Genomic DNA, 66,458 nt, shown 5'->3' on the forward strand with positions numbered 1-66,458 from the left:
TTTCATTCCGTTACTAATACCTTCAAAATGACATTTAATCACATCTGTTTACTCTTTACATTACTTGTCTTTTTCTATTCCAATAGGTATGTGTGTAGTGCATGTGTTCTCATAAAGCTGGAGCATACCAAAGGACAAGACGAATAGATACTCAATCGAAACGTACGTCGGGTGCACAGATGTAAACTGCTGCACTGATCTATTTAGAAGCTATTTCCAAATAAGGAAGAGTGAGAAGACAACAATAACTGGCGTGGACGTATATCGAGAGCATTAAAATGTGGAAAGGGTAGAAAAAAACGGATTTATTGTACAAGCAACCTATGCACCATCAGTTGCATTTTTCGGAGGAAGGACAAAAATGAGTGGGTTTTGGCATGTAAGCGACGTTTCGCGCACGGAAAAGTCAGAAAACGAGATTGACCAGCTAGGCGGAATCGAAGAGCGACAGCAGATGATCCCGGAAAATACATCCGATTGCAACATGAATCAACAGCTTAGTCAGAATGATGCAGGAAAGGAACGAAAAGCGGAATGGCTTTCAGGTTTGATGACGCAATTTAAAGTAAAATCTACGTCTCACATTAAACATTCTTTCAGGGTCATGGCCACTGCAACCATTCGACGATTCATTAATGAATAATAAGCGTAAAGCGGAATGGATCCGATTTCGTGATCAATACGAACGCATCGTTTCTTGCAAGGCGCCTGAGGATTCCATCACGAAGCTAACCGGGTTAAAAAATTTTGCAGGAAACTACTTATTGACTATAATTGAAATGCAAGAGAAACTTGTTCCGGGTGGTTCGGAAGACATCTACAAAGCAACTCTCACAGCTCTTAATAACTATTTTAATCAAACTTGCGACACGACGAAAGAGCGAATGAAATTCCGGGAACTGCAAATGAAAATGACAGAACCGTTTGCTGATTGGGTGTTACGCTTGGAAACTCAAGCAAAATTCTGCGATTTCGGTGAGCAGCAACGGGAAGAAGAGTTCATTCAAGCGTTGTTGAGAAGATCGATTCCAATGATCTCAGAAAAGTTATAAGAGATATCCAGTATCTTCAACAATAACTTGGAGAAAATCATTAACCATGGAAATCATCTTGATTTTATCAGATCGGAAGCTCAGGAAGCAACGTCAACAAAAAATGACAGGTATGCTAGTGAAACAGCAGTCGAGGTGAAACCGTTGAATGCTTTGCATTTACATAAGCCAAGATCCGCCCAAAATCGTTACGAACCCTATCGTAATTTTCGTTCTGAGCGCGAACGATCTGGTTTACGACATCGCACATGGAATTTACAAACGCAAATCGAGCGCGGCAGGGATGCTGTATTTAATTGTTCGAAATGTGGTCGAACTCATGGACCAAAACATTGCGGAGCTTTTCGTGTAAAATGTTTCGGATGTGGGAAATTAGGTCATTTTGCCGATTTTTGCCGATCATCAAATAACAATGGTACACACCACAGAATCCAGACTTATGCCGATCACCGTGAAAAAGTAAAAAATGAAGCTGGCAGAATCAACCAGGTAGATAGTGAGCAATCACAAGATAGTTAGATAGGTCCAAGTAGAGAAAATTAATCCTGCTAAAGAAATAAATCATTTTAATATAAGTTATAAACGTTTGGCATTTATTCATTTATTTATTACAGTTGATTACTGGAAGTAAAAACCTCACACGAATGACCGATGACCCTAGGTATATTGATTGCACAATCGGAACTGAAAGCCTACAATTCATGATTGATTCTGGGGCTACTGTGAATACAATCACACCGCATGTATGGGAAAGGATTGAACGAAACTGTCGTACTGTAGTTCAAGATCTGGTTATCCATCCTGAAGAAGTTATAAAAAGTTACGCAAGTCAGCAACCACTGGATATCGAGTGCTCCTTTAAAGCTTATATTAGCGTTACGAACGGCCATCACCCGTTACAACTTGCCAAGTTTTTCGTAGTTAATGGAGCCCTGATATCATTACTCAGCTATGAGACAGCATGCAGTTTGGGTCTAATACGTATTGGATCTCAAGTCTTCGTTAATGAACACGATGACTCAACAATCTGTAGGGTCACAGAATGCGACACTTCTAAACCATGTATGTCAAATCCGACGGCCAAACAACAAGATTTCCCTAAAATTCCGATCGACGGCGTTAAATTTAAAGTGGACGAATCAGTGTCACCGAAACAAATTATCCGGTACAATATACCAAAGGCATTCGAAAAAGATACTAATGAAAGGTTAAGGGTTATGGAAGCTAAAGGAATTATTGAAAGAGCAGATAATGAGAATGATTTAATTACCTATGTTTCACCTTTGGTGCTAGTTCCGAAAGGTACTAACGATTTTCGGATTGTCGTAGATTATCGAGCAGTCAACAAGGCAATTATTCGCGAACCGTATCCCATGCCATCTCTGGAGAAAATCTGGACAGATATTCCTAACGGTGATGGGGTTTTATTCTTTACAAAACTGGATCTAAAAGATGCATACTTTCACATAGAACTGCATGAAGAAGTCCGTCATCTTACCACTTTCATGACCGCTAATGGCTTGATGCGTTTTAAACGACTACCATTCGGATTGTCATGTGCCCCGGAACTGTTCCAGAAGGTGATGGAGAGACTCATGATTAAATGCAAAAACGTCATCGTGTATCTAGATGATATTTTAATTTACGGTCGAACATTAGAGGAACTAAGGAAGCATGTGGAAGATGTTAAGAGAAGGCTGACTGAGAACAACCTTACAATTAACGAGGAGAAGTCAACGTATGACCAGACAACGGTAGACATTCTCGGCTTCACCATTGATGGTACAGAAATCCTCCCAACGAGAAAGAAACTCTCAGATATACAGTTGTTCGAGAGGCCCAAAAATGTTCATGAACTTCGTAGTTTCATTGGGATGTTAACCTTCATTAGTCCGTTCATTAAACATTTCTCGCACAGAACCAAGCCGTTACGAGATCTGTTAACGGTAAATCGAAGTTTCACATGGGATAAACCTCACCAAGAGGCGTTTGACGAGCTAAAGCAAGCTGTAGAATATGATTTGATAAAAAGAGGATACTTTGACGAAAATGACAAAACTATCCTTTATACAGACGCCTCTCCGTGGGGCCTTGGAGCAGTTTTAGCGCAACAAAAGACGTGCTCGGGAGAATATCGTATTATCGCTTGTGCATCTAAAAGTTTAACGTCAGTAGAATGTCGATATCCACAACTACATCGCGAAGCCTTGTCCATCGTTTGGGCTATGGAAAGATTTTCCTATTATCTTCTTGGACGGAGTTTTATTTTAAGATCTGATAGCGAAGCTTTCATGTTCATGACTAAGAATAAATACCACAAAGATGTGGGTAAACGAGTAATATCGAGAGCTGAAGGCTGGCTGCTTAGAATGGATCATTTTTGTTATACGTTTGAACACGTTGCAGGAAAGGATAACATTGCTGATGCTGCTTCTAGAATGTGAGTCAAGCGAAACGATAAAGAGTTTGGGGCGAAAAAGGAACCATATGAGCTATGCAATGTAACAGCCAACCCTGCTACCCTGAATAAGGAACTTTTAGCGATGACTAACAAAGAAGTTAGAGAGGAATTGCTCAAAGACGAAGAACTTCAGGAAGTCATTAAATGGCTCAACAAAAGTGTTAAATGGCCAGCTCACATTTCGCAGTATCAAGCATTTCAAGGAGATTTATATATGAGGAGTGATTTACTCATGAAGCAGGAGAAAATGGTGATACCAAAAACACTACGAAGTAGAGCTGTAATGTTAGCGCACCGAAGTCACCCTGGTATGTCCACAATGAAAAATTTCCTGAGACAAGGATTATGGTGGCCAAAGATGGACCGAGAAGTTGAAGAGTTTGTCAAAAGCTGCCCAGAATGCCAACTAGTTACTACACACAGTCATCCTCCACCCATCACGATGACTGAACTTCCTAAAAATCCGTGGGATTATGTATCAATGGATTTTTCAACCGCTTCCGATCTGCATAGTTGGAAAGCCTTAGTCCTGACTGATAACTACTCTCGTTTTCTTGTTGCGATTCCTATGGACAAAACCGGTACCGAAGCCGTAAAAAAAGTACTTCACAGGGTTTTCAACACCTACTACATTCCAAAAACGTTGAAAGCAGACAACGGACCGCCTTTTAATAGTGTAGGACTCGAAACATGGCTAAAAGACAAATGGGGCGTAAAACTTATCCACAGTACTCCAATGAATCCCACGGAAAATGGTCTCGTTGAAAGAAGTATGCAAGGTATAAATAAAATCTCGGCTATTGCAAAACTTGGAAAGCAAAATTGGAAAGATGTTTTGGCTGACTATGTAGCTGCGTATAACTCGTGGCCACACCATGTGACAAAAGTACCGCCAGCGGAACTCATGTTTGGACGAGCTGTCAGGAGCCTGCTACCGGATGTGCGTACAGATCGACGAAATATCATAGATGATGAGTTACGTGATCGTGACAAAGAAGCGAAGTTCACTCGTAATTCCAGGGAAGATACACGACGCTGTGCTCGCGAGCCACAAATCAGAGTGGGCGATACCGTGTTAGTTGCTCAACAGAAACGAGACAAGACTGACTCATCGTACAAAAATGCGTTCCACAAAATGGTACAAATAACTGGAGCTGGTAGAGCGACCATCGTGGATATGACAACAAACAAAACATATGACAGAAATGTTAAAGATTTGAAGAAATATGTTAAAAAGGACGAGTCGAATTCCAATGGTGAAAACAAAAAGCTGAATTACACCTATACAATCTCTAAATTTTTTTTCTCATTTATTTATAGTAAAACCGCAGGACGACGTACCGGAATCATCGACACAACCTCAACGCAGTTCTAATCCAAGATCGTCTATGAAACGTTTATCTGAAGACCAGTGCATTGAAGGTCAAGAATTGAACGATGATGAGCCGGTTCCAAGGCGATGCAATGGCAGAACAATAAAACGACCACAAAAGTACATCGACAGCTTGGAGCTTGAAGGCGCATTGGGACACTAGCTCATAGCAACATGATGTTTTGTCTCTCATTGTTTGCCAGGGGAGGATGTGGTATCTAGAGATTAACGGGTCCGTGTGTCTGTGAGCAAAACGACAGACAGTGTGTTATGTCAGTGAGTGAATAAATGGTTGGAGGTTACTCCACATTGAAATAGGATATTATAAGGTATTTTACATTGTAATTTCTAAGATATCACATTAAGCTTCTTGAATACCTCGATCTGTTTGCCAGTAACTGTGTTACTTGCTTCCTCTGATGTGCGTTTCCGTGTGCGACCTGCAAATTTTGCATTACTTATGTTGTTTGCCTGGTTGCTTAAGTCGTTTGTTTTATGAGTAACTTTTGCATAGGAGTTAATCAACGTTGGGTATTCTTCGATGCTTTCCAACAAACTGAACTGGTTCTGGGTGTAGGTGGGATATTGTTCCTGTGCTTCTAGTGTTGTTAAATTGGTTTTTGCGAGAATGCGTTTTAGGTTATTTTGACGTGTACGTTCTGGGCAATTAGCATCGCCTTATCGTCGTGATTGTTTCCGCACGTTTCGTATTTCTTTCTGGATCGGCAGTTGTTTGTGCGATGATTGTACCGAAGGCAATTTTGATAGAATACTGCCTTGCAGTAGAATGGTTTGACTAGGTTCGTACAACAGAATTTCGAATTTCAGTTGGTAGTTGATTACTTCGGAACGTCACTCCGATTCTCGTGGTCGGGACTTTTCGGTCATTCTCAAGCTTGTGTAGCCTAGCAACGCTCATGACTGGTACTTTGCAGGTTATGTTTTCGACAATTTCTTCCGGCGTCATTTCCAGTGGCACGCCAATAATTACACCTGAAACTGGTTGATATGTGTGTCTTCGTTTGTTTCGTTGATCTGCATGATCACCCTGTATGGTCCCGCATTGCTTTCTTTGTATTCGTACGTACGTCATTGTCTTCAGCCTACCGGATCCGGATTCCCTGGTCCCGTCATTTCAACTTGCCCTCCTTATTGATTGGCACAGTCAACTTAAGAAAAACCGAAAGATTTTGCCCGTCAGTCTACCCATAGCGAATGGGACTGTTATGCGGATAACGGCAGTATAATGCTGAAAGAAAAATTCGCTTAAAAAAACACGTGTGCATTCGTTTGTAGTTCTCAACGGAAAAATTCAACAATTCTAGAGAAAATTTAGAATAGGACGTAAGTAACAATGAGAGATTCTCTTTGGGGTCTTTCTCTTCTGTTCATTACTCGGCCATTTCAACATTTACTACTCTACTCTTTGCATAATATTCTAGTAAAAACCGTCGGCTTTCGATATGTACTGGAAAATTAGTGCAAAGTGTTGTAATGACGTCGTAATAAACGAAAGAGAAAGTAAACAAAGAGAGGCTCTCAATGTTACTTACGTCCTATTGAAAATTTTCTCTAGAATTCTCGAGTACTTTTCCAAATGGACGTAAGTAACATTGAGAGCCTCTCTTTGTTTACTTTCTCTTTCGTTTATTACGACGTCATTACAACACTTTGTACTAATTTTCCAGTACATATCGAAAGCCGACGGTTTTTACTACAATATTATGCAAAGAGTAGAGTAGTAAATGTTGAAATGGCTGAGTAATGAATAGAAGAGAAAGACCTCAAAGAGAATCTCATTGTTACTTACGTCCATTTGAAAAAGTACTCGAGAATTAGCTCTTAACACATAGGAAGTACCGCAGTGCACTAAAGACGTCGATCCGAGCGACAGTGCCTGCTACCGCCCATGTGGCAACTTACGTTTAGGGTTACCAGTGTCCCAACGTCTAATAAAAAAATTAATCATGAGCTATGTTCTAATGGCATTCAATATCTGAATATTTGAAACACCGAGTTGTACTGTTAATACTTATTTGCTTGCTTTATTTGTTTGTTTCATATTGTAACAATGTTTATCATCTAAAAGAATAATACACATATGTTGTAAGTAGTTCGAGCTCGCACACTTTCGCTAATATTGATGAAGTATGCAGCCTATCAGACCAAAATAGTTCCATCTCAGGCGACATCCCTCGCAAATGGGCTTCTATATCTTAAAGGGGCGATAGGTATTGATACATTTACATTTGCGATCATTCCTAGCACGTATCCAGCAATGTCTGCTTTTTGTGCCTCCGAGCGTCTATTGTGAATTGGTATTGTGATTCTTCATTGTACTTGAACTATTAGTATACTTTCTTATCATTTTCATGTTGCAAACATTCTCATTCGTTCAAATTTTATTGAATTGGGAAAGCGTATAAACTAAATTTTAAAAATAATCATTTTTGGTCAGAAGAATAATTTAGTTAAATAATTATCGAGAATTGTGTTTCAAAACGTGTGATTCTCTCATGTTTGCGTTCGCAGCTACACTTCCAGTAGATTTAATGGCGTTCGCGTTTCGCGAAACACTGGAATCATTATTTTTAAAGGAAAGCGTAATTCCTACAAACTAAATCCCTTAGATGGCTAACTCGGAAATGAGATAAACCTTACACTTATGGGAGGTTCCTGTTAGGGAAAGAAATTATCGAATTGTAATAAATAGCAATTTCTTATTACTATAAGAACTAATATCTAACGACAGATAAAAATTAATCGAATTTTAAAAGCTCGCAAAAATGTGGTTGCTTAGTGATAGATATATCAAGCATACAAATAATTATCAGTTCAGCTTTTATCACTCAATGAGTCTATTCCATTTTGTAAAGCAATATTATATTCTCCTGTTTTTTGTAGTACACATAAAAGGAAGTCATCTACAAACTAAACATGTAATGCGATCAATATCAGTAGCATTGGTTGGGTTATTTTAATGCAACTATTGCTCTAGATGCTACTTGGTATCACTACCACTAGATTCTTCAACTCATGTCAGAGCGCTTTGATTATTAATGCATGTTCAGAACTGTTCCTATAGAAGTCTAGTACTTCGACTGATTTATTTGAAAACATAAACAAAAGTTTGATAGAAACGAATTTCTATACATGTCCAGTGCTTTCAATCCGTTCCCTTTAGGAATCGAGAAAACCTTGCAATAGGCAAAAACTTTATATACAATCAGAAATTTTCTGAGAATATCCTCATCCTAGTAAACATCTCAATTAACGATGTCACTCTTCAGGTCCCTGGTTTTGAAAAAACCTCGTTCCGTTTTGCACTCCCGAATGGTGACCGTTTCCAGATTGACTGTAACATCGGTGATCACGACTTGATCGGTTGCCTGTGCCCGCGGAAGCCAAAGTTGCGGAGGAGCAGCCCGTGGAGACAAAGTGAGATGCTGATGCTTGTTTATGGTGTTGTTATTGCTAACCGGTAGAAAATCATTCGAGACATGTTTCTTCGGAGTTTTATCCTCCGGATGTAAATTAGGCGCAGCTCCAGCCGCTGATGATTTCTCCACCGGAGGAATATTTGATTCTGGTCGTGATGCAGGCGTATCTGGCGAAAGCGGAGCAGCAGGTTTTATGTCCGATTTTGATCCAGATGTGACCGGAGTAACCATCGAGGGCGCTTCTAGCCTCTGATTCTTAGCTGCACTACCTTCGTCTGGGGATGTTTTAATAGTAACTCCAACTTTGCCCTCCTTGGACAATACCTCTGCCTTTCGCTTGGTACCAGCCAAGTCTTTGTGGCTCAAGGGTTGATCATCGCTACTGTTAGACGCGGTGTCGTTATCGTTATTCTCGCAAGAAATTGATATTTTTAAACTCGGTACTTGCGAGGAGGAACCGACTGTATCACTATCGATTGGTTTGTCCTTGGGAGCTCTTGTACTAGGACTCGTATTTGACAATGCAGCGCTCGGTTTGGAACTATCTCCTACGTCCTTATCTTTATCCTTCTTGCTATGCCTTTCTTCTTTCTCTTTTTTGATGGTATCTTTTATAGGCTTCTCCGGTTCCGGTTCAGGTTCTGGAGTAGTAACCACGGGCAGGACGGATGGTGTTGTCGCTGTAACAGGCACGGCAACGTCGTCTTCATCCGAATCCTCGATGATTGGTTTCTTTTTGCGCTTCGGCGTTGAACTTCCTCGCAAGGATCGCTCGAATATGTCGATCAATCGGATGTCTAAAATGTTCTCTTCCGGTTCCCAGGTGTTGTGCCGTGTGCTCCATCCTTTCCATTTCACCAAATATTCAACTTTGCCCTATAAAAGCCAAAACCATAGAATGAGAATTAATAATTTTCAATTTTAATCAAATTGAATTAAAAAATAGTCAAAGCACATGAAAACAAATAATAAATTATTGGAGAAACTGATTGCGTTTTTACTAATGCATGGGAAAAACAAGCACGCAAAAGCATACGAAAGAGAAATTTAAACCCGTCAAGGTCAACTGCATTTGGAAAAATAATTCCAACTTTTAGACGGATAAAACCATAATTCTAGCGTGCACTTTGCCGTATAACAAAAAAATACAAACGGCTTTACTGCAGTCGTTCCTAAATACTGAACAAACGGAACACACGTCGTAAATTGTGCCCTTTCCTTTCCACCTGCTAATCCCGGCGATAAAATATTTTCATTATTATTATTGCGTTTCGTGCAGCTCCAAGTATCGCCGCCGTAAACAGAAGGGTATGACGTAATAGGAAAATACAACCCACACAAATATAAACACCCGTGTATCAGATAAGGACAAGACAGGAGAGGGTCTGAGGAAAGCCGGAAGAAGGAAGTGCGTTTCTGGAAAATTACCATTCACAAACCAATTAGAGAATGAGAATACTAACCGCTCGGACACGTTTCTTCATAATCCGTTCAGCGGCATAAACACGATCGTCGGTTATCTCCATTTTGTGTTGTTTTGGTTTCCACCTTGATCCTTTCGTCTCTCACTTGTCACACCGTTTGCCAGAGAAGTCCAGGTCCACACAGTACTTTCAAAGCTTCGTAGACGTTTGACAAGATGCGTTTAAAAAACTCACGTCCGCCTGTTTTATTTCACTTCTTCCTTTTCAAAACTACAAACTGTTTGCTACAGGTTTTCCTTTTTGCGCGTACACGCATATACACACGAACACAAGCAAAATACAACGCAACTGCTGCTCGCACTTGAATCTCCCCTTGGTCAAATAAACAGAGAACGGCCCGACGGCTGTTGTGAAAATGTGATAAATATTTGCTTTTTACTCCTCACTTTGCAGAGAACATGCACGAATTTCTATCTCAAACACAAACGTTATACCTTTTCTCACTATATAACACGAAATAAGTTAAGAAAAATGCAAATTTCATCAATTTTTGCACGATTTTTTAAAGAACAAACCAAAATAACACTGTCGGTGGACATTTGGCGACTGAAAATGTGCTGCTTCACACAAAAATTCACAGTAGACACTCACACTATCGCAGCATGAAATGCAGATGCAGCTTGAATATATGCACTGAAAAAAATGGTTTGGTTTCGATTTTGACGTTTACATTTCTTCAGAACAGTGGTTTTCAACCGGGGGTGAATTCACCCCCAAGGGTAAATTCTCGACAGGCCTTTGGATCTGTCTTTCTGACTGGCTAAGACCATCTCTGATTTGCACGTGTTTATAAAGTAAACACAACGATTCCCTTTTTCCGTGCCGACGAAGACGGACGTAAACGGTCGTGATTACGGGAAAAACGTGTTTTCGCGGTGTGTAAATCGTGTGGCGACGGGAAAAATTACGCTGAAGCGGAGAAAATTAGAAGAAAAGTATACCCTAATAAACATCTTATGATTCAAGAGCTTAACGACCCGTTCAGGATATCATCCAAACGATATGTGGAATCGTAGGACTATATGGGTTAATGTTCGTGTATAATATTTTTTATTAGGGCAGTAAAACAGAAAAAAGTAAAGAAGCGAAGGTTTGGGAGGAAAAATTATAAAATTGGCGCGAGCAAAAACGTGACCGAAGATTACGGTGCCATAACCTCAATTATCAAGCGACAGAGTGTGAAAAAGTGGAAAAACGCCCAAAGAATAAGTAAAAGCGCGGAAAAAACCAAAACAAAAGTACGGAAAAATATAAAAAGTGCAGTCAAACAGGAAAAAAAAGTTTGCGAAGAAAAAACAACAAAATCGACGTGAGCTAAAACGTGCCCGAAGATTGCGGTACCACAACCTTTGAGCTACAAAAGAAGAGAAAGTGGGGAAAATCTAAGGAAGAAGAAAAAGGACAGGCAGGAAAAAATTCAGAAACAGAGTGAAAGAAAAGTGTAAACTAAAAATGCCGCAAGCAAGTCAAAAAGTTACAAGATCGCAAAGTGGGAAAATAAGCGAAGGAAAAAACCAGTGACAGCAAGTGGAGCCCATAAAATTCAGACCAAAAATACAGGATCCTCCAAACAGCCGGAGTCAGTACCATCTGACATAGTGTATCTGGAGCCAATAAATTTCGACAGCCCGATACCAAATCATCCAGCGGAATTGGGAAAGTTTCTGCATGGGGAAGATTTCCGTAAGTGCAGGGAAATCCAGAAAATTTGAAGATTGTGGTACAGAGTGAGCTTAGAAAGGGCGCAAGACTTTCAACAGTTCAAAAAAATTAACTTGGCTCCAAAGAACCTGAAGCTCTACGTTCCCAAGATGCACAACGAAACGAAAGTGTTCGTACCGAACGTCCCACTAGACTTCACGGAGGACGACGTGAAGGAGGGCATAACGACTAACGTTCCTGTGAAAAGTGTCTAGCGAATTAAAAGGAAGAACAAAGCAGGAAAGCTGATCAACACGACAAACGTAAAAGTAACGGTGGAAGGCAAAGAGGTACCTCGGACGGTGCAAATCTTTGCAGTAAATTTCAGGGCAGAGCTGTATGTTTTTCCGGTGAAACAATGCCTCGCGTGTTGGAGATTCGGTCACACAAAACTCAATTGCAGGGGAAAGCCACAATGTGGAAAGGGTCATACCCCAGAAGAAGCGTGCACTAAACCTGCCCGTTGCATCAACTGTCAACGAAATCATGCTGCCGACAATAAAAACTGCCCGGAACGCGAAAGACGAACTAAAATACTACGGACCATGCAGAAGGAACGAGTCCCGTACGCTGAAGCAGAAAAGGCATTCCCAAGAACACAAAACCGCTTTGCAGAATTGGAGCATGAGGAAGATTTCCCCGAACTGACCCAGACCGAGAAAACTAACTTGCCATACACAGGAACAGTACCAAAAGGTCTAAAGGCAAGCAGGTCACCCCATCGAGGTCGAGGCCAAAGCAGTGAGCAATGCAAAGAAAAAGGAGCAGAGTCTAGTCGAAATAACAGCAGACAGTAGATCGGAGAGGAGCCCCGCTGCGTATGAAGGAAATCGACACAGAGCAACAGATTTTGAAAGGTTCATGGCACGCCTGAGAAGGCAAATAATGAGTTTCTGCTCCGGAAATGACTGGCTAGTCGCAATAGAGAATCTACGAAATAGACTCGTCAACCGGCTGCAAGAGGAACGAAGAGAGATCGAAACTGACCAACTATTGATTGAGATCAGCATGGAGTTAGGAAAACTAATAGATGAAGGAACGGCATCTGGCCAGGGGCCACAGAACAAACCGGAAAACGCTTCTAATGGGGACTAAAAAACTGAAATTGATCCAACACAATATACAAGGTATTAGACAACCAGAAAAACGTGAAGAACTCTATGCGTGCATGGTCTCAAACAATATAAAAGTAGCTCTATTGCAAGAAATATGGCTCAGAGAAAATGAAAACTTTTGCTTCAAAGGCCACCAACTGTTTTCGAAAAGGCGAACCGAAGGCTATGGGGGAGTAGGTATCCTACTTTCGAACACAATGGAAGGCAAACTATTGGATCTCCCGGAGTTTGCGACACTGGAAGTAGTGGGTATAAAAATAACCAAGGGATTCGACCCAATAAACCTTTTCTCTGTTTACCTACCCCCCTCGAGGTCTGCAAGCGGCGATACTCGAGCGGATTTGACTAAGCTCTTCCTACTGCTCAATGGACTGAACGGTGAAACAATCGTTGCAGCAGATTTCAATGCGCATCATGAAAGTTGGAGTCCAGACTTCGAAGCATGCAGTCGAGGCAGAATTTTGAACGAGCTAATCGAGGATTCACAGTTACTATTGCTGAACGATGGCTCCAAGACAATGATTACGATCCCTGGAGGCAGAAACTCAGCAATCGACATTTCACTGGCGACGCCTGGTTTGGCCCGGAAGATATCATGGGTGGTACAAGAAGAAGAGATTGGAAGCGCTCACATGAGCATCGTACTGGAATTAAGCAGCGAATCGCCGATTGTGGAACGGACTGTAACCAGGACTAACCGGAAAAAACTCGTAAATGAGCTCAATACAATCAGGCCACAATACATCTATTCGCCAGAAGAGATGGTGACTGTCTTTGGGGAAGCTATTGAGAATGCTTCCTACACCTTTAAAAACAAAAAGGCGAACTGGTTAAAAACATGGTGGACGGATGAAATAGCCAATCGATATGACAGTAAGCGGGAAGCACTCCGGGATTATAATAAACAGCAAACACTATCTAATTACATGATGCTTAAGAAGGAACGAGCGAAATTCAAAAAGGAGATAAGAAGAGCCAAAAGAAGATACGTGAGGGAGATAACGGAAAAAATTGACGAATCAACACCCTCGAGACAACTTTGGAACATTGTCAAAGGCGTCGACACCGCCCTAACAGGGAACTACAAAAAAGGGATTGAGCTCAACCGTGAAGAAGGAGCCAGCTTCATGGACTTAATTAAGGACAAGGATAAATTTTGCGAGATCCCCCGGCCGAGTACAACAACTGAACCAATTCTGCAAGGCTACGAAATGGCAATTACGGACGAGGAAATCCTTAATGTTTTGCAGGAGAGGAAGAACCACTCGGCACCAGGTCGGAATAAAATGTCGTACGCGGTACTGAAGCCGTTGAACCCGGATATGAAAGCAAAAATCTGTGAAATACTTAGCAGAGTGTTTGTCACGGAAAAAATCCCAGAGCAATGGAGATATACGGAAATCAAGCCGATCCCGAAGAAGAAATGGATAGCTGATCAGACCAATAGCACTAATAAATGTCGAGATGAAACTTATAAACTCGGCAATAAAAACCAGGCTGTCGGAAATCGCTACAATAAAAAAACTGATCCCTGAGCTATCTTTTGGATTCCGGAAACACGTTTCAGCATCTTCGTGCATCAACTATGTGGTCAATTCAATCCATCAAGTTAGAGAAGAACAGAGAGAAGTTTTTGTGGTATTTCTAGATGTGAAAAAGGCGTACGATTCCGTGAACACGTCAACTCTTTTGGAAATATTAGCCAGTTTGGGAGTCCCCGGGAAAATTGTCTCTTAGCTTTTCCAATATTTGAGGCATAGAACAATGATACTTCAGACGGCAGACAGAAAGGTAGAACTCAAGGTTTCGGAAGGGCTACCGCAAGGATGCCCACTCTCCCCAATACTGTTCAACTTGTATACTGCAAGCCTTCACTCTTTGTCGGATAGCAGGTATGAGTTAGATCAGTTCGCAGACGACTTTGCGGTCATCATTAGAGCAGAATCGGTGGAAGAAGCGGCAGATATGTGCACCGAATTCTTGCCGAAGCTATATGACAAACTGGAACAACTAAATCTGAAAGTTTGCGCGGAAAAATCGGCCATCATTCCCTTCATACACACAGAAAAAAATATTGGTAAAAATAAAAGCTTTTCACTCTTAGCAAAAAACAACCAACGCATACTCTTAGTTTGACAATAAAATTATTATTGGAATTACTATTCTTCATTAAATTAAAAGGAAAACTTTTATTTTATTATTCTTCATTAATTTAAAAGTTTTACTTTCAACCCAATAGTAGGCGTTGGTTGTTTTTTGCTAAGAGCGGAACACTTTTACTTTTACCAATATTTTTTTTTCTGTGTAAGAAAACGAATTGACCACCTCAGGGTGAAAGTACGAGGCGAACAAATAGAGCTTGTAAACACCCACCCATACCTCGGATATGTTTTGGACCGAGGACTGGTGCACAGAAAACATATCGAATCCGTCATGGAGAAAGCTAGAGCAAAACTGGGATTGCTGAAGATGCTGTCTCGAAAGGCAAGTGGAGCGAACCCTGAAACGCTGGTTAGAGTCGGAAACGCATTAATCCGCAGCAAAATGGAATACGGCGCAACAGTGTACGGGAATACTGCAAAACACATCTAAAGAAACTTCAAGTATTGCAAAACTGCTACATAAGAAAAGCAATGAATCACCTTAACCCATTCATGCCCATGTTGTTTGTGGACAACAACGTTTTTAAATAGCTATAACTTTTGATTGTGGCAAGATTTGCTCAGAAAAACAAGTAAGACTAATAAATTTGTTTATTGCCTTTTATTTGAGCATTAACAGTTACAAGGATCAGCTCTACAACTGAAGTTATTGCAATTAGTCTGATTGGATTCCGATGAAGCAGGGCTGCCAGGGACAGTTTCCGTTGACGACGGAAAACGATTTTTTCATTTATCTTCGTTATGGTGCAATATTTTTGAAAACTGATTAAACTTATCAATTTAGATTGTCTTTGGCTACGTTTTCCAGGCAATTGGACTATTGTAAATATTCTAGGAGAATTGTATTGAGCATTGGAAGGTAAAAACTCAGCAGCTTCTAGCACTGCAAGAGAAGCACCTATCTTTATGAAAAAAGGCTTTTCGTGTTTCTTAATCTCACTGTTTTCAGAGAAAAATGGTTTTGGAACCCTACATGCACTAGGAAAAAGTTGGGCATGAAAGGGTTAATAGCACACCGATTCACGTTCTGCTAGCAGAAGCTGGACAACCACCAATGGAACAACGGATCGAAAACCTGAGCAAGAGAGAAATTGTGAGGACTATTTGGTACAAAACACCACTAATGAAGTTCGTTGGAGCGACGATGGACAGAGAGATCGGTAATGAATCGTCCCTCAAAGAAGTCACGAACAGAAATGCACATGTGTTCTTCCAAATTCAACCGTCGAACAACGAACTACCTCTGATGCGTATAATGAGATTTGGAAGATTGGAGTTCGACAGGATCGTGAAGACAACATCGAAGCGAGGCCTAAAATGGAGCGCACCCCAGCTGAAGTATGGCAGGCACTTTTCAAGGAGGCATCAAATACCATGTACAGGCAGCACAAGAAAATCTTTTCAGATGCCTCTAAAACATCTACGGGAACTGCATTCGCAATCTTTGATGAAACAGATTCTACTAGTGTGTCTGAAAGCATCAATGCCAACTTTTCAATTACAAATGCAGAACTACTCGGGATACTGAAGGCAATCGAAACAATAAAACGAAAAGGATCTAGCAAAGCAGTCATCTTCACGGATTCCAAGAGTGCATGCGAGATGCTACTCCACGAGCGTGCGATCGAAGATAACTACATTCTAGGAGAGATATATAAGGAACTAGATGAAGTCAGAGGAAATAGGATCAAAATACAGTGGATGCCGAGCCATAATGGAATCCATGGAAATGAAGTGGCAGACCAGCTTACGGTGCAGAAATCAAAAGAAAAACCAACATACCATCAAGGAATTACGATGGGAGATGCGCTAAACCTGAGTAACCTGGAAACATGGGAAGACTGGAATCGAAAGTATAAGGAGACATCGAGAGAAAAAGACAACCAGGAAAAAAGATTTGGAGTAAGAACCTAAACTTAACGCCTGAAGAAGTGAAAACCCTAAACAGAGTAAGAAGTGGTCACTGTCTAACGAAGGAAACCAAAGCGAAGTGGGGCTGGGAAGAGGAAAGCCTGTGCGAGTGGTGCGAAGTTACGGAGGACTTGAAGCATATTCTGTATGACTGCCCACGATACAATCGTAGTAGGAGCCAATTCCCAGTACTAGAATACAGGGTGTTTGGTTCAAGAAGAATCTTAGGTATTTTATGACAAATAAGTTTTTTACACAAAAAGTTCAATAACTCTGTAACGGTTGAGATTTGATGATATGTGTAGAACAATTTTTTTCTCCAAATATGGCAGTCTATCACCCCCCGAGAGATTCTTAACCATGAACCAAACACCCTGTATATGAAACCATTGGAAACAATATTCAAGGAAGGATGTGAGGATGAAATGAAACAAATTGTGATTTTCATAAAAGAAAGCAATCCACACATTTAAAGAAGGAAACAAAACATTAAAAAACGCAAAATCAATAAGAGCCAAATGCCGGCGAGATGGGCCAACCCTGGCCTTAGCCTGTCATGGAAATGACAATACAAAGGAAAAAAAAAATTATTATGCCATCCAAAAGGAAGTAACCTCCCTAATAAAAAAAATTATACACAAACTTAAACCCATATAGTGCAACGATTCCACATATTGTTTGGATGATACCCTGAACAGGTCGCCCGAAAATAAAACTCGCAAGGACCAGAACATCCTTCGTAAAACCCGTTTCAAATATACTAGAATATAAAAATCGGAAATAAACTTCAAGCGTAAAAATCGGAGAGACCTTTCAGCATAAGAATCGCTTAAAAAGTTCTCACCCGTTAAACTTGGCAAGGATGAACCTCAAGTTTAAAATTTTTAATATTAGTCGTTTGGATCGAGAAAACTCTTACGGGTGAGTACTTTTGGGGATCAAAAGTGGTATTCTTTCAATCTAATCGACCTCCGCTCGACACCAAGCATTGAAGTTGTCGCTTGCCAAACCAGAATTAAAGGCAAACACCTTTGCATTGCTTCCATCCCACCCCCTTAGAGCCACCTACGGTTTTGCGATATTGCGGAACTCCTCTCCGCAACGAGACTAGTTTAGGTGATTTTAACTTCCACGGTGCGGCATGAGGTTGCCTTCGTAACGATAATCGATCTACATCACTTCATGAGCTTTGCGACAATTTCAATATGACCCTTTTGAACACGGGTGAAATGACACGGATTCCTTCCCCTCCAGCGCATCCGAGCGCCTTAGCTTTGTCGTTCTGCTCGACATCGCTGTGGTTAGATTGCATGTAAAAGGTAGTCTCTGATCCCCACGGCAGCAACCATTTACCAATCGTAGTTAATATTGCTAACGGTTTAGGGCCACCGAATACAATCAATCTATCGTATGTCCTCACAAGAAACATTGATTAGAAGAGCTACACGTCCGCGATATCCGACAAAATCGAGTCCACACAAAAACTTCCTCCAGAGCAAGAGAACAGGTCCCTGACAGGCTTGATTCTCGATAGAAACGCGAATGAATAGTTTGATGAAAGCGAAGACACGTAGCTACTAACGCCGGCTCGTTAACGGGCTAACGAGAGAAACATCGATGAGCGCTCTTTGGGGCACGGCCCGGCGCTTACGAAACCGAAACAGTACTAACGAGAGCGAAACCGAAACAGTACTGATGAGACAATTAATCTCACCTCACTTTACGTGACTTTTCTCACCCGATTCTGAGAGTCGACTCGGGTGAGGTGAGATTCCCCATTGTGGTTAAATGGACGTCTAACGTCACCCGAAGTGACTCTTCACAAAGAGAATAGGGAAAGAGACGAAGAGCGAAAATCAGTCAAAACGGCAACACTCCCTTTATGATGATTTCAACACTAGAATTTTGGCAAACGCTTCCACAGGCAGCACTTTAAATGACTCCTATTATATTTTGAAAAGAAACCGTATGTCGATCGTTGGATTTGTTTATCAAATGATGTGCATTTTGAAACAAAGAGATGAAATAATTCTAAAGCTTGTTTTTACTAATACATATACTCTAAAATGCACCTTAAAATCATGATTGAACTAAATTCTGACGAAAATTCATATTTCTTTTTTGATAGATGTACAATACTTATCTCCTCCAACTCAGGCATGAGTAATGTTTATTTACATTGCACGATTGGTCTGCTCAATAAGGTATTTTCGGCTTCACACTATTCGCCTCTTTCCCTATTCTCTTTGACTCTTCACAATTGAGTTAGAAAAGTCACGTAGGGTGAGGTGAGATTAGTCGTCTCACGTCATACGCCGCGCAGAATAGGCCCGATTGTCAACCGATCTTCGTAATATTTGAGGGATTTATGCAGAATAGATAAAAGCATCGATTGTCCTCTCTGAATTGTTTCTATCATTTATAAATTTCAATCAATCTCAAACTTTAAAAATCGTTTTTCTCGAAGCACAACAGCGACGAAATGGCTTACTGTCAAATACACCATTATTGACTTTCGAAAAGGTAAATGGACGAGATTGTCTTGCGTTGCTCTCAACAGAAACTCAAAGAGTATATAGCATCAGTTTTCTTGGATATTAAGGGGGCTTTTCATTTAATTTCTATCAAACTTCTTTCTGAGAAGCTGTACCTGCATTGGTCTTTCACTGACTCTAAAGAACTTTTTGCTTGGACAATTTGTCTGCTTGGGCCCTCCAGCTGGGTATCGACTTCTCTACGGGGAAAACTGAGCAAGTCGTATTTTCAAGGAAGCGTGAACCAGCGTAACTACAGTTTCAATTTTGAGACCTCATATCGATTGCTCATTCGATGCGATGTCTTGAACCTGTTAGTAATTGCAAATTTGAAGAGGTTTATCGAGCTCAATTCTCAAACCCGATTTATGTCCTTGTACTTTAATTGCATGGCCTAAATATCAATGCTTCATATTATCCCAACCGTGTCAATCCCCCCATGCTTCCGATTCAACTGTATTCTTCGACACACTTATGAAGGACGAGAGTCGTAGAATGCCGGATCACATACGTCCGCAAGTGATCCGAAGCATCTTTCATACACTGACGGGTCAAGCCTCGACGGCTCCACTGGCTTTGGTATATTCAATCAAAACCTCACCGCCTCATTCAAACTCAATGATCCTGCTTCAGTTTACATCGCAGAGCTAGCTCCAATTCAATATACCCTTGGGATTATTGATACTTTGCCTACCGTTCATTACTTTTTATTGTCTCGGATAGCCCAAGCTTAATAGAAGCTCTCTGTTCAATGAAACCTAGAGAGCACATTCGGTATTTTCTGAGGAAAATCTGGGAGATCCTGCGTGCTTTGTCTGTAAGATCGTACCTTAGTTTGGGTTCCTTCGCATTGATCCATCTCAGGTAATGAAGTAGCGGATTCCTTAGCTAAGGCAGGCGGGCGTCGTGTTGGGCTTGGGAATAGCGGTATCTGCGCTTAAGGCGACGATTACCACGAAATCGAACATGTTGTCTGGGCATGCGCGGATACTGATTACTGTTCTGCCAGAGGTCAACCATTGGACTCCATTCGGACCCGAGGAAAATCACCCAATGTCCCGGTACGAGATGTACTAGCAAGCCTCGATCTCTTCTATATGTCCCTCGTATACAGCTTGCTAAACACAGTCAATATACCGATTCAACTACCACTATTATTTTTCTTATCATTCTCAGAAGTACCCTCTTCCGTCGGTACTGTACCCTAACGATGGTTTGATGCAACTTCAAGCTGACACGAAACATATCTGTCGATTGAGCCAACAAACACGAGCCCTACTTAAATGCCACACGCGCAACGCGGTGTGTTGCCGATCCGCATCTAAACGATCGTCTGGAGGCTCGAGGAAGATCGCCCGGCGTCTCAATACATGATGCTTGCTGATGAATGCCCAACAGTACTACTACTCATAAAAATAATCCCAAATCAATCCCCTTCCCCCTAATCTTACTAAATCAGAATCACTCTCTCTACTACCACTCTACGAATAATTGTTCCATGTGTATAGGGAATCCCAAAGCACATGGCACAGTTATGCGTATAGCGGCAGTCTAGTTATTCCTAGTTTTAACATGATTGTAAAATGGTCCGCTTAGTTAATAATTAATTGCTCCAATAATTTCATTGTCATTGTCATTTCTCAACCCACACCCTGGCAGACGTTCATCCGCCCATCTAGACTCTGCCAAGATGAGGACCTACAAAGCCTAACTGTTCGTATGTGCTAGTCCGTATAGCACACCAGTTTTTTCCACAAGCAGGCGCCGGCTGTTAACCAGTCCCACAAGTTTCAGATACATTACATAGAAAATAGTCGGAGGCAGAAAATGACGAGATAGTAGAGATTTTGGTTTGCTGAAACGAAACAAGAAAAGCAAAACATTTGTGATTAGTATCGTAGTTATAATAAATAAGTAGACGATTTCTCATCTGTTGTTTGTTTCCTTGTTCGTAGTCCTCCTTCCTGGTTCCTGATCTGTTTGGACTCTTGGCTTTCCGTTTCCTTGGCCGTCACGATCTCTTGCACCGAGTTGCATATATTGTAGCAAGAGAAATAAATGAAGACAAAAAAAAATGAAAATAGATGCGAAATGCTCTTCTTACAGACCACGAACATAACCCTTACTTTCCCCTTTGCTTATCATTTTGGTACCACCCGGGATGCACTTGGCCTAGTACCCACTGCTCTTCCACCATCCTCGTGGTTTTCTCCATTTATCACTGGCGTCACATGTGATATTTGGATACGGAAAATGATTTTGTGTATCTACTATACGATATGATGGCCGGAAGGATAGATAAGCAACCCAAGCTCCCCATTAATTGCTCCAATAATTTCCCAGCTAAAATCTTAAAATATATTACGATATAAAAAGACACTAAACGACCCCCAATATCTTACGAACATTATGTTATTCCTTATTATTCTCTCTTGTATATGCATAAGTGAACTGTAAAGTTTTAGTTTCATTATAAAAAAATGATAATTAAATGTGTAAACCCCTAGTTTTAAGATTTTCAAAATATAAATTGGCACCTTTACGCTTACGCAAACGTACCTTATCAAATAAAAGAATTGAAAAAAACTACTAGTTTCTGTTTTATTCATCCATGATATTGATTCAATAAACTACAAATTGCACGATTTTAACACTTTATAATGTTTCACAAAAGCAAGCATTCACGAAAGATACACACGTATTTGTACTAAATAGCTATCCGGTTGAATAGGGACACGTACCGATCTTCACCCGCGCCACACCCTGGTGCCGCCATTGTCGATAAGTGAAATGATCGGTTAATCTAAATTTCAATGGTTTTTCTCAAGAATAAGCGAAGCATAACTCGTCCATTGCTGTTCTTTGCTTCAGGTTTACTGTATGCGGAACAAGTCAAGTACGTTGTAGTTATATTAGATTTCAAACTGAATTGGTCTGTTCGCGTTGTGTTAAGAATTAAGAAAACGGACATGATCTTCGGATAGTGCAGGCGAGCTGTCGGGAAGACACCCAAATACATCTATTGGATTTTACCATTGTACTACAATACAGACCGACTTGCTTGTCGGGTTGCAGAGGAGGAAGGTAATGACGATTGAGCCAAAACTCAACCCTTTGGAAAGTATGGCGTTAATCATAACTGCGACCGCGGCTCTTCCAAATATTAAACCTCGAATTATTTTTTTCGTAATTTTCAATCGTTCTTCAAATACTTATAATCATGTTGTACTATGGACAAACGGAAACACGTTTTTCATCATTCTCCATCTAGTTTTTGAAAAACGGTATGCGGTCTCAGCACCAGAGTTAAAAATAATCGAAGCTCTCTTTTGACGACTGAAAATGAATCTGATGCGACTCGCGGTGAATAGAAAAAATATTCATTCAAATATCCATGTTATTCATTCAGTTGAATATCGTACAATATATTCATTTCACTAATTATCTAGGAAAATGTTTTCAAATGCCGGTAAAGCATATGAAACAACAATCATCATCGCGTACATTGTGCCAGGGCCTACTTTGATGCGTTTGATTCGTTGTTCACGGTCGCTTCGTGTAATAATCGGAGACGAATGAAAATCTGCATGGATGAATGGGCGGTTTGTTCGTTTGACGTTTTCAGCTGCGTTACTGAATATTGAAAATGAATGCGGCTGAATATGGTCAATTTTCATTCAATGAATTTGAATATTTTTAACTCTGCTCAGCACACTCAAGTAGGTTTTTTTTATCGAACATTGTACATACATCCTATAGACTTTTCTACGGCTCATGTACGTACACGTCACATGACACAAATACTACTTCACTAACTGGTGGAAAATAATAAACAAAGACGGCAAAAGCAAATGGGATTGTTTTCAACCAGTAAGCTGCATTGGTGTTCGTGAGACTGGCCGACAAGAACTCAATTTAGACAAATGATGCGGGATCCAGAAAATTGCAATATGAAATAACAAGACAAAGTGCGATCAGCGCTAGCAGTGACATGCACCCTCTGGTAGCTATAAACCCATTCGGAAAATTCATCAGAAATGAAAAAAATTAATTTATACTAATGTTTGAATTTACAGTCCTTCTCTTCAAGAGGGCATCCATCCGGATGGTTACAATAAAACCAGCATAACCTTTCCTTCAGCTCAACAACTCTAGGATTTTTTTGCTTTTTCACCCTTTTCTGCATCTCCTCTGCAGTTTTGCTGCTTTCCCCTCGCCTAGTTGGAATTCTCAGCTGAACGTTGCCATTCAGCACCTGGAAAATTTGATGATTATTTTTGAGCAACGTTTGAAGTCCACCGCACTCCGACTTTAAACAGTTCAACTTGTCCTGTGTAATCAAGTTCACCAGCTCGCCGATCGCAAGTATTCCACCCGCATTCCATTGTTTATCAGGAAACTCAGTAGCTATTCGCTTTTTTGCTATAAGAGCCTCGAAGACGATTCGAACTATTTCCTCTATGATGTTACGATCGATCTTCGTGCAGTTCCTTACCTTCTCGACACTTTCTCGTGGTTTAAAATCGGCCGACCAGTTTCCGTCGGTTTCTCGAACAGTATTATTTCTCGAATCGATGAATATCTGAATATTTTTGCAATATGTTGCAAACTGATTTTCTGCATAGGTTCGTTCTGATCCTATTATGCAAGTTCGCTTTGTGCTTGGAATCTTCAATCGATCGATAGCAGTACGAAAGCCACAAATATCGGAAATCTGTCTCACGTAACTCAAAAAATCACTATACTGACTTACACTTGAGTTTTTCCGCTGAAATTTGCTCCCATCGAACTCGAAGGCACAGCAGGGCAGTAGAAAATACCGACAGCGGTAGGAACTTTTCGCCGCCAGCACTGGAATCCACGGTGACAGCTCATCGGAGTGATTCCCTATAATCCAATCAGTTTTTGGAAATAGGGCATCGTCCGAAGGGACCAGCGGTTCCGCTTTAAGCGACACATTTTTCGGGTAAAGGTCCCAAATTTTACGCTTCCTTAAATCGAGTCCGAATCCATTATGGCCTTCCGAAGTAAGAATGTAGACTAACAAACCATTCCCGCAGCCAACGTCGACAAATGATTGCAGTTGATCGGTGTCGGTGGCTTCCCGCTCTTGCTTCCATAGAAGCAATAGATAAGTGGCAATCGCTATATCTTCGTAGACGAACTTTTTTGGATCAGTCGTTTCTGGCCATATCCGAACCATTTCGGTTCCGTATTTTGTCTTCAGAGTACTGTACAATTGGTTGTACGCTTCCAAGTTATCTATCAACGAAAGAGAACCGATTTCTTCCTTCGTAGAAGCAGTGTTTCCTTTCTTTATGAGCGCATTAATCCATTTTACAAGACGGTGGAACAAAATTTCTTTCAACCAGATCATAGACTTCTCGTCTGAATGAGTAGAGCTACATTTAATGGATAACTTCTGCATACACAACTCAACCGAAAAGATGATTTTTGGCGTTAAATTGTTCTGCTCATCCTGGAGGCAAACGAAGCATACCGATTGAGAATCAAAATCTACAAATAGTTGACATGAATTCAGTTCATTTTGTTTATTGATGCATCTTACCAATCATTGCTAGCATATCCAGAGGCTGGAATACGTTCAAGTTCCGGGGCAGCAACCTGTTAAGGATCAGATAACCCGTTCCGTTTTCCTCGCTGTATCGTTCCAATTCGATAGTTTTCGAAACATTTGGATTAATTTGCAACTTGTATTTGTGGCCTAAAATCGTCGTTATTTCATCACATTTACGCTGCATCATGTACTGCAACTTGAACTCCTTAAGATATTCTGCGGGGTCTAGTTTCTTCTCATCTGTTTTTCGATAGGCAATCGATAACAGATTATTGATGCCAAACAACTTGCGGTTCACGACGTGTGGCTTGAAAATGTAAATATTGATCGCTCGATAGAAATGCTCCCGGCTAATTTCCGGGATATTGCAAGATATAAGTACGTGGTCCAGCATTGCTATACGATGTGCAAACGCAATACCCATGGACACTTGAAATAATAAATTCGACTGGATGCTGTAGGAGGCCCGAATCAAAACACCTCGAGAACGAATGTAAACAAAGTTCTTTCTAAATCTGAATGTCAAACTGGTGCCTAGGCAGAGCTGCCAGATGATTTTGTTGAAAATCTGTATCCTCGTTGTAAAAAATCTGTATTTGTATGTACTCATTGAAGAAAAAGAATTTTGATAAATGATGCGCATTCAATAGTTTGTCTACTATGAATTCAAACATTAAAAAGGGGTTTAAATTAGTACTTTGAAGTGATCTGTACATTTTTCGGCTCAGCGTTTTTGATTTTTTTTAATATAAAAAGTGTTATATGGTAAATTTGACAGTAAATTGTTGAAGAAATGGCTATTCTCAATCAAAACGGCTCCATGAAGGGTCCGCCAATAACGCTGCTAATTGAAATTTCACAAAACCTGTGTAATCATTAGTCAAATTGATAACAAAAGAATTGTTGGTGCCCTTTTTCTGGACCTGAAAAAAGCATTCGATACTCTGGATCACTCAATCCTGCTTACGAAGTTAGAATGCTATGGTATCAGGGGATTAGCAAATCATATTATTCGTAGCTATCTGTCGTATAAGAACCAATTCGTATCTATTGGAGACTCGTGTAGCTCTCATAGACCAATAGAAATAGGAGTGCCCCAAGGCAGTAATATTGGGCCACTGTTATTTTTATTGTATATCAATGACCTAGGTAGACTCGGGTTAAAAGGGACTCCTCGTCTTTTCGCGGATGACACAGCGTTGTTCTACCCGAACAACAACTGCCTGGATATTGTACGCGACATTGAATCGGATTTAAAAACACTAACGGCGTATTTCAACGAAAACCTTCTTTCCTTGAACCTATCAAAAACTAAATATATGCTGTTTTGTTCATCTAGAAGAGCTATAGGCGTGCATCCAGACCCAAGAATGGGACAGTCTGTAATTCAGGAAACTAACTGCTTCAAATATTTAGGACTTCACTTAGACCCCACACTCTCCTGGATTGAGCATATAACATCTATAGAGAGAAAAGTTGTATCGTTATGTGGGGCTATGCGTAAAGTATGCTCTTTTGTTCCCCAGCATGTACTTCTAAAATTTTATTATGCGCACATCCACTCATTGCTGAATTACCTTGAATCTGTGTGGGGCCGTGCCAGTATCTCGAATCTGAAAAAGCTACAAACGCTTCAAAACAGATGTCTTAAAATTATTTATAAAAAACCATTTATGTACCCTACTATTTTGTTATACAATAATAATGCCCATAACATTTTACCTTTGCTTGGGTTGACTAACTACCAAACAATAATATACATCCACAATGCTTTGCATAATACTATTGCTCATAATAATCTAGAATTTACAACAGGCATTCGAGCTCACAGCACTAGACAAGCCAATCATTTATTATACTCCAGAGTATCCACGAACCTTGGTCGAAGACGGATTTCTTTCATCGGACCTAAGTTATTCAACCAGCTTCCTACTGATTTAAAGCAAATAACATGTCGCACTCGTTTCCAAGCAAAATTGAAACTAATTTTAAAAAATAAAATAGGAGAATTTTTCATATAAACTTCGTTCACCACCAATCGAGCTTATTCCTTTAGCTATAATTGGTTAACATTTTTTTTAATAAAAACAATTGATAAATGCATTTTTTCTAGCAATAAGTAATAGGGTGATGAGCCTATTTGGTCGGTGTTAAGTCAGACCGGACTAAGTCGCAAAACATCAAAAATGAGATAATGATTGCACTGGATAAAGAATTTCGTCAGCTACATTCGACTTTTGCCAGATTTGAAATATGTAACAATAAGCAAGAATAATGGCAAAAATTAATTTCCAATCATAATGTAAAGGATGCTGCGATTCAAACTTTAAACTCGTTTTTCTCGAAATTATTATTTTGTCACTTAGTCCGGTCTGACTTAACACCGACCATTTGCGCTATGTTTCTATTATCACCCTACCCATTTGAAGCCGTTGGTTAGAGCAGTGTCTGCCATCTTTGTCCAACGCATTGAGTCAAATGGTAGCGCAACAACAGGGGCACTCGATTCGAGTTTTCATTGTGCTCAAACACGAGAATTTTACTGTTTTCAACGCATTTGTGTTATTATATTGGTTCTTAGCAACGAAGCAAAGCGGTTGATGTCAATTTTTACGCATTCCATTGATTGTAAGGCAAGAAATTACCGAATTAGCGAGACACCTTGCTTAGTATGGTGAAAATAGGCTCATCACCCTAAATAAATTTAAACTATTATGAGCTTCCTGCAAAGCTACGATGGGACCCTTAAAAGGATTCTTTTCCGCTGGGTACTCGCCGTAGCTTCTTGTCAAATTTTGTGTTTTGTCGGTCTCGTATTGTTTTTTTTTGTTCTCAGCGTTTCCGCGATCCGTAACTTTGTTTTGTTGTGCTGACCTTTTTTTTGTACGCTGAGAACTGATGTGTCCACTACCAGGGGGCTCCGTTTGTGAGCTTTTTGGTGTGGGGGTAAGAGGCGGGCTATTAAAAAAAAAATCTGTATTGTGTATTGAAAATCTGTATTAAATCTGTATTTTGTATCAGGTCTGTATGAAAGATGGTCGGGTTTCAATTTTTTCGAACCCGAACCCGACCCGACCCCGAGAGCTTGAAAATTGAGAAACCCGAACCCGAACATTTTAAAATTGAAAAACCCGAACCCGAGAAATTTTGTAAAACCCGAGCCGAATTCGGGTCGGGTCCGGGTTTCGGGTCCAAAAACCCGAACCCGATCATTTCTAGTCTGTATTACAGACATTTTATGCACAGACTAGCGAAGTGTCAAAAATTGCAGCCAAACGGACTGTCAAAAAGTGCAGCTAAACGAGCATGAGGGTTTTGAGAGGGGGAGTTCAGAGGAAGCCCATCCACTCTTCTACGGCTCATGTACGTACACGCCACATGGCACAAATACTACATCACAAGCTGGTGGAAAATAATAAACAAAGACGGCAAAAGTAAATGGGATTGTTTTCAACCAGGAAATTGCCTTAGTGCTCGTGAGACCGGTCATCGAAAACTCAATGTAAAGCTTCCCAGTCGCCAAATTTTGTGGCAGAGACTGTTCTGCTAGATTTCTGTCAGTCTTGGTTTGGCAGCCCTATCAGATTTATGCGCGCCCAGTTAAGCTCAGCCGGAAATGAACCGGAATTCTGGCTGGTTCCAGTTCGTATTCCGGCTCCAGTGACACAACCGATTGTAGTTAGAATCGGTTGTTGCACTGGAGCCGGAATACGAACTGGAACCAGCCAGAATTCCAGTTCATTTCCGGCTGAACTTTACTGGGCGTATCCTGTCGGGTTATTTGAGCTAGGGCGATCTCGGTTTCGCTCGCGTTTTCTGGCAAATTTTGACAGGAACCGAGCAAAACCCTGGCATAACTCGGACATAAACTGTGCAAAGATCCTGGTAATTCCTACCTGGTACAATTTAGCACGAATCGAGCAAAACATCTGACAAAGATGTGGCAGGAAGCGTGCAGAGATCTTGGCCGTACATTCCTGGCTAGATTCTGGATCCAAGTAAGCAGCATCGGTTGGTTTAACCGCTTCTATCAGAAACAGTTGTTGCATTTGAGCGAATTCTTTACCAGAATTCTCACACAAATAGCGCAAAATGCTCGCAGAAACTCTGCCAGCATCAATTTCGCTTTGCTCAACTTTTGCTAATTTTCTGCTTGCCACGGTGACTTGGAAGCCGCGCGGCTGTCACGTCTTCCCAGTAAAGTTTAGTCGGAAATGAGCCGGAATTCCGGCTGGTTGCAGTTAGTATTCCGGCTCCAGTGACACAACCGATTCTAACTAGAATCGGTTGTCACTGGAACCGAAATACTAACTGGAACCAGCCGGAATTCCGGCTGCACTATACAGGGTTTTCTTCAGGGATACCAGGTATCTTTTTCAAATTTTATAAAAAACATGACATTGTCTTCATTTGTCTTCAACAGACAGGATTCTGAATCGGTAATTGATTTTGAGCCAGAATTCTGACAGAAATCAGTCAAATATCCAAATAAATTTGTCTTCAAAATGAAAAACACGTCTTCAAAACATTTCAAATGTTCGCATTCCGGCTCCAGTGACACAACCGATTCTAGTTAGAATCGGTTGGGTCACTGGAGCCGGAGTACGAGCTAGAACCAGCCAGAATTCCAGTTCGTTTCCGGCTGAACTTTACTGGGTGGTTGTCTTAAAATACACGATAAATAAACTTTACCCATTTTATGTATTCAAATTGCCCATTTTCGGAAGTTATTCAAGCTGTCAAAAAATGGGTATTTTTTGTTTCTAACAATGAGTACTTTTTATCCATTTCACAACTACTCGATGAGGTAATGTCGATGGGTGTATTGATCTTAACAATGGGTGAAAACTCCTTAAGAATTTTTTCAAGCAAGTTAACCTGCTAACTAAGGATCGTAGCGGAACCTGCAAATTATCGGCCTGCATCGGAGGCCGTGGTGGAAACGGAACATTTCGGCAATGCTCCGAAAACAACGGCTGGCAAATATGCACTAGTTCGGCATTTTTAGAACAGCCAAAAGATCCAGCTATCAAAAATATGTCCAGTTGGCGGTTTTATTTTGTTAACGAATAGGATCTCTATCTAGATTCCTATACTTTTGTAAGGAGACAATAATGTGAAATGAGTGTTATTTTATGTTTTTTTTTAAATTCAGAAACAATTTTATTCACAGTATTTTTAATTCTGGCGCGATTTTCATAAATGGGTATTTTTACGCATTTTGTTGTAGCAATTCTGCGAAAAATAATGGGTACCCAGGTTGACGTACAAGGTCTGTACTCATTTATGGGTAAAAACTCTTTACCAATTTAATGGGTTATTCCACTTTTATTGAAAATGCGTAGTTTTCTACGCATTAATAGGTACTTTATTTTATCAGTGTATGAAAATTCAATTTGTTTACATTTTTCAGTTAGGCCATTTTCAAATGTTTGGCTAAACTCGTTTTCTGACAGCGATTTGTTTTTCGACGTAATCACTATTTTCATAATTTTTTTATATGCAAATTTTACATGTATTTCGTTGATGCTCGACTAGTTTCGTGTTAAAATGAGCGCCCTTGACGAAGAACTGGATACAAAGAAAGATCACATCAACAAAATTGTCCTTTCGGATGAGGTTCAGCAAGCTATTGAACAGGTACTGCAAAGCTCCGACCCATTGGATCATCCTGATTTTGATGCAACCGACTACGTAAACCAGCTATTTCCGAACGAACAGTCGTTGTCCAACATTGATGATGTTATCACTAAGATGGAATATGACATCAGCTTGATAGACGACAACATTCGGAGTGTGGTTCGTGGACAAGTTAACACGGGAGAAAATGGTCGAGCTGCCCTCAAGGAAGCTCAGCAATCGATTACCCAGCTGTTTGCCCTAATTACGGATATTAAATCAAGGGCGGAGAAAACTGAAGACATGGTGAAGGAAATTACGCGAGACATTAAGCAGTTAGATTCCGCCAAGAATAATTTGACTTACGCTATCACCACACTGAACCACCTGCACATGTTGGTTGGGGGAGTGGAAAACCTGAAACGATTGGCGGAACGTCGACAATACGGGGAAATTTTGAACCCACTGCAGGCTATAATCGAGGTTAATCAGCACTTTCGACAGTATTCGGAAATCTCGCAGATTCAGACCCTGTCGTCACAGGTGCAACAGATACAAACTGAACTAGCAACACAGATAACGGAGGATTTTAAGAACTTCTTTGCACCTGCGGTTGGTGGTGGTCAAACTCCGAATCGAATGACGATAACTCAGCTTAAGGATGCCTGTCAGGTCGCCTCGGTGTTGGATAAGCCAGTTAAGAAGAACGTTTTGCAGTGGTACATAAGTAAGTGCCACATGTTATTAACTTTGTTTTTAAAAAGCTGATTTTTATTACTTTATAGATTTGCAACTGCAGGAGTACGTTCAATTATTTCACGAGAATCAGGATATTGCTTGGTTGGACAAAATTGATAAGCGATACGCATGGCTTAAACGGCATCTGCTGGACTTCGAAGAGAAGTATGGGAGTATTTTCCCGCAGGATTGGGATGTTTCCGAACGAATTACCGTTCAATTTTGTACCATTACACGTGACGAGTTGATAAAAATTATGAATCGACGGAGAACTGAGATCGATGTTAAATTATTGCTGTTTTCCATTCAGAAAACCACAAACTTCGAACAGCTGTTGGATAAGCGATTTATCGGCACAACCCTTGCGGAGACGAAACAGGTTAATAAGGCAAACGAGAAACCATCCTTCATAGATCTGATTGGTACATGTTTCAAGTCCTATTTGGATATTTACACGGATAGTATCGATCGTAGTTTGGCCGAGTTGATAGATCAGTTTGCTCAGCAGAATCAACAGCCATTAGTGCCAAAGGATGGAAATGCGTCCGTTTTTCCTAAGTGAGCATTGCCATATCCCTATAAATTTCTTTGCGTGTAAAAGGATTCTAATGAGGATAATTCTATTATATTTCAGTTGCGCCGAACTATTCGTGTTCTACAAAAAATGTATGGTTCAGTGTACACAGCTTAGCAACGAAAAACCCATGTACGATTTGACTTTAATCTTCAAAAAATATCTACGCGAATATTCTAGCAAAGTTTTGGAAGCTCGAATTCCAAAACTACAACAAACGAGTTCAACGACATCCATCAGCAATAGTATGTCACTGTTGACTAAGGATTTACAAAATCTATCAACCGCAGCTGGTCAGGTGATACACAACTTCCTGAAAGAAGGCGAGGCACCGAGGTTCGTGTGTTATCCTATTTTTTGGTTATTGGTGTAACACATTTCTCTATTCGCTCTCCCTCAGATATAGTCTCGAAGAAATTCGCAAGATATGCTACGTGCTAGCCACCGCTGAGTACTGCCTTGAAACGGTCCAACAGCTCGAGGACAAACTCAAAGAAAAGATTGGAAAATGCTACGTTAACAGAGTTGACTTATCCGATGAGAAGGACGTTTTTCATCGAATCATTTCCAATTGCATTCAATTACTTGTTCAAGATCTGGACACTGGATGTGAACAGTCACTAATTTTGATGACGAAAATTGCCTGGCATAACATCAGCAATGTTGGCGATCAGAGCGGTTTTGTAAACCAGATAGTCTCCAACCTGAAGCAGTCTGTACCGACGATCCGGGACAATCTGTCTGCCAGCAGAAAATACTACACCCAGTTCTGCCACAAATTTGTTAATTCGTTCATTCCAAAGTACATTAACACACTGTTTAAACTGAGACCAACCACCGTCGGGTCATCCTCTTCATCTTCCTCGATGGTAACCAGTGCATCAAGTTCTAGTATCTCTGAAGGAACCAACTCGGCATCCGGTAGTAATCCAGCTGGAAACATTCTCGGATGCGAGCAACTGCTACTGGATACGCACAGCTTAAAAACGGTCCTTATGGACCTGCCCTCGATTGGATCACAGGTACAACGAAAACCCCCGGCAACTTACACCAAAGTGGTGGTCAAAGGAATGGCAAAGGCAGAAATGATAATAAAAGTGGTGATGCAACCGATCCATCCGGTTTCACTGTACATCGAACAGTATCTGAAGATGCTACCGGAGAGCCCGGTGACGGAGTTCCACAAAATTTTGGAAATGAAAAGCGTGAAGAAAATAGAGCAGCAGCAGTTGGTGGAACTTTATAAGCGATCCTGCCCGCTGACTGCACAGCAGAGTAGCGGCATGACAGACGGCGGGAGCTCGGCAACAGCAGGTGCAGGAGATGCACCACCACTTAGCCAATCACAACATGCAGCTGCAACGGCAGCGGCGGCTATCAGTGGTGCGGGTTCTAGTATTATTGCCCTGGGTGATTCCCTTATGGACAAAGGAAGGATTAGGAAAATCGAAAATTTGATTAAGAACAGGTTGCCCAACTAGGTAAGCGGCATAAGTACACCAATAAATGCGATAAAGTAAGCAAAGTTGTTTGATTCTTTCATTAGTTAAATTGGCGTTGTGGTAACGCTGTAATGCCTTAACTTCTCAGTAAATTCTTCGAGGTAAACTATTTTTGTTTGTGCCGCATGGTCCAAAATTACGAAAGATGATTGGCGTTAAAAAAAAAAATTTCTTTAGTTGATACTGTTGGTAGGTACACGAAGCTGTATCATTATGCGATGATACATCCTACTCCTACCTCCACGTAGAGCCAGTTACGGTACGAACCGCCTTAGCGAAAATCCCACTGGGGTAACCAACCCCAATGGGATCTTTGAACAAATGCTAACAGTAAAGGAAGGATTGAAGAGCACGTTTTCTCCATGTCAGGAGTGGTTCTAAAAAGCCTCTGTCTCGAAACGGGCGGCTGAAGGAGAAATGGTCGGTGTTAAGTCAGACCGGACTAAGTCGCAAAACATCAAAAAATGAGATGAGATAGATAGCTCTGGATAAAGAATATCGTCAGCTACATTCGACTTTTGCCAGATTTAAAATATGTAACAATAAACAAGAATTATGGCAAAAATAAATTTCCAATCATAATGTAAGGGATGCTGCGATTGAACTCGTTTTTCTCGATATCAATATTTTGTCACTTAGTCCGGTCTGACTTAACACCGACCAAATGTGGAGCAATTCTGTTTGCACCGGAATGAAAGATAGAACGAAGCGACCAAAAGAAAAGCCTCCGAATATTGAACGCAGAATTTTTCTCTAACCGACCGAGCATTCGATGGGGTGCTTATTCCAATGCCCATGCCTCTGGCCGTGTATTGCAACATGTGCTATCAGGGATTTGAAAAGAGCAAGTTTTGTACGCGTGTGTAGGCTGTGAAAGTTTAAATAAATACGCAAGCTATAGAAAGTCACATTCGCATTTTCTAAAATCCACATCGTGACATTTCAGCCAGGCGCCACCAAGCCGTGCGCCGAATTACGCGCCTGTTCAGTTTGCATTAGTGCAAGCGAAAAAACGATTTGATGTTTATTTTTGTTTCGTTCGCACTCATGTGCGACACATATAGCAACAAATCGACGAAACGCTAGTATATCTCATCAGGATAGTGTTGCAAGATATACCTATCAATTCGATGACAATCTCGTACCGATAATTAGTTATGGAATTTGCGTTTCGATTTTGTCTCTGTCAGCAGAATCCGATACTAACTTAGTGATAGGACTAAGCTACACCAGTGCTAGCTTCGTCCTGTCAGTTAGTGTTGGATTCTAATGGGACGAAGTCGAAACGCAAATTCCATCTGCACTGCGTATCTCCGAACCAATATCGTTCGGACTACCTCACTGCATTTTGTCTTGCCAGAATTTGTAGTCAGTCAGATTCTAATAGTCACCCTTTTGAAAAGCGCATGCCTCTTCTAGTGGATTCCAAACATTTTGACGCGGAACTTGACTAAAAATCTTGATGTTTCGCAAAGTTTTGTCCAGAGGGCCTAGAAACGACCCAGATTGAAAACGTACAAGGTGCAGAACTTCCAAATCGAGACGAACACCAACAGAATATTGCCAAATCGTGGATTTCAAGCAGTTACTGGAGCAGTTATATTTCACGGCTAAGAACGAGTTTCCTGTGAATGACCGTTTAAAACGAAAGAAACTGTAGAAATTCGTATCGAAGCACCTGATTTGGCAGGCCATGTGCACTTGTGGTAAACGTAGTGAACCATTCGTGACCAAAAACACAATGAACGGTGAGATTTACAAAACTGTGTAGCTCTAAAATTGGCTTTAGCTGTTTTAAGAGACAGAACGATCAAAACCCGTTGATTCTGGTCTGATTTGATGGCGGGTCAGGTGGACCAGAACTTTCGAATGAAAAGCGAGATAGAATAAATACGCCAGAAACTTTTGGTACGTAATTTAAAAGGCGTCCCACATCAAATTGCATCACAGAAAAAACGCCGTAGAAAACTACTTAGTGGACTGATCTTGGGACTGATCCTTTTCAAACAATAAAATATGACCCATTAGTAAGTTTTTGGCCTACTTATTGAATTCAACTTCAATACCATAACCGTACGCTCGCACCTTACCTTCTCATTGGGTTCTGCACAACATCTGGCTGCAGCTTCTTCTGTACGGGAACCCACTTTTTATTCATGTCTTCCTCAGATTTGTTCTCCTTAGTATGTTTCTGTATTGTACTGTAATTGCCTAGTATTTTTTGATGGGCCTTAGTCCCGGTGCGTTGGGGGAGGGGAGGAGGGGGGGGGATCCTTGGGTACGAAAGTGATCCTGTTGGCTTCGTACCACTCCAGTACAACATTTCAAAAAGTGGCCCGAAGCTAAATGTTGACTTCGAAAGTTTCTGCTTCCTCACTTTCTTCGGAACATCAAACTCGCCTGGCCGCGAAGAATAGGAGCCTTCTGCATTTTGTGCGTATGCAGTCCTTGACTCTCTGAACAAAAGACTTAGACAGACTCAACTTTTTGGCCACATCTTTGACCGAAGCATTGGGATTCCGCTTAACGGATGATTCAGACGATATATCTGTTTCCGTGAACGTCAACCGAAAGTCACCGTTCCGTTAGGATAAGTTACATGCGTTTCTCTTGTGCCCGTTCACACGTGCCGTGCCGTTGATGTTGTGTATGAATGCCTCCATTAACTGCATGTAACTAATCTTGACGTTCCGTACCGGTTACGGAAACGTGGTGTATTGTGTGAATCGTACTTAAAGGCTACTGTACACTGTACGGGAATTTGATCGTGGAATTTGGGCCGCGATTTTGTGCCGGATTTTAATCACATATTTTCCGCCGTTATCTCTCCAAACTATCAAAACAAAACTTCTGCTGCCTCTAAAAAATACCAGTTGTTTCAGAAGAGCACAGATTTTTAAACGTAATAAAAGCATATTTTTTCCGGAAGAAAACAATTCATGTTGAATTTTTTCCGCCCGGATTTTTGGTGTGGAGAATTTTGAAAACCCGTGACATTTTCCAGAATCGGGTTTAAGGCTGCTGTACCCCTCGGGAATATGATCATGGGATTTTGCTCTCCAGCCATTTCAAATGGGAGATCTATTTACGGTTCTCCGTGACGGAAAAAATCTACGCGGAAAAATCAACATTCCCGAAGTGTAAACCCAATTCTGGAAAATGTTACCAATTTTTTTAATTCTCCAATGTAAAAATCCGGCCGGAAACAATTGGGTCATTAAGCTATATATAGTTTCCCGTCCATTCGATAAATTTTAGATCCAGTATACATAATATAACATAATTAAAAAAAAAATTCGTTGTGATACATAAAAACGATTTTTTTATTTTTAAAATAAATCTTATGTAAACATAGACAACCATATATAGGAAAACTGCGGTTGTTTACATCTGGCCTATCAAGACAACACCCAAAATGAAACAAATAAAAACTAGGTCTGTTCCAGTACCAGGAGAAACTGGAAGTACTCCGGAGAAAATCGTTCCTGTACTCTCTTCTTCTCTTTTTTCTTCTTCTGGTAGCAAACCGGAGTAAAAAGGAGCAAAGTTTTTTTGCTCCTGTTTACTCCGGAGTGACTTCCGTGTACTGGAACAAACCTACTATATGCATAAACTTTTCTACGGATCATGTACGTACACGCCACATGACACAAATACTACATCACAAGCTGGTGGAAAATAATAAACAAAGACGGCAAAAGTAAATGGGATTGTTTTCAACCAAGAAACTGCATTAGTGTTCGTGAGACCAGTCGTCAAGAACTCAATTGGATGGTGTTTACGTCAAATATCACCCTGCAGGAAAACCGCGAAAACGTGTGTTCGTTTTTTTTCTGACAGGGCATCACTTGTCGTGAAATTCGATATGTCAAATGCTTCTGATAGTGTCAAATCAAAATTGTCAACATATTTCTTTATTTTAAATTTAAATTTTATTTTCACGTTTCTTGAGTTGGAAAAACATTGTTGTAATCACGGAAATCAGCTTTATCGATGCATGTAATTTTTTTTCTCATTTAATGACCCAATTCAACATCAATTGTGGGGTGGGCGTAGAGTATTGGCACAGACTAACAGACATAACACTCGAAAACAATTCTTCGCCCGTTTTAACGATCATTTTAAATATTACTATGCTATATTTCACCCTAAGGAGGAAAATTTGGTAAAAACCAAAATTTCTCACTAGGGTGAAAATTTGTTGGTAAAAACCAGTCTTTGTACAGGAGGGCACAAATCCTTATTTCATACTATGTTGCGTTTCGGCTTCGCCTCATCAGAAACCGACACTAACACATTGTCGGAATAGATTAGCGCCGGCTTGACGCAAATCCCTTAAAACTAAAACACACTATGTGTTTCAATCAAACGACTGATCAAACGTGATGTCCCGTTCGAACAGAAGTTCTGTTTATGCCGATGAGACACAAGTGAAGCCGAAACTTGTCTTGGCTTAGCAGGCCTATGCGAAAGCACTATGCTATATTTCACCCTAAGGAGGAAAATTTGGTAAAAACCAAAATTTCTCACTAGGGTGAAAATTTGTTGGTAAAAACCAGTCTTTGTAGAGGAGGGCACAAATCCTTATTTCATACTATGTTGCGTTTCGGCTTCGCCTCATCAGAAACCGACACTAACACATTGTCGGAATAGATTAGCGCCGGCTTGACGCAAATCCCTTAAAACTAAAACACACTATGTGTTTCAATCAAACGACTGATCAAACGTGATGTCCCGTTCGAGCAGAAGTTCTGTTTATGCCGATGAGACACAAGTGAAGCCGAAACTTGTCTTGGCTTAGCAGGCCTATGCGAAAGCACTATGCTATATTTCACCCTAAGGAGGAAAATTTGGTAAAAACCAAAATTTCTCACTAGGGTGAAAATTTCTTGGTAAAAACCAGTCTTTGTACAGGAGGGCACAAATCCTTATTTCATACTATGTTGCGTTTCGGCTTCGCCTCATCAGAAATGTGTAGTGTCGGTTTCTGATGAGGCGAAGCCGAAACGCAACATAGTATGAAATAAGGATTTGTGCCCTCCTGTACAAAGACTGGTTTTTACCAACAAATTTTCACCCTAGTGAGAAATTTTGGTTTTTACCAAATTTTCCTCCTTAGGGTGAAATATAGCATAGTGCTTTCGCATAGGCCTGCTAAGCCAAGACAAGTTTCGGCTTCACTTGTGTCTCATCGGCATAAACAGAACTTCTGCTCGAACGGGACATCACGTTTGATCAGTCGTTTGATTGAAACACATAGTGTGTTTTAGTTTTAAGGGATTTGCGTCAAGCCGGCGCTAATCTATTCCGACAATGTGTTAGTGTCGGTTTCTGATGAGGCGAAGCCGAAACGCAACATAGTATGACATTTTAAATATATTTGTAATTGGGACTGTGGCCACATATGCAATTATGGCGCCACTGACATATGAGCAAGTATATGGGGGATAGACCACTAGTGAAATATTGTTCCCAAGTCTGAGGGGTAACCCACCAACAAATGAGTGTTTGGGACCGTGAATACAAGGTGGAGCTAGTGTTCTGGGAAAATTGTTGGATCGATGTTTTTTGAGGAAATTTCCTCATAGTGTTATGTCTGTTAGTCTGTGATGAAAATTCAATGGATAAATATGTCGTATTCATGTGGAATTTGTTTGAATTTAATTTGAAATATCACATGAAATGCTTTTTAATGGATTTTTATGTGAAATTCAAAGGGAAATCATTTCTTTTACTTTTTATCAAGAGAACGCACATGAAAGTGATGTTTAATTGCATATGGTTTTATCGTGTCGAGTATTTTCAGTGTACATATCTCGGTTGGGTATTCAAAAGGTCGTAAGCGACAAAAGTAAACAAACTGAGTTATCTCCATCATACCACTCTTTGATAACATCACTATCGTAGCACATGAACCGTATTCTCTAAAAACGGGTTTTAGACTGATTATAAAATAAATTAAAAAATGTCGTACACATTTTATTCATCACATTTTTCCAAATAATGGTTACGTCCTTTTTGTTTCACAAGATCGTATGTACACTAGGGGCAGATCACTTGTGATGCATTTTTAAAAATCAGCTAAATTAAATGCATTTCTTTCCATCAAAATAGAAATTCGTAATGTATTTTGCGTTGCGTGCAATGTATTTTGCGTTGCGTGTAAGACGTCAAAACCCTACAAAAAATAGCCCTACATCCCACTGAGACGTCCAAAAAATTGTTTCAAAATCGTTCAACACGGGTCCAACAATGGACGTTCGTTGAACGGTTATTTGGACGTTGTCCAAATTGGTCCAACGAACGTCCTTCATTGGACGATTTTGAAACCAACCGTTCTTAGAGGGATCCCAGTTAAACTCATTCCGGAACCGGTTCGGATTTCTGAATGGAGTCATTATGGATTCCAAATCAAATGCAACAACCGATTCCGACTCAGAATCGGTTGTTGCATTTGATTTGGAATCCATACTGACTCCATTCAGGATTCCGAATCAAATTCCGAATGGTTTGACCGGGATTCAACAAAACGTCGAACAAAGTGAATCAGCGTAGGACGTTTGTTAAACAAACTTTTCTGCGAGGAAGTGCAAAGTTGATGCAAAAATGGAAATTAAATGCATTTTTTCTAATTTGATGCAAATTTGTTATACATTTCTAGAGTGATCTGCCCCTAGTATGTACATCTAAATTGGATTCGCAGAATTGCTTAGATACGCGCATAGCAAAAGGACGCAAGTAACATTTATTTAGCAATGCTTGCATCTGCACTTACGTTTGTAAAAGGATAGGTAATTTTTTTAATAATTGTGTAAATTCACATACGACTTTGGAAATGAGAATCCGATAATTTTTAACCCAAAGTTTCGGTACGGTTTCGGCCAGAACGATAATATGTACAATGTTATTAAGTCTTGATGTGATTGTATCGAGGAAGACGTACAAACTCCTATACCTCCCATCATCCGAAATCATCTGACGCTCCAACCCATATTCGACAAGACTACCTAATAGCATATACCGATACCGGTCAACACTATCTACGAAGCTTACAAGTGTTTTGCGTTTGATGTGCTCCCGTAGGGCACGGTTCACTTTATAATGAACCCCAGGCGATGTATTCTCAAGCTGACGGAAGGTCAATAAGGAAAGATAGAGCGCCACAGGGATTCCTGTGCTTTACTTACATCTTTACGTTATCAGCAGACGCCAACGGTGTTGAACTCCAAAAACAAAACGTTTTTGCAACTACTAATCAATTATATAACTGCTATTACGAAATAATAAAAATTACTTGTCTGCTTTATTTCACTTGGACATAAATGTACTATTTTAATCGAAATCCCTTTGTCACCAGATTGAGCAGCTTCAGTTGTTCTTCGGTGCATTGGGGCAAAGTTCATCCATCAATTTGTAACTGTCAACGGTAATGAGTACTTTATTATTACACCACTGTACACGACGTGTAATAGTGTTAAAACTTACCATACTATTCAATGAGAAAAGCCTTCTGCAATGTAAAAGACAGCCAAAAACTCGCATAATCGAAAAAATAGACTATGTCGTATTGTCAAAATGAAATAAATACAGGAAAACGTACTTCCGAGGGGGGGGGGAGAATATTGACATTTCGTCGTCCTCGTCGTCCTAGTTTTATATCGATTACCCCTCATTCTTATGTGGTTTTTGTTTGAGGCGAAACTGAGTCAGTTCCTAACCCCAACTGCTGTCAAAATGTATGAACTGACAGCAGTTGGGGTTAGAACCTGACTCAGTTTCAGGTTCAAGCGAAATCGCCATTAATAAAGTCGATGAAACATCTAAAGCGCTCTTTCGGGGAGTAGTTGAACTGCGAACTAGAGTTGCCAGAATTAATTCGACTTACAACGTTATTAACGTTATTACATTTTAACTACACATTAAATTAAATTTTTCAATAGGCCTATGGGATCTATTGAACAGAGATCAGTCCTAAGCGCTACGACGTATGTGAAATATTCACAAGAAAAAGGACGTATCGTAAGTTAAAAAGATGTCGTATTGACAGCAAAAGGTCGTATTGTCGAATTTTGCTTAAAACTCGTAATAAACGCTATAATTTCCTTTCAACCGCATTATAGAACTAAAGTACATGAATAGGTTTATCATCATATAAAACAGTTTTGTTTCGAAATAGGATTTAAAAGTTTGGTCGCAAAATTAAAAACTCATATTTCCTAGCATATTTCTCCGTTTGAGAAAAATGTCAATACGGCTTTTTGAAAACCCAACCTAGATATACGTCTCTTTATTCGACCAGTTTTTTGTCGAGCTAATAGCATTTACCTGTAATAGTGTATAGTCGTTCAACTCTGTTCAACTGGCAACTTTGCTTGGATTCTGGAAATCCTGTTGAGTCCTGATCGGCTAAGTCCTGATGATCATTTTCAACTGTTTTTGTCGGAAGTTTGATTTTTTAATAACATATTAAATCTTACGGTTATATTTCTGGTGCTAGTAACACAAAAAGAAACGACTCCGACCACGACAATCGGATGCGTTAAAGTCGGCTAATGGTGTGATGTACAGAACAATAGATGAGGCTTGATTGACCTTCAATAAAGCGGAAAGTGATTCACCGAATACACTAGGTAGGCAATTTTTATTTCCTTATCAAAAGACGGTTAAGGTATTATTTCCAAATATGTCCATTACTTCTAGAGACTTTCTAAAACATGCTCCCAACTCATCTGTTTAATGATCCGGATGTCCTGCATGAGGCAAACGGCAGCAACGCATCGTATATGTGCTATACCGGAATGGAATCGTTTAATAGTAACGATTCCATCGATAACGAACATCCATTGGCGCTGATGTATCCTTACTTTGGATATTCATCCTTCAGCTCAAGGAAGTTTGAGTTCAACGTCAGCGAACTCACATCTTCCATGCAAGGGTTCTCTATCGACGTTGCTGGAATAGAGCGGGAGCTAAGGACATCAGGGAAAAGAGACACGGATCTGATTCGGCAAGATTTCATTCGGAATGGAATTGAATCTTCCATTAGTGAGAGAGGAATTTTGTGTACACGCCATCAAGCCGGGTTCGGCACTAATTCACTCTGGCCGAAAGATACATCCATCGGCATGAACAATCAATCCTTTTCGGCATGCCCAACAGTTGATGATGCTGAAGAACAGCTGAGAGCGTTCGACAGCACGCATAAACAATCAAGACGCCGTCGCGTTCAGAAGGAGAACGATGTACGTTTGTAGTAATTTTTAAGCTCTTGTAAGTATTACAATGTTTGTTTCCTACTTTCATGAAGTTTTGCGTCTTCTGCTACAACAACCATGAAGCTGAAGAGACGTACTTAGGACATACGTGCCGAGATGTGAACGGATTGGTCATGTGCCCTAGGTTGATGAAATACGTTTGTCCCTATTGCAAAGCAACGGGGATTCACGCGCACACGAAAAAATATTGTCCAAAGAAACCGATCATCACACCGGCCGACTTGGAGAAGATGGTCCTGGATAAAGGACTACAGCCGAAGGAGCGAGCTGGGCACGACAAAGCAGCCGTTACCCGTGACAAAAAGGTGTTACGTTTTTAATGTGTGTGTAAACGTTCGTTCGTTTACTCAAATGGTGTTTTTGATTATTTTTATGGATTTTTTTCTTGACTATGATGATTTTTTGAAAAACTTTCGATGTTGATCGAAATCGAATTTTGATTAGTATTTTGTTACGTTTCATGATTATATTCTCGATAAATTGTACTGATTAAGTATAAAGTGATTGGAGAAAGCTCGAACTACGCTTATACAAGCAGTTTTCATGTGCAAACTATGTTCAATAGTTTAGAATGTTGTCAAAATCTGGGTCGGAACGAGGCCTTTATTTTATTTGCCAAATAAAACCATGTATTCGCTAATAAGCGATCGAACATATCGATATTCTTTTCATACTTTTGATTTTTATTGTTTTGTGCAAAGCTGCCCTACATTCCAACATACTTGCTTCAATCTCTGAAAAACAGTCTATTTTAGCCTAACTAACGGCGCAAAGGGTAGAATTTCTGAATTATATCATTGCCAAGTATAGTAAAATGACCGTCGAAATGTAATTTGTCGGTAAAATGTACCAGTTTCACATAATATGAAATATTTCTCTTCAATGTGAAAATTAGCTTTTAAACTACGTGTTATATAAATGGTACCAATGCTAACTATATTAGTCCAAGGGTTTGCGTTTCGACTTGTTCTTCTTAGAACCCTGGTACTTGTATAATCCAACGATGCAAACGTCGAAACGCAAGCTTCTGTAAATATCATAAGTGATAAAAACACCACTTTCTCAATAGCTTCTATGGATCCATAACACTGATAAATGGATTGCTCTGCCACGCAATGTCATTATTCCTTCTTTTCCCATTCCCATCGACTTCCATTCACTGCGCACATACGCAAAACGTCATCAGCGCACGCCGTCATGGCAATGGATGAGCGAGTGTGAAAAATTTTAAAATTTGCTAGACCGAACAAAAAAGCGAGAGTGATTGCAGACTGGTAATAAGTACTACTGAACTAGACGGAATTGTGAGTAGAAAATTGCTTAGCGTACTTGTAAATTATCACCACCGTCAGCTACGATTTATACAAAAGTATCCAAACAAACATATGGAAAACGGAAACAACTCGGGCAACGTAGTCGAAAAATGCATTAACTAAACTCTTTCTCGGTAAGTGTTTACAATTTGTTTACATTGTTTTGTAATGTGTACATTCATCAAACATGGGTATCAAAATTAGCGACAACAGAAGGTCTAACATGCAAAACAAGGTGGCATTTCAGACAATAACAGCGGAAAGATACTAGCATAATCTCTTTGTTATTACTGTTTTTCAATCTGCATTCTTTCACATTTACTTATGTAGGTACGAAATATATGCTTGAGCTAGTAGTGCAGATAAACGATTTTACGCTGATAAAGTGAATGAGCTAGCTATTACAAAATGCTAGTATTTTGAGATATTCAAACACCTTATCCTTCAGTTTGCGGTTTTTATCAGCGTTAGGACGATAACTGCTGATAGCGGAAACTAATTGCAACAGAAAGTATTATTTAGAACCTACATTTACCATAATCACCATATGGCTCGCTTTAGCTTTCGAACTACAAAGGACACGTATTTTTGCGTTTAATGACACGTTTCATCTCAGTTGAGCTACATCGTGCTTTACGCTACAATTATGGGTGCTAAACGTTGATAGAGGATAGCCGATTAGGTCAGTTTAAATATTTGCTATATCGGTTATCAGTCGTTTTGTATTGATTTACCAAAAAGTAAAAATAGCTGAAATCCGATGAAACCGGTGGAATTGGCCGTTATTAAACCAAGAGAATTTGAGCTCTCAATGATTTCTCGACTGATTGCGTGCTAGTTTGCTGTAATTGTGAGGATTGAGTGTTAAACCGGTGCCTGCGTGTATCGATGTATGTAGTGAATATATAGGTCCAATTCGCTAGCGAAAATTTAATTGCGTTGAACTTCATCGAGCTATAAATATGAAGAAATTATTCATCCGATTGCAAGCGACCAATATGGATAGAGATGATATGACATAAGATATGAGTGGTAGACTGAAACATGGTTACCAGGACAAAAAGCACCCAATGTATTCGTCGTCGTTAAGATATTTTTGCAGATTTATTTTATAGAATCGAGGCAACGTCAATACAGTGAAGACCCGATTTTATCAGACCAGGAATTTGTAGGCGCCCGATTTCGTCCTCCCCCAATTGATGGGCTCTAGAAGGCGAACCAAGTCAAATTCAAGTAAATCCTTGAGCATTTTTCTTAAGCACTTAAAATATGCAAAAATGAAAACCTTTTTATTTAAATTTTGCGTCGGTAGACCTCCTTAAAGACAATTTATTCTAAATAATCAGGAAGGGTTATGAGGCCAACCCTGGAGAACAGGGTACGGTTTATTAAAAAGACTAGAAAAATATGTCGCAATTTCATCAAGGTCCCTATTTTGTCAGACCCAAATTCAGCAAGGGGCTGATAGTGTTACGGGTCTTCCTAAACTGCAAGATTGATGCCAATGATAGTTTCAGCTGTTGTGATTGATAATTTCCTAGCCTCAACTAAACTGCCGCTATAACCATATCTGCCCCATGTGCTATGGGAATCCCTATACATATGGGACAATTGTGCGCAGAGCGGCAGCATAGAATCGTCTAAATTTTGTAATATTGAAGCATGCAGCTTGTATTTTGTAAATCAAGCTTCCATACCCTATTAGCTTTGTGATAATTAAACACATGCTTATAGGGTTGGTAATTAATTAGCTGGTGATAATTAAACAAAGAGCTAATAGGATAAGTTACTGTTTCTTGAGAAAGTGAGAAAGCTAATGGAAGATGATGAGAATTAATGTTAGCATGAGTAATCAATCCGGTACTAATGATCTATTTACAACAAATGAATGTTTTGAGAGGTTATAGGGTAATTGTCCTGATTCATCTTAGCACCTTTATTCATCCCACTCATTTCAACAGATTAGTTAGAGCAGTGTCTGCTATCTCTAGTTAATGCATTAGTCTAAATGGTAGGATGAATTAAGGCGCATTGTACTCGACTTTTCACTTCGCTCAAACGCGAGTATATTACATTTTCCAGATTTTTCATTGTATTACTTCTTAGGAACGAAGCAAAACTACTTAAGGACAATCCACTAACAGGTATCCGAATTATCAACGAAATAGTGTGACAACCTGACTAATGAGATGAACAAGGGCTCGTCTACCCTAGTGTTCATGATTTATTTAAAACTAATACTTTGTTAGACAATTCAGCCCGAATGTCAACGTCACATCAACATCAACGTTACATCAACGTGGCTTGGTCTGATTGTATGTTAGGGTAGGATGGGGCAAGATAAGCACCCAAAGCTCAATAGCTTAGGTAGATAGTTCCATTACGATATTCAACAGAAGATCATTCTCGCTGTGCATGTTTCAATGACTCAACATTTTCATAAAATGATCAATAACGAAGCCGGCCACGACCAATGCTGTTCCACCAGCGAAGGAAAGGAATGTTGAACGGATTCTACAGGAGCAGAAATATTGATAATAAATCATATATTGTTCAATATATTGATAATGTAAGGACATCTTGAAAATATTGATTCTGTAGAATTTAAATGGGATTGGGACTGAAGCAGTTTTTTATTGACAATATTTCTGTCTCGTGTGGGGTCCGTTCGACACTCTCTGTTGGTAGAGACCTGAGAATCTCTACGGCCATCACGGGAAAGGAATGTTGTTAGGGACCTTTCATAAATTACGTAGCGCTTTTAGAGGGGAAGGGGGTTTCACAAATTGTGACATGTTATGTCATATGGAGAGGGGGTGTAAGTTGAAACATTACGTAACATGTTTTTACCAAAGAATTGAGAATTTGTTACGTAACAGAGGAGGGGGTAGAGAAATTTGTAACAATTTGTTACATGGGGGGAGGGAGGAGTTAATTTTGGACAATTTTTTCGTTACGTAATTTATGAATGGTCCCTTAGTAGGAAAGGTAAAAGATCAGAAGGTGTGTCTTGATAGACAATGGATTTTAGCTATACAGGTCGGACTCGATTATCCGGGGATTTGAAAAAAATCTCACCCCGGATAATCGAATCACCCGGATAATCGAATCAAACTTTTTTTTTGCGTTATTTCATGAATTTAAGCTTCATTCGTGGAGAAATTGGAAATAAAATGACCAGGGCAAATTTTCCTATTATGGTAAATGTACCTATTTTGGCCCTAGTCGATTTTTCAGACTTTCAGGGTGTGATTTGCATTTTCAGTTGGTTTTCATTTATTATTCATATTGGTAACGAGTTAACGATATGTATCAGTTGTTTATAGCTATTTGTACAAGAATTCTAAGATAAACTTTTTAATAAGGTGTGTCTTTTGCAATACAAGTCAAACTCGATTACCCAGGGCTTAGATTTTCCGTGGTAACTGATTCGATTACTCGAATACCAGAAAAAAATAAAGTTAGTAAGTAAACTGGGGGTCGTCTGTTTCTCGGCTCCAGTTTAATTTACGTGGAGTGTCACATAGCACAGCTAACATGTCTAGTAATTCTAATTAGAAGAGTGCGTGTTGCGCACCCACAAAGAGATCCTTGTCCTTGTCCTTGTAGCATCATTTAGTTGACCAATACTGGATTGTCAGGTAATAACTACGCGTGTAGTCTTCGCAAACTGTCCCACTCATACTTGTCACTAGCGAAGGACTACCAGGTTCCCGGGCGCCTCAGCGAGAAGTACTCCTGCGCCCTCTTTACATAGCCTATCATCCATCTTTGCTTGAGCTACCCTAGAATTGAAATCACCTCCAGTGACGGCCGGGTCTCTTTTCAGAATCTCGTTAACCGTTTCTTGACCAACTTTTTTCTACCGCCAATAGGGTCCCAAAACTATTTTTCATTAAAACTGTTGGCGTCAAGAAACACGAAAAACCTGGTTTAAGAAAGATAGGTGCTTCTTTTGCAGCTGCTCAATATTTACCTTCCGATCTAGTGCAATTGCATAGAAAAGGTAATTGAGGGCAATCTAAATTAGAAAGTTTCAGCAGTTTTCAATAATATTCCCAGGCTAAGAAAATATTCCAAAATTTCATTTCGCCATTAACAGAAACTATCCCTGGCAGCACTGCTTCAGCGGAACCCAATCAGATTAATTGTAATAACTTCTGTTCTAATGCTAATATTTATAACTTTTAGTGCTCAAATGAAAGATCTTAGTCGCAGTTATTAGCCTTACTTGACGTTGTGTAAACCAAAAGTTATAGTCATATAGAAACATGGTTGTTCATCAACCAGAAGGGCACGAACGGGTTAAAGATTCTATTGGAATTCTGAGCAGAAATCACTTATTGAAGGGGATAATGGGAGAAGAGCAATATTGTTTGTGTCAAAGTCGACTGGAACTCAAAGCAGGATATTCATCAGGACATTACACCGGATTCCAATGATAATAGGACCATGATTCTGTCAGTATCTGGAATAAAGCATAATCTTCAGCGGAATTCTATCTTGAGAAAGATTCCACTAGACATTTAAGAAGTTTTTCTCTAGAACCCTGCATCAAAATTTAGAAAAAAAAACCGTAGAAATACGGATAAATATTGAATCGAAGCTCTGAAATAGATTCCATTGGGATGCTAAGAAAACTTCGATCAGAATCTTGAAAAGTATCCCAAACAGAACCCTGAGAAGCATGTCATCATAATCCCAAGAGATAGCCAGAAACCGACCGAGCAATGTAGGTATAATGACGTTTTATGTGGCCTACAGTAACCGATGTATTACGAGAAAAATGTACTTTTAGTGTAAAATTAAAAAGTTGCATATTTGGCAATATTGGCATTAAAAACTTTTCATTTTTTTTGAAATCCCTAAACAAATCTTAAAAAAAATATCTCGCTGATTGATTCTAGTGCAAACAGTACCAGAGATATAATCCGAAGAAAAACATTTTTTTAAACAATTTGTTGAAATTAACTGTTATGTGTCCAACAAAAAAAAAACACCTATAACAGGCCAACGAGGGTACCAGGGTACCCAAAAATTAAAATGCTCATAACTATGGCTTCCTTTAACCGATTTTGACACTTGATGTTTTAGATTCAGGAACTCGTCCACTTTTGGATTCTGTAACATTGAACCCAATGAATGGATCCGGATTTTCCGGAGTAATGTTCCAGTACTAGGGTATGATTTGTAAATTTAAATAATGCCCTAGCAAAATGAGTATCAAAACTCTTCAAATTGTCTCGGAAGCCTGTTATTTATTGTTGCGGGATCCTATGGTAGTTTGAAAAATGGAATTGGAATGGAATGGCCATTCACGGCCCTACGGGAGCCTGCTCCGGAATGTCTGTTTCGGGGTGAAATCACCAAATGGTTCCAATACCACGAGGTACAGCCTATCAGGGCAGGAAAAGTTCGCAAAATGAATTGATTGCTGTTCGAAGCGTCACGAAGCACCCTCTCAAGCATACCACATGCAATCGATAAGTTTCACACAATCGCTGCGAACATTTAGGGGTAAAACTTATCTCTGCTCGGACGAAACGAGCTTCGCATCTAGTTCGCTTTTTACAATGTTCGAAAAAGTTGACATTAACCTTAGAAGCACACATCGTCGAACACGAGGTAAGCTCTTGGCTCGTGGTTTTTGCGTTTTTGGAACATTTCCACAGAGTTTCGAAGCGATATTCGGTGAACACATATAAAGCGAATGCCTCGTTTATTTGAGAATCGCGAACATCGAAGTTTTATATCGCTTCAAGCATCAGAATCATGAGGCCACCGCGAACATGTTCGCTACGTGACTATCTGTCTTAAAATCATAAACTGTAAATCTTATTTTGAGTATAAATAAAATGGATTATTTTAAGATTATAATTTAGGATTTAGGGATTAGGTGCGTCGCATACCTTACCAATTTATGAGCCACGAGTTTGAATGAGCTTAGTGGTAGTGAAATTCAATTTTTTTTTTCGGAATACAATTATGTTTACTAGCTACTTTGATTGCAAACTCGTCTTTTCTTCTTCAATCGGAGTATATTTTCCCTGCCAAGGAGTTTAGGGTGAAGATGTATAAAGTATGTTTAAGGGGGTAAGAGTTTCAAAAAAAAAACTTTTGGTGAAATGACTTTTTTGGATGAAATCTCGACAAACATATGATTACGGCCTAAAAGCCAACTGTCAAAACCCACTTTGAATGGAAATTCCGGACAAACCGTTACTAGCCGAACACAGTTCACAACAGTTTTCAATTTTCTTGCGGTTACTATAAACATCTCTGATTGGCGCGCAACGGTTTGTCCGGAATTTCCATTCAAAGTGGATTTTGACAGTTGGCTTTTAGGCCGTAATCATATGTTTGTCGAGAAATGATACATTATAATGTACAAAAGTTTTGATCAATTCGCTTCGCCCAAATTTCTAAAAAAATCGTAAATAGTGTTTTTTCACGCTAAAACCATTACCCCTCTCTTAATAATCTACCTATCTAAAACAAATTCTTCCTAAGAAGAAAAAATTTCGGATGGAATCTCACTGCTGACGTCTGAGTTCAGTTAGACGGCGAACTTCAGTTATTTGCATCCACTGAGGGGTAGTTGGGCGTAGTCCGTTGGCTTTTGTTTTGAACTTGTTGCGGTTTCTAACGTTCTTGCGCAACATTGCTAAATCTGCTAGTCATATTCACTCAATAATATGCGATGATTTGTGTGTTAAACTTTATTTTTAATTTTACCAAATGAAAATACCTACATACTTGAATCCATTATTATTGTCATTAATTGAATTATAATGTTGCATTCTTGGCATCTGTACCAAACCAAGAGGAAAGCTTCCAAATGATTTTTATAATATTGTTTTATAAGTTTATTGGTTGATTACCAAATCACAAGAGACAAAATATTTATTTTCAAACATTTTCGATAGAATCTGTTCACTTAATAAATGAAGTGTCAAACTGACTCCTGTACATGTGTTTTGTGATAAATAATGAGAAGGATATTCCAACTTGTTTGTATTGTATTTGTTAACTAATTACTGATGGAGAAACGCAAAGAACTTACTAACAATGTTCTAGTGATTTTTTTGTTGGAAATCCAAAAAAAATCTGAAAAGGACAAAATTTGGTTTATATTCTCCATAAAAGAAAGAATTATTTAGGGCCCCCTGTATTTTTTTAATTTTTAAAAATGCATTTTTAATGTTTATGTTTCAACTAAGAAAGATTAATTATATGGTACTAATTTAAAAAAGTTTTGCTGCGTGTTCGCTGGTTTTTGTAGTTTTTTTTACATCTATCTATCTATCTATATCTATATTATTATATATATATATATATATATATATATATATATATATATATATATATATATATATATATATATATATATATATATATATATATATATATATATATATATATATATATATATATATATATATATATATATATATATATATATATATATATATATATATATATATATATATATATATATATATATATATATATATATATATATATATATATATATATATATATATATATATATATATATATATATATTGTCTGCGACCTGCCTTCAACTACATCCCTGGTGCAGACAGTTTGAAAACAGTACATTGTTCTGCTGTAGGATCGCCTTACCCGTCTAGACATCCAAAACAATACGGCATCGATCGTCCGGTGCCCTTGATAAAGAACGAGCCAGTGATGAGAAGCGGTGACGTCATCAATAATCTGTCGGACTCTCCGAGAGATTAGCCAGGGAAGGATAATTCGGCTGATTACACTACCACATGCTGCCGCTTCAATCCCGAACGGACTGATAAAGATCGATCTTGAGATGCTGTGAGTGAGTATCCATCTAGATCGCGCCGGAGTGACACCGATAAAGCCCGCATGCCAAAATTATTATAATTAAGTTAAAAAATATGTGTTAGGCAATAAATGTTTTATGGTAGATTAAATTGTGTGTTGCAGATAATAAAATGTGTTTAGTGTAATGAACTATAATAAATTGGATTGTTACTACCGAGTGATGTGTTAAGCATGCAATTGGAGAAGTCCTGGATCAATTTAGTTTCGGTCGGCGCTGGTGGAATTGTTTAGCCTGCTGGATCCTATTGTGTCGGGAGACATACTTGATTCGATGTTGGGAGGCCTGAGCTGGTCCACACTCTAGCTATCGAAGATTCTCTGGTAAGCCTTATACTCAGGAACCCATCCCTCTGGTCCTTCGAACCGGATCCAATTCGGTCGGACCTTGGAAGGACGCCGTCGATGCTAGGGGCATTGGACGCGTGGATACTTTTGTCTTATTCATCTCGTACCGCCATTGTATCCGGATATATGGAGCCATCGACACGCCGAACAATTAAATAGCGCCCATTATTACGGACATTGTACCTTCGGACAATTGGACTTCAATTACACCGCGCGCTTGGCGTCATTTTGTGGCTTGGCGTCCCTTTACGGATTGGCGTCTATTGGATGGAGATAGTGCATGATCAATTTTGGAGGAACAACACATCATAGTGCTGCTGCAATTTGACGTCGGTGAACATTAAAATTTAGAAGGCAGTGACGGACGGTAGCTGCTAGTGAAAACTCCTTCGTTGCGGTGGATTTCGGATACTCGATTAGATTTTCTACGCTGATTGGACCCTGAACAGGAGAATCAACCTGTTCTTCCAGGTAAATATTACATGTTCAGGTGTATGTCCGGTCGAAGTTTTCTTGTTACAAAACTAATGCCATCTTTCGATATCTGGACCACTGCAATCTAATCTCATCACGGAGGATGATCCTGTTTGCAACAACGAAAGGAAGGCTGCATGTGGATTACAACTTTATTACTACATCTGGAGTTTGATGGGCGCGTGTCCCATATCGGTTCGTCGACATATGCTGAGAGTATTGTTGCTGGTTTCATCGGTATCCTGAAGACGTTTATGCATGCTAAGACCTGGGAGCCCCAACATATTTTTCTCCAGGTTAGTAAATGCACAGTATATGACCACCGTTGTCTAGGCATCAGATAAATACACATTTGGTGATTGAATTTTCGTCCTTTTGACTGTACCATACTGATCCCTGAGCATAACTTCAGCACGGTTGTGCACAATTATTGGTTGTCGCTTTTCATCGGAATATTTTGGAACTTCGAATCTTCTGTTGGTTGTCGTGGTGAGTGACCACAGTATATGTCCAGCTGTCGCTGGCATTCTCTTTGATACTACATACTCGCTTCCTCTCCTCTGCCCTCGCATATTGGCTGGTTATACATCGTGCATCAAGTGTTACATCTGCATGGAGTTAGTGTGACGTTATTCCATTGCTTGTAGTTTGGCATTTCAACGCTCTGGGGCGCATCTATAGTTCCTGTAAGGTCAGTGCTGCAGATAGTATATACCTAGCGAAGCTAGGGCCGTTCACAGGGTATTGCACTGAAATCACCTCTCATTTACCGGTTTCCCGAGTGAAATAAGCACCATGCCTCCTGCCGCATCCAGCACGAAGAAGTCTCCATCGTTGAAGTTGCTCGTTACCAAGCTGAAGGATGTCCAATCTTCTTTTGACGATATTTATCGTTTCGTCGAAGACTTCAAGGAAAATACAACTACTACCCAGATTGAAGTACGACTGGAAAAACTCGACGAACTGTGGGAAAAATTCAGCGACACCCTTATAGAGTTGAAATCGCACGACGACTATGCAGCAAAGGGTGATGACTACGAGGATGAAAGGTTGGACTTCAGCGATCGATACTACAGGGCAAAATCGTTTCTTGTGGATATGGCCAAAGAAAGACAAGAGGCACCAGCCATGGAACAATCGATACGGGTCGGTGATACGTCGGTGCATAGCACAATGGACCATGTGCGGCTGCCTCAAATAAAGCTGCAGACGTTCAACGGCGACATTGACGAATGGCTAGGATTCCGGGATCTCTTCACTTCACTTATACACTGGAAGGCGGATTTACCAGAGGTGGAGAAATTTCACTACCTAAAAGGATGCCTTCTGGGTGAACCTAAAAGTTTGATCGAACCGCTACAAATCACTCGGGCTAATTACCAGGTGGCTTGGGAAATGCTGTTAAAACGCTATAATAACAGTAAACAATTGAAGAAGCGTCAGGTCCAATCGCTCTTCAAACTACCAGCACTAACAAGGGAATCCGTTGCTGATCTCCACTCCCTATTGGAAGGCTTCCAAAGGGTAGTTCAAACACTGGATCAAATTGTGCAGCCGCATGATTATAAGGATCTTCTATTGGTAAATTTACTTTCTGCACGTCTCGACCCGATCACGCGAAGAGGCTGGGAGGAGCACTCATCGAATAAGGATCAAGATTCGCTAAATGATTTGACGGATTTTCTTCATCGGAGGATTCAAATTTTGGAGGCGTTACCTTCAAGGGCCGTGGACACTAGGGGTGTCCAGCAATCACAACCTCCGTTGAAGCCGAAACCCTTTGCAGTTAAAAATAGTTTCAACACGGTTCAAGCAAACCACAGTAACTGCGTAGCGTGCAAGAGTAGCCATCCACTATATCAGTGCGGTAAATTCCAAGAAATGCCGGTTTCAGAGAGAGAGATGTGTTGTTGCGCAACAACTCACTCTGTCGCAACTGTTTCCGCCAAGGGCATCATGCGAAGGATTGCCAATCAAAATATTCTTGTCGCCATTGTAAAGGACGTCACCATACATTGGTTTGCTTCCGAGCTGGGAGGAATGAGAAGCCCAAGGATACAGCTGGTAGTCAAGGTTCCAATGCTTCCGTCTCACAAGACAATTCAAGTAGCTCTATCGCTACACCCTCCTCCTCCTCCTCGCAAGTGGCTAACATGGCAGCCACTGAAGTTTCGTTAGTTGGATCAGTACATCGACACTCGTCGCAGGTTTTGTTGGCTACAGCGGTGGTCATCATCGAGGATGATGGTGGCACTCAGTACCCAGCACGGGCTCTACTCGACTCAGGTTCAGAGAGCAATTTCATTTCGGAGCGATTGAGTCAACGTCTAAAGGTGGATCGAGATAAGGTGGACATCTCGATATTAGGGATTGGTCAACGGACTAGCAAGGTAAAGCAGCGTATAGAGGCCACAGTGTTGTCACGAGTTACTGATTTCTCTCGGGCGATGAGTTTTTTGGTGCTTCCGAAGGTGACGGTAAATTTACCAACGGTTAACATCGACACAATCGGTTGGCCGATTCCACGAGATGTTGAGTTAGCAGATCCTGCTTTCGGTGTTTCTCAGAGTATTGACATCGTACTAGGAATCGAGTCATTCTTCGAGTTTTTCCAAACCGGACGCAAGATTCCTTTGGGAGAACGATTACCCTCATTAAATGACTCCGTATTTGGATGGGTTGTGTGTGGCGGTTCATCTGTGCCCGATAAGACATTGAATATTAGCTGCAATGTTTCTACTACGGAAGGCTTGGAAGAGCTGATGGCTCGATTTTGGACCTGCGAAGATATGGGATCAACCAGGAACAATTCACCGGAAGAAGCACGCTGTGAAGAGCTGTTTGTGCATTCGATTCAGCGTGGGGAAAGCGGCCGCTACACTGTATCATTGCCAAAGGATGAGGACAAACTAAAACAATTGGGCGATTCTAGGGGGATCGCATTCCGACGTCTCCAAGGCACGGAGCGGAGATTGGAAAGGGATGCTGCATTACGGGAGCAGTACAAGGCATTCTTGACCGAATATGTGCGTCTGGGTCATATGCAGCGAGTCGATACTACCATTCCCAACACGGATAAACGGTGTTATTTACCACATCATCCGGTGGTTAAAGAGGCGAGTACCACCACCAAGGTTAGGGTAGTATTCGACGCCTCCTGCAAAACGGCCTCAGGAGTGTCGCTGAACGATACATTGCTGGTAGGGCCAGTAATACAAGAGGACTTGAGGTCGATTATTCTCCGTTGCCGAACAAGGCAGATAATGCTGGTTGCTGATGTCGAGAAAATGTTTCGTCAAATTAATGTGAACCCCGACGAACGACATCTTCAATCGATTCTATGGCGCTCATCACCAAGGGATGAAGTAGTTACCTATGAGATGAACACCGTTACTTACGGAACCAAGCCTGCTCCATTTTTGGCCACAAGGACACTGAAACAGCTAGCGATGGATGAGGAGCAACGATATCCGCTCGCTACCAAGGCAATTACGGAAGACACATACATGGATGATGTACTCACGGGTTCCGATGATGCAGCGGAGGCACTTACGATGAGGATACAATTGGACAAGTTGATGGTTAGTGGGGGATTCCAGCTCAGGAAGTGGGCATCCAATTGTGTCGAGGTTTTACGTGGTATTCCTGAAGAAAATCTGGCAATCCGTGGCTCAGAAATCGAATTAGATCCAGACCCATCGATCAAGACACTAGGATTAGTGTGGCAGCCTAGAACAGACGTCTTCAAATTTCAATTCAGCATACCTTCCATTGACGATAATCTGCTTATTACCAGGAGGCAACTTTTGTCGATCATTGCGACTCTGTTTGATCCTCTGGGTCTGGTTGGTGCAACCATTACAATGGCCAAGCTTTTCATGCAGCAATCTTGGATGCTGCGTGACGAACACGAACAGAGATTTGGCTGGGACCAGCCGTTACCTTCGATGGTGGGTGAGACGTGGCGGAAGTACCATCAGCAGCTTCATCTACTTAATCAAATACACGTGGATCGCTGTGTAATTATCCCCAGGGCAGTCGTGATGGAATTCCATTGCTTCTCAGACGCGTCACTGAAGGCCTACGGTGCGTGCCTATATGTTCGAAGCATCGATACAGCAGGAAGGGTGAAGGTTCAATTGCTCACATCGAAGTCAAAGGTGGCTCCGGTTAAATGTATGACGATCCCGAGGTTGGAGCTTTGCGGAGCGGTCTTAGCCGCTCAACTATTCCAAAGGGTGCAACAGGCAACTCGCTCGATCGCACGTGCATATTTTTGGACAGATTCAACGTGTGTGCTTCGATGGTTGCAAGCTTGTCCGGCCACATGGACTATATTCGTCGCAAATAGAGTGGCAACAATCCAAACTATAACAGAGGGGCATGAATGGAGACATGTTCCAGGAATTCATAATCCAGCCGATCTTATCTCGAGGGGTATCTCTCCAGAAGAAATAATTCATAATAATTTCTGGTGGAATGGCCCAAGCTGGTTAACGCACGACCATGAGGAATGGCCAAATAGTTTCGATAATTCATCGAGTGAGGGGGTTGAGGAAGAGAGGAGACGCACAGTTGTTGCTAATACGGCCTCGGTGGTGGCGGAATTCAATGAATGGTATTTATCCAAATTCGCTACATACTCCAATTTAATTCGCCGTACAGCAATATGGCTCCGATTGATTTCGTTACTTCGTACCCCGAAGAAGGATCGACGATCCGGTTGGATTACTACAGAAGGGCTCAAAACAGCCGAATATATACTTATAGAACGGGTGCAACGGGAAGTCTTTCCTGATGAACGAAAAGCACTGCTAAAAGGGGATATGCTTCCAAGGAAATCTCCTCTGCGATGGTTCAATTCATTTGTGTCAGAAAGGGAGGAGCTCATAAGAGTTGGCGGGCGGTTAATCCATTCAAATGAACCAGAAGATGCCAAACATCCCATTGTGCTCCCAGCTCGACATCGCTTGACACGTATGATTCTTCAGCACTACCACGAACGTTTGCTTCACGCAGGGCCACAATTGTTGCTGAGTGTGGTCAGACTTCGCTACTGGCCGTTAGGAGGACGCAATGTAGCCAGGGAAACCGTTCATCGTTGTCAAAAATGCTTCCGATCAAAGCCCACTCCGTTGCAGCAATTTATGGGAGACCTGCCAGCAGCGCGAGTGATTATTTCTCGTCCTTTCTCAAGGTCGGGAGTGGACTATTTCGGACCAATCTATGTGCGCCCTGTACCACGACGCGCAGCAGTAAAAGCGTACGCGGCAATTTTCGTGTGCCTTTGCACGAAGGCGATTCATCTGGAGCTTGTCGGGGATTTATCTACGGATCGATTCTTGCAGGCTTTGCGTCGGTTCGTTGCCCGTCGAGGAAGGCCAACCGATATTTATTCCGACAACGGTACTAACTTCGTTGGAGCTCGGAACAAACTGGAAGAAGTGCTACGTTTGTTGCGGGATAAACATCATCAGGAGAAGGTATCCAAGAAATGTGCAGAAGAGGGCATTCGCTGGCATTTTAGTCCTCCGAGTGCACCTCATTTCGGAGGCTTGTGGGAGGCGGCTGTGAGATCGGCCAAACATCACCTCTTGCGCGTGATTGGGGACAGCGTCGTGTCGCCCGAAGATATGAACACGCTTCTTGTGCAAGTGGAAGGCTGTTTAAATTCTCGACCACTTACACCTACATCAGACGACCCGAACGATCTTGAACCGTTAACTCCTGCGCATTTCTTGGTTGGATCTTCATTGCAGTCACTTCCAGAACAACAGTTGCAAGCAGTTCCCATAAACCGTTTAAACTATTGGCAACGTATGCAAAGGATGTTCCAGGATTTTTGGAGAAGATGGCAGAGGGAGTACTTGTGTCAGTTGCAGGGTCGAACGAAGCGCTGGCGACCACCAATAGAAATTGAAATCGGTAAGCTTGTCGTCATTTTCGAAGAAAACCTACCTCCAACACGCTGGAAAATGGGTAGAATACAGGAGTTACATCCAGGACCAGACGGTATTGTTAGAGTGGTCACTCTTAAGACCGCTTCTGGAACATTGAAGCGTCCGGTTGAGAAGCTGTGTTTGCTGCCTACACCAGAATTCAACGAACAACCTAGTAGCCGCCAGCAGCAGTAGCCTTGCCTATCCCATCCTAGTCGAGAGGAGTTTCTTTCTTTATTTCAGAAATAGCGAATATTTCAGGGTGGGTGAGGATGTCTGCGACCTGCCTTCAACTACATCCCTGGTGCAGACAGTTTGAAAACAGTACATTGTTCTGCTGTAGGATCGCCTTACCCGTCTAGACATCCAAAACAATACGGCATCGATCGTCCGGTGCCCTTGATAAAGAACGAGCCAGTGATGAGAAGCGGTGACGTCATCAATAATCTGTCGGACTCTTCGAGAGATTAGCCAGGGAAGGATAATTCGGCTGATTACACTACCACATGCTGCCGCTTCAATCCCGAACGGACTGATAAAGATCGATCTTGAGATGCTGTGAGTGAGTATCCATCTAGATCGCGCCGGAGTGACACCGATAAAGCCCGCATGCAAAAATTATTATAATTAAGTTAAAAAATATGTGTTAGGCAATAAATGTTTTATGGTAGATTAAATTGTGTGTTGCAGATAATAAAATGTGTTTAGTGTAATGAACTATAATAAATTGGATTGTTACTACCGAGTGATGTGTTAAGCATGCAATTGGAGAAGTCCTGGATCAATTTAGTTTCGGTCGGCGCTGGTGGAATTGTTTAGCCTGCTGGATCCTATTGTGTCGGGAGACATACTTGATTCGATGTTGGGAGGCCTGAGCTGGTCCACACTCTAGCTATCGAAGATTCTCTGGTAAGCCTTATACTCAGGAACCCATCATATATATATATATATATATATATATATATATATATATATATATATATATATATATATATATATATATATATATATATATATATATATATATATATATATATATATATATATATATATATATATATATATATATATATATATATATATATATATATATATATATATATATATATATATATATATATATATATATATATATACAGGGTGTTTGGTTCATGGTTAAGAATCTCTCGGGGGTGATAGACTGCCATATTTGGAGAAAAAAATTGTTCTACACATACCATCAAATCTCAACCGTTACAGAGTTATTGAACTTTTTGTGTAAAAAACTAATTTGTCTTAAAATACCTCTAACTTTAAAAGTATACTTTGTATTTTAAACGTTTCAGTTCCATTCGAAAGATTAGGAAATTTACTATTGAATGGTGTTCTCATATCTTTTAAGTAATTAGTTTTAATTACCTTTTAGCTGTAAAGTAGTTAAAAGTTAGTGTTTTTGAGGAGGTTTTTGCTAATTTTCTCGAAATAATTAAGTATGATTATAGCAATATCCATTATCCAAAAGTTGGGTTTTAGGACGATTCATAATTTGTTCTTGGACGTCATATTTCTATCTCTTCTAATTTCTTTGTAATTTCATTACTATACTTTTCCTGTAACCGACTTACAAGTGCTTCAAAGACTCTAATCTAAAAAATATGCTTTATATCGTTATTTACAAGATTTCATTAGAAAGCTGAGAAAATGTCCTATCAGTGTATGCAGCAATATCTTTTAGTTAAGTGTACTAAATGATTTTTTACTAACGAAATAACTCAAAATTTGTGTTTTTTGGAGAGTTTTTTAATTATTCTATTTATTGATCAACAAAATTTATCGTTACTATTGTTCATTTGATGCCCCTTAATGTTCTCTATAACTTTTTTTTAGATACTTTGTCTATATCTCTTTTCATTTTGCTGCTATTTAATAGTTAACACAGCATGAGCTCGCCACAAATGTAGTGGGTTCGAAATCGTTATTTTTGCATATGAAACGATGTGATAAAAACGATTTTGCGTCGAAACCAAAAGAGATAATTGAATGGAGTCAAAGAAAGAACTGTAGAACTTGCTGAGATGCATTATTTCCATGATAATAATGGCGATGTTTATTATTTACTATTTTAAGAAAATTAACGAAAATGCTAATAACAGCACTAACTTTAAACTAATTTACTTTTAAAAGAATACTAAATTCACTTAACTGAAAGGTATTAATACATTTTTCACTGTAAAATTTTCCTGACTTTCGAATAAAAAGAAAAAAAGTACAATAAGTGCCATAATTTTTCAATTAGAGCTGGTACTTGTGAAAATGAGATAAAAATATCCATGTTGAATAACCCAAAATCATGAAAATAAGAAAAGGTAAGTGTATCATGTCAAAGAACGAATTAAGCAGCTCATCAAGTCTAACAATCTGAATTATTAAAATGATGAGGTTAACTATTAGGATTTTCGCGAAATGAACGAAAAATCGTTTAAAATTGTTTAATTTTTAATAAATTACTTTGAAAAGGCTACTTAAACTCATTAGCTGAAACATGTGAGGACATCATTCAATGCGAAATTTTCTCACCTTTCGAATGGAACTAAAACATTTAAAATACAAAGCATACTTTTTGAGTTAAAGGTATTTTAATACAAATAAGTTTTTTACACAAAAAGTTCGATAACTCTCTAACGGTTGAGATTTGATGGTATGTGTAGAACAATTTTTTTCTCCAAATATGACAGTCAATCACCCCTCGAGAGATTCTTAACCATGAACCAAACACCCTGTATATATATATATATATATATATATATATATATATATATATATATATATATATATATATATATATATATATATATATATATATATATATATATATATATATATATATATATATATATATATATATATATATATATATATATATATATATATATATATATATATATATATATATATATATATATATATATATATATATATATATATATATATATATATATATATATATATATATATATATATATATATATATATATATATATATATATATATATATATATATATATATATATATATATATATATATATATATATATATATATATATATATATATATATATATATATATATATATATATATATATATATATATTATCTATATATATAAAAGTCAAAGTTTGTATGTATATGATTTATAGACTCCCAAACGGCTAAACCGATTTCCGTAAAAATTTGCACACAGTAGGTATTTGGTATGGGGCGTGTTTGTGTGCTATTAGTTGGAGATTATCTGCCCGCCAGATGACGCTTTGGAACAAATTGTGTTTTCCTCCTATTTCGATGAAAGTCGCAGCAACGCGCGATGGGTATTAGCTAGTTTCCTATAAAAGAAATGTCTGGAATTCACTCAAACTTTCAGTATGTTTTGCGAGACCCGGAGAGCGGAATCTTATACATCAACAGACTCAACTCGACGATTGGGGACAATGTATGTGTGTGTATGTATGTATGTAACAAATTCTCATTTGTGTTTCTCCGTAATGGCTGAACCTATTTTATCTAAACAAAATTCAAATGAAAGGCCTGATACTCGAACAGAAAGTTAATAATTTGTTTTGATTCTGATGTTTAGTATCCATGATATGTATATTTGAATGTGTAAAAAGAGGTTTTTTGCAGTTTTTTTAGATTAACTGTCAAAACTCACAATATGGACAAATAGTCTATATATCGACTATATATCGACAGGAAACTTATACAAATATCTTTCGAGTGAACTATAGTTTGTTGAATTCGGACTGTTATAAAAAAAAATAACATTTAATACGAACGAAGGATTTTTATTATTTCCAATATCTCGAAAGAAGACTAAAAACATGCAATCAATTATTTACGCCACCAGGGTTAATTTTAGGCCAATAGCATCTACGGACAATGTAATGGGTGCAATATAATTTTTCTTGTGATATTGTATTTTCTCAGATTATTCTCCCTATAAGTGATGTGTTTTCATTGACATATTGAGATCAACAACGAAAAAAATCGTTCATTTTAGTAATCATCTAGTATATATTAACGTTCAACTCATTGTTTGATAATTTTACCGATCACTCTTGTTTAGCGTTAGCAACGAATAAAAATCATAAGATGTAATTCAAAAAAGATCGGAAGCCATAATTTGTTCTCGGGAAAAAGATTTTGTTTGTAGAAACCGATGATTTTGTGTTAAACTTCTTAGGAGATCGTACTATTGTGTAGTTGGGCAATTGCTTTTTTGCGGAAAACAGCCTTTAGCTGAATTGCTTTATGTAACGGAAGAGCATAGTGTAACAATATTTTGGCTAGCGCATACCCTGGTATTACACGCCCAATATTATCACAGGCAGTTGTCGCATTGGCTTCGGTTTTCCCGATTCTAAATCGTGAATTAAGTTTCCGCTATCCTCTTTCGATGAGTTTTTTCCAGTTTTAGCAGTGTCTGATGTTGATCAGAGAAAGTGAAAATGAGCTAACTTGGTTGTAGCATCATCTGTCTATTAAACAGTTTCAGTAGGGAGGAAATATTTGTAAAGAGATTCGATTGATTTTTAGTTGAACGATTTTTTGCATCCTTGATTGAGATGATGCTTTCATTGAATTCGTAGCTCTTACTTTTGCGAACAAGTTTGCTGAAGACACCAAGTATCTATGTTGAATACTTTGAAAGTTGTAGCTTATTGTTTGTGGATGACCCATCGGTGCTTATTTATTGTTCAATATAGTAATGATCCGTTCAAACAAACTAGTCGAATTTCATTTCTATAAAACGGAAAAGGATGAAATCAGAATTTCATTCACTATTACAGCTAGAAACAACCACCGAACAATTCCAAGTTGTCTGAATGTACCTTGATCACTTATCAGTGCACAAATCTTCATTTACCTTATGGCAGCAAATTTTCTAACACATAACCATCAAATCGATCTGGAACATATCTCGGAAAATGAGAAGCGAAATAAATAACTCTAAGTAGAATGAAAGTCGTTCTAAACTCGAACTTTTTCGAATACTGTCTTTCCATTATTATTCGCTTTTTGTCGTATTCCATATTGCGATATATTATTTTGAAGACCCATATTTTAGATCAATAATAAAATCAAACTAGATCAATTTCGATTTTTTTTTAAATTTTGCAGTGGTGTAACCCCTTAAGTGGTTGATTTAACAGCTTCTTTCAAAATTTATCGAACCTACTCCCATTCGTTCATTCGTTAGAGTAGTTTATGTTAAAAAGAGTGTACTAAATTAATAGGAACACTTAAATTTAGGAAGTTATGACCCTAGCTCCACAATGCAGTTTGCGACAGAATTGCGCAACTGAAAATTATTAAATGAAACGAATGAAAACAAATATTAGACTATAGCATTTTGTACGCATGCACTTCAGAGGTCCAAGAGTTACAATTTCTGTTCTAGTTCTCGGATCGCCAACACATTTTTTTCTATTTTTTGCCCAGTTCTCAAGGGAAATCCAGTTTTCAACTTTTTGCATACATATTGCATTGAATGAAGAACTTAGATAATGTATTCATAAAGTATTAGTAATAATTCAATTGTCCGTTCATTTTAAAAGGCCATTTTCTATAACTTTACAACTGATTTAATTTCACTTTCAAAATTTCTCGAAACATCATGTTCTAAAAGTTCTCAACCGATATAATATTCGAAAACAGTTATAAAAAATGTCTCATCACACTGGTAGATGGATTCAACGCGTTTTTTAAGTAAGTGCACGAAAAAACATGCGCCCTTCTAAAACATACTTCTGAATCAAAATGGTTTTACGGTTAGTCGAAAACAAGATTTACAAAACGACCAGCACTGCCAAATATGAATAGGAAATGGTTGAGTTTATTGACATTCCCTATTTATTTCTAGGATTCATCATACACATCATGACGTTATTTATTTAACTGATAATCGATTTCTTCCTTTGAATGGATATCGATATTTTTATCCTCAAGAAACTGACATAACTGGTAGGCGACTATAGGAACATGACTAAGATAAGCGACCCACTCAATACGTTGTGTACATTGTGTTTAACTTCATTTTCTAGTCCTAATTTATTTCATTTGAAAATTTATCCCCGCCCTGTCACGAAATCTTGATTTATCCCTACTGGTAATATATCAGTAGGGTATCTTAAATAAACTTGTTACGTCACTGTTCAGTTAACCCCAGCATCCATAAGCTACACATTGTCACAATTATTTTTAACCTATTCCACCCTTAATACAAGGCCTCTGCCTAGAATATGCTTTTTGCATAACTAGTAGGTAGGTATTTGAATAAAGAAAACTAATATCGTCCGGCGAACATGTTAGCGATGGCCCTCGCGATGCTAAATTGATATAATCTTTCAGTGTTCGTGATTCTGAAATACTTCGAGGTAATCTTCTTTCTGTGTTCGCGAACATCGTTTCGAAGCTCCGTATAACTGTTTCAAAAATATCGATCGCACGAACCAAGAGCTTAGCTCGTGTTCGTCGAAAACTACGCAAAAGCTTTTACATATCTTTCCGAACATCAATGAAATGAACAAGAAGCTTCACTTGTCCTCGCCGAAGAGCATGCAAAAGTATCGCCCAAATGTCCGCAATTACGACGGTAAGCGATTGTGATGCGAAGCTTGTGTATACGAACCAGTAACGCAAAGCTTCGTGGTTTGAAAGTATTCGAACATAGGTTCGGTTCGAATATTTCCTGCCCTGCAGCCTATTGATGCTATGCCAAGAATTTTGATACCCATATTGCTAGTATTCCATTGAAATTCACAAATAGTATCCAAGCACTGGAACATGCTTCCGGAAATCCGGATTCCCGGAAACCGGTTGGAATAACCCGATTTATTTTTACCAAGTTTAAAAGTGGATGAGTTCTTGAATCCAAAACACCCAAAAGCATCAAAATCGGTTGGAAATTACCTTAGTTATTGGCATTTCAGTTTTGGGGGTACCCGGGTATCCACGTCGGCCTGTGACATAGTAAAACATTCAGGAGACCCTCCTCACTCCCTTCTTACTATATCAAAAACATTATTATCCCAAAAGCTTGACTTAGTGAAGTTCTAAGATGTCACAAAGTTTCAATTTCCAGCTAAGGATAAAACATCGGAATTTCATTATTTGCAACCTAAAAAGGTATCCGGGTACCGCGTCGGACACATAACAGTTAAGAGTGTTCCCATGGACTGAGGGGCTGTTTAAACGACACAATAATTTAGGTTATTATATATTATCTCTAAATGAACAATTTCTTCAAAACTGGTTCCAATCCATGATGGTCGAGTTTTGTTTCTTTAGGTCACTGCGCGGAATAACCCATATATAAGCTATTTTTGAGGTAGGTTAAAATTTGAGAGGAGGTTAACCCTAGACCCCCCAATTGCCCGAAAAAAACGTTCTATTGACGGCAATGATGGAATTAGCACTATAATTAGACATTATAGTTGAAATTTGATTTTTTTCAAAACACCCGGATAATCGAATCATTTTCCCCGGATAATCGAATCACGGATAATCGAATCCCCGGATAATCGAGTCCGACCTGTATTACATTATTATTATACATGACATGACAACTATATACAAGTAAAGAAGTCAATATGCGAGTTCTAAAGTTTTGCAAAAGAAAAAGGGCCAAATCGAAAACTGGAACCATTAGAATCAGGCATTGGCGGTTTTAGACTTAGTCTGGTCGTCTTGATCAGCTGCTGGGAGAGGCAGGGTAATGTTAGCATTATGTGTAGGAAGGACACTTTATGCTCAAATGGTCTTAGCACCAAAAATTGTTGGCAAATTTTTTTCGAAGCAGCTAAGGTAATATTAAATTGAAAGAAGAGCGAAATCGCGAAAAAAAAGAACAAAAGTCCCAAAAAGTCGATATTTGTCAAAAAAAAAAAAAATTTTTTTCGAGATAACATGACGTTTCATGAATTTTGAAGATATTTGACATCAAAAATACAAAT

General features: G+C 39.5%; 6 protein-coding genes across 10 annotated transcripts; 4 read left to right on the forward strand and 2 right to left on the reverse strand.

The window, feature by feature from the left end:
- Nucleotides 1-6,902: 6,902 nt before the first annotated feature.
- On the reverse strand, nucleotides 6,903-10,358 carry LOC131689895 (polycomb group protein Pc). Of its 2 annotated transcripts, none has more exons than XM_058975251.1 (2): nucleotides 9,789-10,358; nucleotides 6,903-9,201 (listed from the first exon to the last, which is right to left on the reverse strand). In XM_058975251.1, the coding sequence occupies exons 1-2, from the start codon at nucleotides 9,849-9,851 to the stop codon at nucleotides 8,152-8,154; spliced, it is 1,113 nt and encodes a 370-aa protein (XP_058831234.1). In that variant the 5' UTR covers nucleotides 9,852-10,358; the 3' UTR covers nucleotides 6,903-8,151. The 2 variants fall into 2 exon arrangements, with proteins under 2 accessions (XP_058831234.1, XP_058831233.1); XM_058975250.1 differs by lacking the exon at nucleotides 9,789-10,358 and adding an exon at nucleotides 9,487-9,775.
- A 12,925-nt stretch (nucleotides 10,359-23,283) lies between these two features.
- On the reverse strand, nucleotides 23,284-25,298 carry LOC131691600 (probable tRNA (uracil-O(2)-)-methyltransferase). Its single transcript, XM_058978130.1, has 2 exons — nucleotides 24,802-25,298; nucleotides 23,284-24,749 (listed from the first exon to the last, which is right to left on the reverse strand). Exons 1-2 carry the CDS (start codon nucleotides 25,232-25,234, stop codon nucleotides 23,290-23,292), a joined length of 1,893 nt encoding a protein of 630 aa, XP_058834113.1. The 5' UTR covers nucleotides 25,235-25,298; the 3' UTR covers nucleotides 23,284-23,289.
- Nucleotides 25,299-30,257: 4,959 nt separating this feature from the next.
- On the forward strand, nucleotides 30,258-33,255 carry LOC131690991 (vacuolar protein sorting-associated protein 53 homolog). Its single transcript, XM_058977111.1, has 4 exons — nucleotides 30,258-31,156; nucleotides 31,215-31,725; nucleotides 31,802-32,077; nucleotides 32,142-33,255. Exons 1-4 carry the CDS (start codon nucleotides 30,361-30,363, stop codon nucleotides 33,220-33,222), a joined length of 2,664 nt encoding a protein of 887 aa, XP_058833094.1. The 5' UTR covers nucleotides 30,258-30,360; the 3' UTR covers nucleotides 33,223-33,255.
- Nucleotides 33,256-41,581: 8,326 nt separating this feature from the next.
- Nucleotides 41,582-43,174, forward strand: LOC131691311 (uncharacterized). The gene is made up of 3 exons (XM_058977603.1): nucleotides 41,582-41,873; nucleotides 41,944-42,485; nucleotides 42,551-43,174. The coding sequence occupies exons 2-3, from the start codon at nucleotides 41,958-41,960 to the stop codon at nucleotides 42,836-42,838; spliced, it is 816 nt and encodes a 271-aa protein (XP_058833586.1). The 5' UTR covers nucleotides 41,582-41,873; nucleotides 41,944-41,957; the 3' UTR covers nucleotides 42,839-43,174.
- Nucleotides 43,175-43,673: 499 nt separating this feature from the next.
- LOC131690696 (uncharacterized) lies at nucleotides 43,674-59,373 on the forward strand. 4 transcript variants are annotated; one of them, XR_009305625.1, is made up of 3 exons: nucleotides 43,674-43,965; nucleotides 51,468-59,032; nucleotides 59,161-59,373. XR_009305625.1 is itself a non-coding variant. In XM_058976626.1 (3 exons), exon 3 carries the CDS (start codon nucleotides 54,685-54,687, stop codon nucleotides 58,663-58,665), a length of 3,981 nt encoding a protein of 1,326 aa, XP_058832609.1. In that variant the 5' UTR covers nucleotides 43,674-43,965; nucleotides 51,468-51,686; nucleotides 51,815-54,684; the 3' UTR covers nucleotides 58,666-59,373. The 4 variants fall into 4 exon arrangements, 3 of the variants coding, with proteins under 3 accessions (XP_058832609.1, XP_058832610.1, XP_058832608.1); XM_058976626.1 differs by having other exon boundaries at nucleotides 51,468-51,686; nucleotides 51,815-59,373; XM_058976627.1 differs by having other exon boundaries at nucleotides 51,468-51,686; nucleotides 51,871-59,373.
- Nucleotides 53,327-54,180, forward strand: LOC131688042 (uncharacterized). The gene is made up of 2 exons (XM_058972169.1): nucleotides 53,327-54,112; nucleotides 54,154-54,180. The coding sequence occupies exons 1-2, from the start codon at nucleotides 53,327-53,329 to the stop codon at nucleotides 54,178-54,180; spliced, it is 813 nt and encodes a 270-aa protein (XP_058828152.1).
- Nucleotides 59,374-66,458: the final 7,085 nt, after the last annotated feature.

Source organism: Topomyia yanbarensis, chromosome 3 (genome assembly GCF_030247195.1).
Source record: "Topomyia yanbarensis strain Yona2022 chromosome 3, ASM3024719v1, whole genome shotgun sequence".
Lineage (NCBI taxonomy): Eukaryota > Metazoa > Arthropoda > Insecta > Diptera > Culicidae > Topomyia > Topomyia yanbarensis.

Bases quoted from the DNA above. Each gene is read 5' to 3' on its own strand.
- LOC131691600 (XM_058978130.1), bottom strand. From the start codon at position 25,234: ATGGGTATTGCGTTTGCACATCGTATAGCAATGCTGGACCACGTACTT. The intron at 24,750-24,801 runs GTAAGATGCATC...AACTATTTGTAG, and splicing joins GGATATGCTAGCAATGATTG to ATTTTGATTCTCAATCGGTA.
- LOC131689895 (XM_058975250.1), bottom strand. From the start codon at position 9,756: ATGGTAATTTTCCAGAAACGCACTTCCTTCTTCCGGCTTTCCTCAGAC. The intron at 9,202-9,486 runs GTAAAGCCGTTT...TGGCTTTTATAG, and splicing joins AGTATTTAGGAACGACTGCA to GGCAAAGTTGAATATTTGGT.
- LOC131690991 (XM_058977111.1), top strand. From the start codon at position 30,361: ATGAGCGCCCTTGACGAAGAACTGGATACAAAGAAAGATCACATCAAC. The intron at 31,157-31,214 runs GTAAGTGCCACA...ATTACTTTATAG, and splicing joins CGTTTTGCAGTGGTACATAA to ATTTGCAACTGCAGGAGTAC. The intron at 31,726-31,801 runs GTGAGCATTGCC...ATTATATTTCAG, and splicing joins AATGCGTCCGTTTTTCCTAA to TTGCGCCGAACTATTCGTGT.
- LOC131688042 (XM_058972169.1), top strand. From the start codon at position 53,327: ATGCCTCCTGCCGCATCCAGCACGAAGAAGTCTCCATCGTTGAAGTTG. The intron at 54,113-54,153 runs GTAAATTTACTT...GATCACGCGAAG, and splicing joins ATTATAAGGATCTTCTATTG to AGGCTGGGAGGAGCACTCAT.
- LOC131691311 (XM_058977603.1), top strand. From the start codon at position 41,958: ATGCTCCCAACTCATCTGTTTAATGATCCGGATGTCCTGCATGAGGCA. The intron at 42,486-42,550 runs GTACGTTTGTAG...ACTTTCATGAAG, and splicing joins GCGTTCAGAAGGAGAACGAT to TTTTGCGTCTTCTGCTACAA.
- LOC131690696 (XM_058976625.1), top strand. From the start codon at position 54,685: ATGGCAGCCACTGAAGTTTCGTTAGTTGGATCAGTACATCGACACTCG.